Consider the following 71,837-nt stretch of genomic DNA (forward strand, 5'->3'; position numbering starts at 1 on the left):
ATATGGTTTACAACTTTATTATTACACATTCATCCAAAGAAAAGCGGAACAAGCCTCCGCTGTCATAGCCTTTACGAATAAAAGTTTCATATTTTGAAACAACACATTTATTGGACTCAAACACTAGTCTAAAACCATTTCTACACAGTAGAGAGCCACTAACTAGATTCTTCTTTATTGAAGGGACATCATGCACGTTCTTGAGTTGCACAGTCTTTCCCAAAGTAAACTTCAGATCGATCGTACCAACACCATGAACAGCCACAAGTGACCCGTTTCCCATCAACAAGGAGGAATCTCTCCCGACCTGGTAAGAAGAAAATAGGGAAATGTCAGCACACACATGAATATTAGCACCAGTATCAATCCACCAATCAGGTGAATGAAAAACAGAGAAAACAGTAGGTAAAAGATTACCATACCCCGATGTCCTACGCTGTCGCTAATGACCATGTTAGCAGCCTTCTTGTCCTTGCGTTCAGGACAGTTCTTGGCCCAATGCCCAGATTTACCGCACACAAAGCAGTCACCCTTGGTCTTTCCCTTGCCTTTCTTCTTAAAGGCAGTAGTGGCGTTTGGTTTGACGTCAGACTTGACTTTCTTCTTGTTGTTGTGGGATGCATGAGGGTTCTTCTTCTGCACCAAATTGGCGCTAGAACCTCTCTCTACCTTTTTGCCTTTGCTGTCATTTGTCTTTGCCTTCTCCTCAACACCCAAGGAGCCAATGAGATCAGTAACACTGAACTCCTGTCTCTTGTGTTTTAGAGAAGTAGAAAAATCTGACCAAGAGGGTGGCAGTTTGGCAATAATACCACCAGCCACAAACTTGTCAGGCAATTCACAACGGTTGTTCTCAAGTTCCTTTGCCAGCATCTGAATCTCATGAGCCTGTTCCACTACAGAACGGTCATCGACCATTTTGTAGTCATATAACTGCTCCATGACATACAGCTCGCTGCCAGCATCGGAAACTCCGAACTTGGCCTCAAGTGCATCCCACATCTCCTTCCCCGAAGGCATGTGCATATACACGTCCACTATGTTGTCGGCCAGTACACTGATCAGTGCCCCATGGAACAGGCAATCCGCCGACTCAAATTTAGCCTCCTCCTCAGGTGAGAGAGGCCTTTCGGTCGGTTTGCCCCGTGAGACAAAGAAGCATTGCATGACTGTCAATCACAGCAGTGCACGTGCCTTCCATCTCTTATACTTTGAACCATCAAATGCATGCGGTTTTGAGGTAGCAGCAAAACCAACTACCGAAAAGGACCTATGAGGTTTTTGGATTGTTGGAAATATGGTCACATTTCGACATATTTTAATCCACAACAGAATAACATGCATGACATTCATAGAGAATAACCTAGAATATATGAACAGAATGTTTAACAACATGCTTAAATTGTAATGAGCATAAACATCCAGTTTGTGAACATTTAGCAATGAAACCATTGCTAGCAGGTATTCAAAAACAATAAACAGAAAGAGTAGGAAGACGGTATACCCTGAAAATGGCCCTCCGTTGGTGTTTGAGGCAGTACTGCCTCCGTTGATGTTGCCATTCCCGTTGCTGCCATTGCCTCCGTTGCCGCCGCCGCCTCCGTTGCCACTGCTGCTGCCATCGCCATCAACGTGCGCGACTCCGTTGGTCGACATCGTCAGATGGTTCAAGCAGTCGTGCGAACGCACCCCCCAAAAACCTTAGCACCCGCCTACCCGTGTAGGTACTCTTGGCGAGAGGGGTTCTGGAGGCCTGCTCGTTCCGATCGCTTGTGCGCGCAAGCGGTCAGAACCGGGGAGACAGAGAGGAAGCGCAAGAACTCGAGAAACACCAAAGAGGAGAAAAGCTATGGATAAGAACACACTGCCCTCGGGAAGAAGGAGGAATATAGAAACCCCCCGAATCACGTCCCCTGATCCCGTGATTCAGTTACGGAATTACCGCGTAGTCAAATCGCGTAATTACCGTTGCGGACGTTACGCAATTACGGGGATTCGAAATTCTGAGGATTCAAAATTCTTTCCTTCAATTCCCAGGCGTTGCAAAAAGGAAGGGACGGGCGGAGCGGTCGGACGAGCCGACGCCGCGCCCCACACCGAACCGAACCGGCGGGCTGGCCGGCCGGCGGGCGCGCGCGTGGCAGTCTTCCTACCATCTCAACCAGTCAACGAAGAGTCTTACTAACCTCTCTATTTAAGTTGAGCTTCTCCACTTTAAATCTCCAAGGTGGTATTATTGTCTCTACCATTCATTGTGGGCTAGTGGAATTTTAATCAACTTTGCTTGGGCCTAGCCCATTTTGATTAACACTCCATCCATTCTATAATAGATAACGGCGTTAACTTTTTAACACGTGTTTCATCATTTGTCTTATTTAAGAATTTTGTGCAAGGTTATGGAAATGTAAGTTATAATTAAAATATATTTAGTAATAAATCCAAATACAATCAAATAAATAATAATTATGGATTTTAATAAAACAGATGGTCAAACATGTATCAAAAAGTCAATTATGACATCTATTAGAATGTGGAGGGAGTAGTTATTTTTCCTTTTTTGCCGTCACTATCAGTTAAGATCATTTCCCATTCAGAACTTTTTCTATTTTTCCAAAGTACCCCTAATTTCTAAAGTATTATTGGAGGAGGTGGCGAAAGCTTGGTGTAGCATATGAGCGGTTTGAATAGGCTTCTTGAACAATTCTTCAGAATAGTGGTCAAATTTAGCCTTGACTGGAACTTCCGGTCTACACCGGTTGGAACTTCCAGAAAGGTCGAAAGGGTTGATCTAAGGTTCTAGCCAACAACACTGGAACTTCCCGGTCAACAAAAAAAGGCTCCAAAGAGAGCTAATCTCAACTGCCCAACTTAAGGTTAGATAATCCACAACAAAGAACAAGCAGCAAAGCACAATGACCAAAAGAATACCGCATACCCTATTATGGTTAGGGTTTAGGATTGATACCTAGATGCATTTGGAAGACACACGATATATAAAGGAGATTGTACCCAGACAAGGAAACATGAGTAGTATGATCCGGGTTCGATTCAACCTACCCGATCATGTTGCCTAAGAACTTCTCCGAATCTTACTTTTGGAGAAGAGGTTGTTGTTGGTATAAATGAAAAGGGTCTTCCAAGAGGAAGGGCGTAAAAACACACCAGATTAAACACAAGACATATCAAATCAAGATATAAAGAGCTGCCTCGTTTCAGTCAAGCTTAAATGAAATATCTTGACTAGACTGATATAAGACGATGCAATGCAACTATAATTTATTTGTAAGGTTGGTATATGGAGCCTGCATGTGCTATGAATTTGTTTGGTTGGTGGGTTAGAGTCTCACAGACCTTGTATGAGTAACCTAAATAAATACTACTTCCTCCGTTTCATAAAGTAAGATATTTGATTTTTTCTTATAATGTTTGATCATTCGTCTTATTTAAAAAATTATAGAAATATCATTTATTTTGTTTGTGACGTACTTTATTATCAAAAGAACTTTAAACACGACTTGTCATTTTTTATATTTGTATTAACTTTAAACACAGCTTCGGTAGCCAAACTTTCGAGTACGAATGGTACACTTGGTTTCTATCAACAACTTTATCATTCATACAAAGTCAACAATGATTCGACTACTAATTTCGGGATAGCTACACAAATTATGTGTCCACTTGGTTTACACTTCATGCTCAAATAAAACTTCTATAGCAAAGCTCCCGAGAATCAATGGTACACCTCATAGATAAAGCAAGAGATTACGTCTCGCAGTGTCACGACACCAACAACTTCAAAGTCACCGTCGACGACGTATATTCAGTGGGTTATTCTTGACGCAATGCTATCAATAACGCTGCCAAGAGAAGCATCCGGCGAACAGGTCACTGCGAGACGCAATGCTCTCAATAATGCTCAAACAAATGGTCAAACATTGCAACTAAAAAAGTCATACATCTTACATTATAAAACAGAGATACTCAAGTCATGCTTAAAATTCTTTTGATAATAAAGTAAGTCACAAGCAAAAGAAAATGACATTTTCATAATTTTTGAATAAGACAAATGATCAAACATTGCAATAAAAAAATCAAACATCTTACGTTATGAAACAGAGGGAGTAATATATATGTGAAAAATATATTACAAATCTTGATTATAATAAAAGCTAGTTTATTAGGTGTGTATTGTATTAATCCTTAATATGGATCAATAAGCACTATTACTACTTAGCTTATGCTAATTATCATGTAATGGTACTTTTAATTTGGCCAAGTTCAGCCTGGCTCGGCTAGAACAGTCCTCATTCTCATTTTTCGGGAGCTGGGCCATGCGTTGGATCTGATAAGCCAGGATCCAACCTACATCCATGAAATGTAGATTCGGCCTGTTGGGCCACTTTGTTATATGGGCCTCCGGTTGACCCGATCGGACCAGCAACCTATAGCCGACCCAGCCCATTATGTTTGGGCCAAAATCACATGGGCCGGGCCCACAAAATTTCATAGCGCAACCCAACTTTTTATCTGCTTTGCCAAGATCCATTCGTCGCGATGGGCTTCCGGCCCATGGAGGGCTCGTGGCTCACCGGCCCACCAAACTGGCCGCCGAACCACTCGATTCTCTCCTATACTCGCCTGCTCTTCAGTCGTTCTTGCCTCCGAGAGCCTCGCCTCGCCTCCTGCCGTCCTGCGGAGCTCAATCCCAACCCTAGCGCTCCTCCAACGCACCGCCACCCTCGCCGCCCCCAACCCGCTCGCGCCGCGCCGGAGTGCGCCGCCGCCCCGGCCCTCGGCGGCGCCACCTCCCCATAGCCCGCCCGTCGCCCCGCCTGCTCGCCATCGCCGGTGGCCCACTCGTCGGCCGGCGCCGCGTGGCGCACCGACTAGCTGACGCCGCCGCCGCCGCGTTGTGGGGGACTCGGGCCGATCTCCTCCGGATACAGAGTCGTGCGTCCGCCGCACGCTGTTGCCGATCTGTCTCCTCGACGCTGCTCCGCTCACAAGGTTTGGTAGGGTTTTTGGAGCGGGAACGGTAGCCGCCGCTTGCGGAAACCCGCGCCCCTCTCAGGAGACGACCGACGATCGCGTCACCCCCCTCGGACGGCGCCTGATCTTCCCCGCGTAGCGTTGCTTTTCCTTCTCAGGTACTCGGATCAAACCCTACCCTAGTTTTCGCTTGTTCAAGAGGATCTGTGGAACAGTGGAAGTATATCCTGGATCGTGGATCGTGGTATTGATGGATTGGTGGTTTCTCTTTGCATGTGTTGATTCTCTATATGATTATATAGATCAGTAGTGATGCCCATATAATTGTTCATACGTCTCATCCTGAGTACATTTATCGTTTAAATCTTCTGTTGGGGTAATGTGTCGGAGTGTGAACTTCTCGGGCCAGAGAGTGTGGGAACCCCCTTAACCTTCAGCCACGTGCCATGCTGGCATGCGTTGGGCTGCCCTGATGCCGCAACGTCCTCTTGCTTCTTGAGTAGAGGGGACGGGGTTGCCCGTACCCCCTTGGCAGGGTCCGACTATCATTGACCATCGGATTGCCCGCCACGTCGCATCGTCTAGTATTTTGTCTTCTTGTATGTGCCTTACGGCGTCATGGGCCACCTAGTGAGGGCACCATGGTTCCCACATCACCGATATAATGCTTTGCCATGTTGCACTCTATCATGTATTATTAGTGTGTCACACAGACGCACTGACTTAAATGGAATAATAATGGATATAGCCTGCCATGATGATTCTCATAATATGTCATTGCTGCCCGTCTTGGTTACGTAGTTGGCTAATTTTTCAATTTGGTGGAAAATCGTGATCAAGGCCTTTTCAGATTTAGTAACGTAGTCTTGGTTCAACTTAAATTCTCTATGTCGTTTCCTCTCAGCTTAGTAACTTAGTTGAATATCTTCCTTTTCTCTGTTCCCCGCCAAAATTCTACTTGGATTAGTTTAATTCCAGCTTTGAAAATATTGTCTGTTAGTAGTGCTACCTTGATTCCGTCAACATGCCATTTCTGCTCGGCCTGTTAAGTTAGTTTACTGCTGAGCTAGATTCTCTGCTTTGATTATGTGCCATAGTTTTGTTTGAAATAATTCCTACGGAAACTTCAGATCTAATTACATCTGTCGTTTACACGGGCGTGACACGTGGGCTCCCATGGTATATCATATCTGCTCAGCTCAGCAATGATGTCGGCTAATTTTGTTAGCTTGATTACCTTCCATATTTGTTTGGCTCTGTCTGATTTAATTGAAGCATGTGCTGTATATATCAGCTCCGTCATGTCTAGTGCATTAGGGTTTTATAGTGCTATTATTAGCAATTTCTATCCTCTATGGTGAACGTAACACCTGCTGCAGTTGAGAAACAATTTGTTGCTGACTTGTGAACTCTACTTATTACACTTTATGTGGTGTTAATCAGGCAATGGAGCACTTCCATCTCTTATTGGGTTAAGATTCCTAATATTTGCTTCTCTAACTTTTCTGCCTGAATAAATTTGTTTGATTGTCCCTGTACATGTTATATGCTCATACAAATTTCGTGATATTGTTAAAAAACAATTCTTGCACTGTTATTGTGCATATTTTTTTTTTCATTTCATCTGCTTATATCATGCATGCTAGAGTGAATGCCATGCATTGATAATTTGTAGTTTTATTGTAAATATAATGAAAATAAAAAATCTCACACCTGATTCCTTTCACCACCTATTGAATTTGCAGGGATCAAAACCCTTATTGGATAAAACAAAGGGCATATTTGACGATGGGTTTCGATAATGAATGTATTCTGAATATCCAAACTCTTCCTGGTGAATATTTCTGTCCTGTTTGTCGGACACTCATATGTCCCAATGAAGCTCTGCAAACTCAGTGCACACATCTCTACTGCAAGCCCTGTTTGGCTTACATAGTGGCAACCACACAAGCCTGCCCTTATGATGGCTACTTGGTTACAGAAGCTGATTCCAAGGTATGGCTATCTTCTTTACGAAACGTCTTCTGCACATTCAGTTCATCAGGTATATTTGGAAATACCGATCCTTTTATTTACAACTTGATTTGAAATATGCAGCCTCTGATTGAATCAAATAAACCCCTTGCTGAGACAATTGGTAAAGTTACAGTCCACTGCCAGTATCACAAGAGTGGCTGTCAATGGCATGGTAATCTGTCTGACTGCATCACACATGGCGCTACTTGTGCCTATGGGAACTCCCCTGTAGTTTGTAACCGTTGTAGTACTCAGATTGTACATCGTCAAGTGCAAGAACATGCTCAACTCTGTCCAGTATGTCCATCTTCATCATTTCGTATTACTTTCTCGATATGTACTATAATTATTCCCTATTCATTAATCAATTTTCCACCCTTTGCATGTTATTGCAGGGTTTGCAACCTCATGCGCAAGCACAACACACTGACAGTAGTATGATGCAGTCATCATCAGCGGCAACCCAGGCAGCCATGCAAGGTCCTTCTGCAGTCGCCTCAGCAGTCCCCATGATACCTGTTACAGCAGCTCCTACAACAGTACTATCGACAGCTACGGCCAGAACTGGAACAGCTTCTGCACTCCCAGTTGGTTCAGCTGGTGCAACCACAGGAAGCACTGTGCCTGTGGCTCCTTCCCTTCAAGTGGCACCTACTGCTGCTACTCAGGGTCAAGCAGTTGCTCCCCAAACTCCTACAGCTGAGCAATACCAGCAGCAGCTCCAGTACCAGCAGTACTACCAGCAACAATACCCTGGATATAACCCCTACATGCAGCAGTATCAACAATATGGTCAGTACCAACAGTACACACAACCTCAGGCACAAATTGCACCCCAGAATGTGGCTCAAGCCCCTGTGCAATCTGCTTCATATGCTCAGTCTCAAGTTCTACAGCCTAATCAACCCCAACACATGGTGCCATTCCAACCTCAGAATCAGCCCCACCTTCCCCAACTCCAAGCACCAGCAGTTCAGCCACAGTCTCAGCAGCATCCGCCATTGCAATCAGCACCTCAAACACAAATTCCACAGCTACAACCACAAAGCCAAGTACCTCTCCAACAGCCTCAACCCCATACGCAACCTACAAACCATACACCAGTCCCTACACAAGTTGGTAGCCAGCCATTTGCAATACCTTCTACTCAGGCAACACCCTCTGAGGTTCAGCCACACCATCAGGTTATGGCTCAGCAACAACAGCCACAACTGCAGCACTTACCGCAGCAGCAGCAATCTTATCCACATATGCAGGCATATCATCAGCCTCCTCCAATGCCTCATGCACAACCTCAGAATCCGTCAGTGCATGCAGTAACTGGTCATCAACCATATTCACAGCCTCAGCCAGCAAATCAGATGCAACAAGGAGCTCCATTGCAGCGTTCTCTACATGTATCTCATCAGCAAATGCCTAGTGCCCAGCATCATGCACTTGCACATCCTTCACAGGGTCAACAGCCAGCTATGATGGCTCAAGGAACTCAACATACACAACAACATCAGCATGTTGGGCATCATGCCCAGCGGCAAGAAATACATGCTAGCATTCCTCCACAGGCAGCACCGCAACGATTCCCTCCAAAGACATCTGCCCCCTCACAAACAGGTCAATCATACCAACAAGGAATGCCCTCATCACAACCGCTGATGCACGCTCCACTCCAATCTCAAGGTCAACAATTTATGCAACAGCACCATGCTCATACTTCCGCAGGTAGGTCTATGAATTATGTTGCACCACCAGAGCAGTTCCAAAATCAATCTGGGGGTCCAGTTAAAGGTTTACAGGCAAGTGCGATGAATCAACAACCACCAACGCGTATGGCCTCTGACAATGTGGGAGCAACATCTGAATCACATGGAGCTGGACAACCTTTTGGTCAGGGTTCTTTGTCTTTAAAAATCCCTACTTTGGAAGCTGAGAAATTAGAAAATGCAACTAATGCTACCGGCAGTACAGAAGTAAGTGGCAAAAAAGGAAGTGCTGAATCAGCTCTTGTAAATCCTATTGCATCGGGTGGATCAGATGGTTCAGAAAAGAAGAAGGGGAAAGGAAAAGTTGACTTTGCTGCTTGGGAAAGTAATTCACATGATCCAGATGCTCTGGGGGGCAGAGGGACTAGGTCTGATATATCAAGTGATCTTGTGAAAGGAATGTCGTTACAGCAGGCACCACAGCAAAATATGGCTGCATTGGGATCGTATGCACCGCCAGGCATGGGACCACAGCATCCATATGGACCTGATTCAAAGCTTCCTCAACATATGCGGCAGCCTGGGCATATGCCATATATGCAGGGTCTGCCAAATCAAATGAGGCCACCTAAACATTCTTTTCCTGAAAATAGTCAGCCTCCTATGCAACAACCATATGAAATGGCACCTAGGATGCTTGGTCTGAACTCAAATCAGATGCAAATTTCACAGCCGATTAGACCTGATGGTGGTATGATTCGACCACCAGTTGGGGCAGCATTGCCTGGACAGCATGATTCAACAGTTCCCCCTTTTGCACCTGAACATGTTGGTCGGTCACATCCTCCTGGTAATTCTCTATAAGAAATCTGGTATATATGTGTGCTTTCACAGGCATTATGACAAAACTTCCATCTATTTCAGGAACTAAAAAGAACAATAATATTGGCGGTGGACCACGTGGAGGTTCAAAGGCTTTGTATGAAGTTGGAACCAATTCTTCACAGAAACATTCCAGGCCATTTGCAGCATATCCTGGCAGAAACCATGTCAGCCATAAAGATTTTGAAGAGAACATGAAGCAATTTTCAGTGCCAACTCACCTTGAAGGTGAAGGTCTTCAAAGAGGTTCTAGACCTTTTGAAGGAGGATTAGGTAGACCAGATGGCTTTTCTGATTCATTACCTGGAAGGCATCCATTGGCAAATCATCATCCAGGTTCATTTCCTATAGGCTACGGGGAAGATTATCCAAGGAAGCCTAATTCGACTGACTTCATTTCACCTGGTGGAGAATTTGGCCATCGTGGTATTGATGGAATGCCTATTCTTAGAAATCCAGGTAAGGATCATACAATGATCTGGATAATTTAATGCTTGTTGAAAAACTTCAGTGTCTGCGAGTCTTTGCGGTTTTTATGAATGGCGAAAAGTTCAGTGATCCTTGATCTTTTTTGTCATATTTCAGTGACTAATGGATTAAAAATAAATTTTAGGTCCATTTCTTCAAGGGATGACAGGTGGGCCTGGAGGTCTGCATAAAGATCATCTAGGCTCTAGTAACCTTCCTGGGAATGGACAGCATGATTTTGATAAATCTGAGTTCCCTCATACTCGTTTACATCCTAGCGATACGTTTGTGCCAAGAAATCTGCATGGTGGTGGTTGGGGTGGTGGCCAATTGCATGGCACTGAGGACTATGGCTACAGAGGTCACATGCATGCAGATGATCCAAATCTTCCTATTGATTATCCTCGGCATGGTTTTCCACAAGAATCTGCCCACTTTGGTTCGGTGGGTTATTGGTGTTTCGTTCTATGATAATATGATATACTTTATCTCATCCCATATGATACTGTTGTTACCTGATGCTCTGTTTACCTGCTGAACACTTGTTTGGTGGTCTCTAGGGTGGACACTTGAGAAATGGAGATGTCAGTTGGTGCCGGATATGCAATATTAGCTGTGGTACTGTTGAGAACCTGAATATACATGTAGAGACCAGGGAACACCAGCAACATGCAATGGACATTGTTCTGAAAATGAAGCAAGATGTTGCAAAGAGGAGAAAGATGTGAGTGTACTAATTTTAATTCTAACCGCCCTGGTCAAGCACTGCCCATTTTGTTAAACTCTTGACTTTCCTTCAGGAACTCTGGAGGTCCCAAGTCATTCAAGAAAAAGGTAGCTGGGAAGGGCAGCTTCCGTGGAAATAGGCGTTAGAACTTTGTTCCTTGGAGATAGGCACCGGAAATAGCTGGGAAGGTATACTTTGGTGCTTCATTATTTACATTAAGCGCAACTATTTCTCCCTAGGGTTCAATTGGTTACCTCCTTCTTTTGCCAGGTTGCTGGTATGCTTTTGGAACTATCTGAGACCATTGAAATTGAGTTCCTGTCCATACATTTTGGTTAAGGTAGTGCTGCATGTTTGGAATAGAATTTGCAGTGGTTCTGAACTTATGTTACCGTTTTACCATGTTGTCATGTGGACTTTACCTGCTTTTGTGGAGCTCGTTGCTCCTATGTTGGATGCTCAGAAGTCTCTGAGGATGCTTATCTTTCTGGATCTGCAGTACTTTAATTTTGTACACCTGAATATGTGACAATGCACAATGCATGACTCCATGTTTATCCACTAGGCTCAGATGACTTGTTGGTTTTTTTATATGGTATAATGGCCCTAAATGGCGAAAACAATACAGAAAAGTTTTACAAAAGATCCATAGCTATTTTTCTTGTGGGAATTTAAATAAACTATACAATTAGATATGAAACCCTGCAAACATTTTTTTTCTATGCAAGAGACTAGTGGAATCATTTTTGGTGGGCACTTCCAGTGTGTGAAATGACTATCAGTTGCTAACATTGAATTCCAGGACATACATTTGCTTGTGTATTCTCACAATGTTAACTATAAAAGAATATTTAATTAAACCCTATGACCCTAGCCCTTCCCATTATGAATGTATGATGATTGGCTCTTCCTACTTTCCATAGTTGTGATGAGGTGTAAGAAATTGGTGCCAACACAAATTGATGTCAAACATTTGTCCCTTCCTTATGTTCTACTAGGTTTTAGAGATTAACTTTATTCTACTTTGTTAAAATTTTGGTTCCCAAATCCCAATTGATGCGTAATAATTTTGAATGCGGACTGGCTGAAACTGAGCACGTTCGAAAATTAAGATTAAATGACCAGTACTGGAGATAGCCTAGTATTGTTCTTCTCTCTCGCGTCCTGTTTTTGATTCTGGAATTTTTTAGATATTTAAGGTCTGCTGCCTTATCAGCCTGAATAGAACTACCCATAGGAAAATATGTGGACTTACTTTTTTTTTTACTGTAATGTGTCACCTAACGTTGAGTTCTGTCCTTAATGTTTGGCTAAATGCCTGATTTTTTGTACAACCATGGGGGCATCCCAACTCCAAAATGTCAGTGAGCAGGCAGAAAACCAAACTATCATTTGACAGGAACATGGATCCTGTATATCTTAGCATGTCAGCATGTAGGAGTGGTATGTTAGTGTAGTCCAATTGAAAGTGGCCATATTTTCCTAGGTCATTGTGGCTTTGTTGCATTTTCCATGGGACACTCCAAAAACATGTCTTTGCATATGGCACTTATGTTTTGTGGTTATTTGCTAACTCACACTCTTGCCATTATTGTATCATTTTTGGTTTAACTTGATCCAGTTATATTTTCGCCCCTAACCTTGGAAACAAAATATTTCAGTGGACTAATATAACGAAAATTTTTGAAGTTTTGAAAAATTGATGACAAAAATTGAACAAAATTTGGCCGAATTTAAACAAATTGTGCTAATTCCGAAACAAATTGTAGAAATCAAAGCATTTCAGAGGACCAATATAATGTAAATTTTCCAACCAAAATTGAACAAATTTTGGCTGGATTCACATTTTTTCTAAATTAAAAATGTAACTTTTTGTAGGAAAGTTATCCTACCAGGTGGCCCATAATGTCAGTCATTTCAGTTTGATTTACAGAACTCTAGCCTACAACTTGTCATGGGGGTAAAATGTCATTTCCAAATTTCTCTCTGCAGTTGAGCCAAAAATGTTTAAATTTGCCAATAGCGTGTTTGAGAAAATTCACAGCAAAATACCAAATCGAAGTGTCCTATTGCAAAACCATGTTTTTGGAGTGTCTTGCGACAAATGGCATGAAAGTATAATGTCCTATAGCAAATTTTACGAAAAGTAATAGCACCAGCAAACTATGCACAGCACCAAACGAAAGCACATACTAAGAAAAAGATAAATTAAAAGGATGTAATTGTTTTTGAGATGGACTGTAGTATATGAGCCATTGATGCCAAATTCCCAATTAAAAGACTTTTACTCTTTACTCATTTGCTAGTTCTTGTAGACAGTGATGTGTTTGAGTAAATGGATTAGAACTCGATGAGGAACATTTGCATGCTGTTGATGTAATGTTTTCAGTTTTAGTTTTGAAGAACACAGCTTGATATGCCTTATCTAATGATGCTTAATGTGATGATCAATTAATTAATAACATAGATTTGTTTCCTTGGCAGTAGCCTTCTCTTGTGTTCCCCCCAAAGTGATCATTAAATCATTTGTTTCTTTTGTTGTTTTATTTGCTAAAGCAGAAACTGACAAGTTTAGGAAAAATCCCTGAGGGGGCTCAACTGTCGTTCTTGCATGCTTTCCTGAAGGCGGTAAGGATAGATGCATACTGAGCTTTTTCTATGATGTGCTTTAACTTAGCCACATATCTTTGGCAAAAATATACAGACTGATTATGCTAACTTGTCAGTATCTTGAACTAGACCTGTAGACACTGATTTCATATGCCATGTACTGCTCCGTACTAGATCTTTTAGGATTTGATATTACATTTTATTTCTCAGTAAAACCTGGATTGGACTAGCTGATAACATATTGACATTGATATGTAATGTTATGAGGCCTATAAATGTCAAGGACCTTTTCTGACATTGGAACTGTCTGTTAACATGGAAAATCAACATTCTCTTCGAATGCAACATAGGATCATTAGTTTGCACCATTTAGTTAGTTTCCCTGAAAATATCCTAATGACACAAGGTGCGGCTAACCACACTCTTAAGTAGGCCATGGATCATGTCGCAGCTTTGGGTTAGAAAATGGTTACACGACAATTATGACTAAGATCTCATGAAGCACTGGGAAGTCTACTAGCCAGTGACGTAGCTGTGAAGTCAAATGCTAGGGACAAAAGCCCAACCTTGAATGACTAAGATGCTTGGGATTGAACCTGTGCAGAATATCTTTTGACTTTCATTTGAATTCTAACTTTGACTTATCTATTCGTCTCAATGACCACATGTTTATTTGCTTTGACATGTTTGCTAATATTGGATTGTTTATTCTCTGACTTCGAGCCACTTTAGTTCAGTATTCTAGTTTAACTTGGGCATGCACCACGTATAAGATCAGAATCATCTAACATACACAATCCTTCTGTCTCTGTGTGCATGCAATATTAGGTGATATAGTGGTGGTTTTCAATTAACATAAACTATTATGAATTTATTTGATGTATCAAGTGAACCTGAATAATAGGAGTTTGCACCCGAGAACTACCATTAATTTAAACAACACCACTGATGCTACTTACCTGGTTTTATAAGTTGAGGTCGAAAGGTTAACGGTTTTGTAGGTTACGGTGAAAAATGGATTTGAAGAAAAGTTGAAGGCCCCAAATAGACTTTTCCCAACAAAATGCCAAATAAATTTCTTTCTAGAAGCTTCTTTACCACTCTTTATTCCGTATCACCTCCAAGCCCTTGTGGGTTAACAGTTTCATCTAATCCCTCGTGGTTTAACAGTTCCACCTGGCCTTAGATTGACATGATATAATTGAAGAGAGGATAAACCATCACTACTTGCCACTATTGTTCTCACTGTGGCAGGCAGGCTTAATTGCATTTATTTTGCTGTGCTGCCATTAATAGCTGTAAACCATGATTTTATTTGTCTTTAATGCGTACTTTGCATGGCATGGCATGAAAGTTTTTATATGTATATATATGTTCGGATTTTGTGTCTCTTGTTTTTTGTGTCACGGCTTTGCAAGTCTTTGTAGCAACTTTAATGGGGGAATTCACGATGGATGTGCTGGAAGCCAACAAGTAGCACCGCTCTTCGCACGATCATGAAGATGAGCTCAAGTGGTACAGGACTGTTGATACCATCATACTCTAATTTGTTTCATTGCAAAACAGTGTAATTTCTTGGATAATGATGATGTACTAAGTAATTCCTCGTCTCAAGTTATAAACATTTTTAGCTGTCTGTTAAGATCTAGAGCCAAAAGTTAACTATATTTTGGGATGAGTAGTAGTCGATAAATGAATGTATCACATCAATGTAAAATTTTCGTTATCTTCTTTTTTCAAAATGTACTTGTACGTTTGCTACTATAAGAAAAAGAACTATTATTTGGCTTTGTCCGTCGTGGTGCATTTATTGCCTCTACTTGATGTAGGTGGCTGTATCAGGCTAAACTTGTACGTATTTTTTGTATAGTATTTGTGAAGTGGTGTATTTCCATGTCAGACAAAAGCCGTCTGCTCAGTGTGTGATTATGTGATGTCACGTTATTTGGAGAGCAACTTTGGCATTGTGCTAGTACTGATTAAAAGTTGCTTTATCATTGTCTTGTTGAGCTATTACTGATTTCATTTGATGGTTCTCAGGTGAAGTGATCTGAGAGGTCAAACCAAACCATCACCCTTCGAATGTGTACGCGCTAATCACTTTTTTCATTAATATGTTCTGCCTGTTTCCCCCAAAAGTAATACTCCGTATCTTTTTCAGCTAAGTTTCTTCTGTTTATTTATTTTTGGTTGAAAGTTTTTCAGTTAAGTTTGCATTCATTGGTGATCTGGTTTTCCTGGAACAGACCAAGGCAGCGCTATGTTCTTGGTAATCAACTATCGTCTTGTCGGTTTATTAATTTGATTAGTTGATTTTTTGTATTAGCACTTACATCTGAGAACATGAAAACTGAATCACCAATCTGAAATTGATGTATTAGGCTTGTATATGATTGTATGTAAGCTGACTAAATTCAATTTTGCAATCTACTTAATTGTGAAATTGATGTTCAACTCTTGTATATGTGCTAACCAAAAATTTTGCCATCTATCTGAATTGTCTTGCTTTCTTGTGGTTATTAACGGATTAATTAAACGGTAAACATCTTTCAATCAGATATTCCATTGTCGTCTAGTCCGGTTAGGATACCTGGCTTTCACCCAGGCGACCCGGGTTCAAATCCCGGCAATGGAAATTTTTTTCAATATATTGTGGGTTAGCATTATCATATTGGGCCTCACTCTTGTGCTGTCGTGCTGCAATGTTGGGCTTTTGGGCTTCACTCTTGGGCTGTTCATCTTGATGCAATGTGGGCCTTCTGGACCCAATATTATACAGTATTCACTATTCAGTTAGCAGCACTTTTCTCACTCGGGAAAGCACTACTGCTTTTCAATTCAATTCAGATTTTTGCGATGGAACAACGGACGTGATGCAAATATCATACTTCCGGTTTCTCTTATGAAGATACCCTATATAAAATCTGGCCACTTCCAAACCATTTTCATTTTACAAAAGAAAACCATATTTTTTTATATAACGTCAGGTCTATGTTTGACCATTTATCTTATTCAAAATTTATATTATTATAGAAAAATTAAGTATTTCTTATAATTTTGTATATTTAGATATAAATTTTTAATAAGACGAATAGTCAAACATAAATCTAAAAGTCAGCTATGTCGTATAAAAAACTTTTAGTATCCTTATAATTTTGGATATTTAGATATAAATTTTAAATAAGATAAATGGTCAAATATGGATACAGAAGTCAACGACGTAATTAAAAATACACGAGTATAAAATGCTGTCTACATCACAACGTACTGTTGCCTCATTTCTCCCTTCGAAACAACCAAACAATTAAACTTATAAACAAATCGAATAACTAGAACTTCCAAGGGTCTTAGAAACAAAGATTAATCAAGCAAGCCAATGAAATTTAATAGCATGTCAGTATACATTCTTACATGCAAGGAAAAAAAAACCATCGCACACCATTGATGGATTTTTTTTTCATGCGTGTTACGTGCGAGACCAGACTAGTGATGCTCCTCGATCAAGTCATACACACCATATATACATCGGAACCCTTTCCTGATCATCATAAACATTGCTGGTGATAATGTTCATGGTACAATTCCACCATATGGATATGCCCAGATGGAGGTGATTGTCTATTTTTATGAAAAAAAAATCAAACGACGTATTTATAAATAAAAAATAATTAATAAATAAAATTTTTATATATGTTTTCTCAACGATCCAAAAGCCAATGCATAAAGATAAGCTTCGATAAAAAAACTAAATTTATCTTATAAAACATTTAAATTTTAACTCGTAAACATTAAAAAAAACAAAAAGACGGGGTCGATGATCTCCCAAGAAGATGGGATCCCCTCCCGAGCTCGGGCCGCCATGATCCGCGAGCGGATGGCCTCGGAGCAAGCTCAGTCACAAATATTAAAATTTAATTTACCGGAAAATTCATACTAACTAGTTTTGGCTATCAAAAATTAGTTCAAATGTCTTAAAATTTAATATATCAACAGATTCATGCTTACTACTTTCGGCTATCAAAAGATTAGTGTATCCCATATTAAAAATTAATTTAACAACAAACTTATCGATCAATACTATCGAGTGCGAAAATTTCACAACTATTAGTTTTGGGGTATCAACAAATAAAGTTACACATTAAAATTTAATTACCAACAAATTAAGTCATACATATAAACGAATTCACATTTACTAGTTTCTGCTATCAACAAATTAATTCACACATACTAAAAATTAATTTACCAAACCTAACCTTTCATGGGAAGAAAATTTGAGTTCACTAGAATCTAGATAAGACAGAAATGGAGTAGAAGGCCATAGCCTCTTGCCACCAAATTTAGAGAACGAACTATATTGGTTGTACATGTGTGTTCATGTCATACACTTAGATGCTAAAATTAGAACATTCTTAGGCATTATTAAATCTAATTGTCTCCCTTAGACTCTCTCGTTTTTCGCATGCACGTCTCACGAATTACTAAACGGTGTATTTTTTACGAAAATTTTCTATTAAAAAGTCACTTTAAAAATCATATTAATATATTTTATAATTTTTATAATTAATAGTTAATTAATCATATACTAGTATATTACTACGTTTTTCGTACCGAATAACTAACCCTCATACTACTTATGCCAAATGCGACCGCATTGCATTGAACTTTGTACTGCAATATACTGTATATATTAGTATCCATTGAATGGTATGATCCGTATCAAATTCTAAATTAATATGATACTAATAAATCTAGATACATATATAATATAACTATATCATAATATATATAACGGATGTAGTATAGAATAGGGTCAAAGATACGGCCATACGGGCGTGAAGTGCTGGAAGTAAATTGTGTTCTTTACTGCAATCACAGAAAAACCACCGATCATAGCCACAAAATAGCAACATTTCGAAGGGCCTAACTGCAAAAAATGTAAAATTAACAAGCCGTTCGGCTACCTATAACTTCCCCCACTGTGCCGCCTCACCTTGCCGGCATCGCGGCCTCGTTCACGCTCTTGAGCCCACCCCTCCCCTGCCCCCCCCCCCCCCCGATGCCGGAGCGCCGCCGCATCGCCGGAGATCCGCCGTTCTGGTGATCCCCGGAGCACACCGCCGCCATGGAGCGCTTCCTGCTCTTCCGGCCCCCGAGGCCGTCGACACCCGCCGCGGCGGACGCCGACCTCCTCGAGCGCGACGTCCTCTGGCCGTCCGCTTCCTCCTCCTCCTCGGCCCCCGGCCTCCTAGCCGCGCTCCCGGACGACGAGGGGGGAAAGAAGAAGAAGCGCCTCGCGGGCCCCGCCACGGTGCGCTCCGCCGCCTGCGCTGTCCCGGGAGCCACCGCTGCCTCCGCCGCTGCGTTGACCCAGCCGACAGGCGCGGCGATGGTGGCGAGGTCGGCGCCGGTGAGGATACCGTCGGAGGCGGCGCGGAGGGGTAGGTGGGCGCAGTCCGTCTGCGGCGGCGTCGGCGGGGAGGACGGCGACGCCATGGTGCCGCCGCACGAGATCGTCGCGCGACGCGCCGCGGCGCACAGCTCGGTGCTGGAGGGCGCCGGGAGGACGCTCAAGGGCCGCGACCTCCGCCGCGTCCGCAATGCCGTCCTGCGCCGCACCGGCTTCCTCGACTGAGAATGCGGAGGCGAGTCGCCACTCGTCGCTCTCGAGCTAAAGTTTTGACCTTTCTTTCCCCCATTTTGATCTTGTTCCCCTCACTTGTGTTTCCGGCTGGCTATTTTGATTTCTTTCCCTTCTGTGAGAAGGATATGAAAGAATTGAGGTGAGTGAGCGTAATGAGCGAGGTGTACAACGCGGCACAATAACAAAGTTGTTCCATCAATTATTAGATGGAAATTTTGTCCCTTGTATTTGTTCAATTCACAGTGTTTGCTTACCTTGCATGAGGTGAAAATTTAGATGTTGGCGCGATGCATGGAAATTTTTGTTGGTGTGTTGTTGCACTCAATGCACAATTCTTATGTTTATATACTACTGCAGTCACCTATAAAATGGAGCCTCTCATAAGGCGCAAAATTGATGTACTTAGCAGTTGGCACCAGAGATGGCAATTATATGGAACTGCTTCTGAATTTGTGTTGTTATACAGAGGGGCTGAGAATTTAGCTCTTTTGTTCATAGGCAATTTTGCTGATAATCCGATGTGGCATAGCATGTGTTATGTTCTGGGTAGTGGTGTCGAATTTTCAGCTTGGTACTGCAATCTATATAGTTTTAGTTGTATTACATTTCTGTGTGGTGGAATCATTCAGACTGAAATTTTGTAGTATATGTTTTATTGTGTGGTGTTGGTGTATCCCATATTTCGTGCTTCTGATCAAGAGAGTATAAGAAGAAGATATGAAGCTGCCATATTGTTTCTGACTCTTGTTTTAGCAGAGGATAGGTTATCAATTCTGAACATGGCCATGGAGATCAAACAGTCGTTTAAGATGAACATTGTGTTTGCTTTTGTTATTTTTATTGACAAATGATTGTATCATGTATAGGTTGGAGGCAAGTTGATCTTAGGTCAAACAGATCTAGTTGATTTAGGTAGATATGTTTATCTTAGTAGTTGGTACCAGCAAAAACACATTCATCTTAAAGCATAGATTTAGATTCTTCCTTGGAAGTCCTTTACACCATCTTTTGATGGTCCTTCAAATTTACTTCCCATCTCAATAGTTATGCTTTGCTGTAGATCTGGAACCACTGCACGGTGTTCTAGTATTTTCGTGGAATCCTCTGCCCATATAACTTGTCCAGGACCAGATATAAAGGAGCTGTTTGCCTATTTTGAATTGCACCAACTCTCATTTCTTTCTGTGCAATTGATTGCCTTGTCACCCCTCTGTTCAGGTAAAAGGACCACCACAACTCTACCACGTTGTAGCTAATGATACTTCAAGTACACGAGGTCCTTGGATTATCCCATCAAGAAACAGCTAATATGTCTTTGCTAATTTTATCTTGTGGGATAAAGTTCTTTGGTTCAGTCATTTAAAAATATGATGTCAATTAAGAACATAATCATTGAAAGAAAGAATAAATATGGTCCATATAGAAACTCCCTAGTTGAATCAAAGAAAACAGGAAACGAGTATATATGGTCATCCATCTTGCTGGGACCAAATTATACACATGATAATTCATAATTTCAAATTTCTGAATCAATATATTAAAAATACTAAATTAAGACTCCAATATGAATAAAACTTACATTTATTATTAATTCTTAATTCAGGAGTTATTAGATCATGAACAAACTAAATTTAGAGTCCAAGCTGAGTAAAAACTGTATGAGTACTTATTAATTTAAATCATTTAATAAATGTCTATATGCATTTTTAGAAAGTTTTGTACAAGTATTAGGTATGCAAATGTAGTATAAATAGCCCATGGGGATGCACATGTTAAGTGCTAATGATGCTATCAGTCCGTCACTAATGTGGCATATTACGCTTAGATTTCTGTTTATGGAAACAGTAGGTTCAATCATCAAATAATTGAATCGTGCATGATTGATTTGTGCTGTTTCATTGCTATGAAGAGATTAATCCAAGGATATGACTAACTGTTGCTATTGACAGATTGTGATAAGTGACACCATGACCATTTTTTGTGAATTGCCACATTTTGTTTAATGATTTGCTACATTAAGAAAACGAAGTTTCCGTGTTCAAGAGGCTGTTCTACATATACTGTCATCATGGATACGCCCCAGAGCAGCATTTCTTTTTCTTTTGAATGGGCTGTTTTTAGTCCTTTTATGAATGACACTCAACTTTCAGATTTACCTCTGTACTGCCAAGTTCAGTACCACTTGAACCACTTGAAGAATTATTTCGGAAGACAACTGGCTATTAATTTGTGTTTTGGAGCTTTATTTTACTGCAATGTTAGGTTCCATTTTAAAGTTGTTTATGCAACTGATACTGACCTTTTTTGTGTTGTCTGGATGCTGAAAGTTACACTGTCATTATATTAACTCGTTTGATATCCCTTTCAGGATCAGGCCCACTTTCTAGCTTTTATTTGATTTCATCATATTATTGTTATCTCAATTTATTTGTCCTGTGGCCTGTACATTATGAGATTCAACTGCTCTGAACATGCGACATTTCTTTCATTATGTACTCCTGCTGACCATAAATTATTTAATGAGCATGTGTGATGCCTAGCTCATACTTTGTGTGGTTGTACCCAACTCATGTTTACAGTAGAAAATAAATAGCATAGGCTGCCAAATGGTGCGGTGATTGACCATCTCAAGATCACCAGCTGCTTACTTTATTTCATTGTTTTGGCTTCAGTAGGTAAATGATCTGCAATAAGTGAGATAATAAATGATCTGCAATAGGTGAGATAATCTGTGATGGACATGTAATATGTAGCTTCCCAACCATACCGTTGTTCCCTGTAGTTCTGATCAGACAATTTATCGTGTATCATGTATGTACAAATTATACTTGTTTTTTCCTGTTCTCATCGGAACCCATTCTCAGACAAGTTTCATTTACCATCAGTGATGTATATATAGCTACACTGATTTTCAGAAGAACTACTTCTTACTCTTACTGTAATCACGTTGGTGATGATCAGACTATAATAATGGCAGTCTGTTTATGCAGCATGGATCTAAATATAGTCTGGATTGAAAGCATCCTGAAAGAAATAATCTGAGCACCTATCTGAGATCACAGTGCTCTTGTTGGCCAGATATGATATACTTTCTGTGGTCATGTGATCTACGCGTTTGTCATACAACTGTTCTGTTTCTTTGTGACAGTGCTGCTGCCTGGTGGCATGGCTTTTGGTGTGGTCCAGTCTCCAGGCTATAATAGTATGTTCTGTTATGATCCAGTTCCCAACTTTATTATGCTGCACCCTACAAGGAATATAGTTTTGTTTCAGTTTGCCAATGAATATGCTGTGATTCCTCCTCAACCACTTCACTGAGAGATGTTACAATAAACCCACTCATCCTGAGATGCCAAGCATCCAATGCTCACAAATGCATGCATGCATGACAAAGAGTAAGTGGAATGTACACCAGAGCTGCTGCATTTCATGTTTGAATGCCATCTAGAGGCCTAATAAACTGTAGAAGTTGTATATCTGTTTGAATGCAGCTGGGTTCCAAAGCTTAAGGTCTTCTGGAAACTAATTATCTGGAAAGTTGATGAAATTTGGCACAAGAATGCAGCTGGAGTCAGCAGGAGATGGCCTGATTAGATTTTGAATGTTTAATCACTTTCCTCCTAAGAAGTCTGAAAACATGTTGAATTCTAGTACACATTCCACTAATGATAATATTTTTTTCCTGCCAGTTAAGTGTTTACTGATACGAAAACGTCCTGAATTCGCTGCGTGGACTGTTCTATGAAGTTTGAAGTCAGTTCTTGGCTGAGCTACCCACACGTGTACAACAATTGGACCAGACCCTGAGACCTTTGAATTTCAACAGCCGTTTACACTTTACAAGACCATCCCTTTTTTGTGGCTGCATGCATGAATCCTAAGTTTTGACCATAATTGCATCAATCACGTCGAAAAGCATCGTGGCTGTGTTATTTTACGGATAAAATATAAAAGATTATCTGATTTTTTAAATTAAATATTTATATTTAATTATATAAACGATAAAATTAACTACTTCAAAAACAAAATTCTACTTTAGAAACTTGAGATGATACTTTTATATATATATATATATATATACATACCGTTTATCAGTTTAGAAAATATAGGCGTAAAAATCTAAGAATAATATGCGCCGTAACGCTGCAGAATAACGCAAACCATTACTTTGACTGAATTGCGCTTCAGTTTTACATGGTTACAGTTGTGCCCTGCTTTTCTTCCTCTCTACAAATGAAACCAGGCTTGTTAATCAGGGAAAAAGAAAATGAGAGTTGTTAAGATGGCATTGCCATAGTGGAGATGGAGTTGGAGTGAACTGTGTGGACTCATCAACCAAATAAAACTTGGACCATGATGAACAACGGGTCAGTCAGAAACTGCTTAGACCCCTGACTGAAGCTACAGCCCAGAGCCATGCCAACCTCTGCTTTCTGGACTCGATCATGGAGGTGTCTAACTAATCTCTCCTCTGTCCATTGAACCTGCTATACCTTATCCACGAGACCACAACTTCAACGAAAAGAATTCCTTCCATTTTCAAACAACTGACGCCGGATATTATTTACTTTTGAACTTTAAGTATCTGCCTATCTGGCCATATGTTTATTTAGAAAATATATAAATGCTACAAAAGATATCATATTATCAAAGTGTACGGTGTAATTTAATATAAGCAGAGAAATCTCATTTATCGTAGCTTAATCATTTTAGACTAGTTTACGGTGAAAGTGGTAACAACGAAAATCAACGGGGAAAGATGTTTAAAAACAAAGGTAGCAAAATTAATTCCATTCTCCATATCTTCAACAAAAACCTGATGAAGGAAAAAGGTAGTATTAGCAGCTAAAAGCATTCCTAGCAGATACTCTATAACATCAGTTATCCTGAAAATAAAGTATGAGATGAATAAAGTTTGCTCCAGCAGATACTCCATCTCATTCTAAAAATAGAGTATCTCCATTTCGAAACCTTACTCTATATCTCAACATCCAATCTCAAGAGAAGAGTGCAACAACAACATAACATAAAATAGTTTGCAAAATATTAATAAAATATATATGAAGGATGTAATATACATGTTCTGTTAGATTAATAACTAATACAATGAGAGAATATAGTTTAGATGACCATCTAAATGGCAATATGGATGATTAAATTTGGATGAGGAATGCTTTAAGAAGCTGGATTCACCGTATGTTTGCCATCCTGCAGCAATTTGTTTTAGAGGAGGAAACCCACAGTAGCTCTATCAATACCATTGAGAAGAAGAGCAATACCAACCAGGCGACAGTTTTTGTTACAAGAACCAAAGTCCCTGGTCAAAAACCAGGTCACACCCCTAAGGACCAGGTAAAGAGAGAGAGATAAAAGGAAATTATTGGGCAAAATCTCCCTCTCGCTCTCCTATGTAAATCTGATAGCCTTAGTTTGTCATATCTTCTACCATGAAACCGTGTTGTTGAAGATCTTGCCATTATGTTGTAGCCATAAGTGTCGTTGAAGATCATGTCATTTCGTTGTAGCCATATACACCATGAAGTCTACACGAAAATGACACCTGCACTTTTTTGATGTTCCCTTATTAGCTTCATCTAGCCAGCTCTCCACTATTGCAAGCAATCTCCATCAAAAGAATGTGCACAAGGTAGAGACAAACATAGCCGCGAGAAAACTAAACCCCAAACCTGTCTTGCGAAGGCACACTCCATGATTAAGTGATGTGTTGATTTCTCTTCAAGATAGCACGTTGGACAGATTAGACTATAAGGCCAACCTCTCAATTTTAGTTGTCCATCGTATGAATCTTTTGCTAAGTAGCTAGCCAGCTCAAAATTTTGCATTTTCTTTCCACTTTTGCTTTCCAAATGAACATGAATCTCCTGCCCTCCGGTGAACCGTGTCCTATACACCGAGCTCGCCGAGTAGTGTCAAAAAGAGACCATTTCCAAGTGATGTCATCCTCTGTGTCTTCCAAGAGTTAGCTTTGCTATATAAGGACCAAAGATGAACGAACTCACGTGCTTGTTCTTATATGTTTATCTTTGGCATAGGTCTTAGTGATATGTTACATGTTAGCTCCTATGACACGGTTATGTTCTTTATGTGGGACAATTTGTATAAGTTAGGGGATCTCTTTAAGAGACAATCCATTTAGCCACATGTCATGCTAGAATTTTGCTAAGTTTCTGTTCCCTAAAGAACGTGGCCATCCTAAAATTTTTTTTTATCAACACCATGAGAGAGAATATGGGAGCCCATCCAAGGCTTTTCTCTTGCCTTCCACTGGAACCAAAGCCATCTAATGTGCACTTTCCCGATCGAATAATTCAAATCAGTGATTCCTGGCCCTCCCTACCCCCCTCCCCCCAAATAATAATTCCTTTGACTAGCAAGCTCATTTCCATTTGACGAGGCAATGTCCTCCATGCGTCTATTCTGATCCTATCTAGAGAAAGCCCCTGCAGCGAAAACCGTGAGATAATTTGTTAGGAAGGAGGAGAGTGTCGAGCTAATTACGATTAATCATCATGTTTTTGTCATCAGTTGTTAGGCCTGTTTAGACTCTAGGCTATCCTAAAAAAACACATCTAAAAAACTCATGCCCAAGCCTAACATTTTTTTTTAAAAAAAACGAAGCTTAGGCCTGACCAGACCCCTACGCTCTTTTGTTTTTTTTCTTTCGAGTCTTTTCAGATTTTTTTGGGTTTTTTTTTATAAGCTTTAAACATTTAGGACTTTCGAACGTCGATATCTAGATCTAGACCCAGTCCGGTGTCCGTCTAGGCTGGCCGGACTATGCTTGGATAGGCTTATCAGCCATATTTTTCATGTTGGCAACCTGGCCGCAAACCTGTCTATGAGCTGTTAAGCGTCGGATGTTTTTTTAGCTTGTTGATGTGCAGAGGTAGCCCTAGATAATAAGTGCACCGAAAACTATTTTGTTCGCCTGAAAATTTCAGATCCTGCAACAAATTAACTAGCCGCTGTAGAAATGGCACTATTGGTTTACTCCAGGCAAAGGCGACAGGCAGCATCTTGACGCGGACGTGTGCTCGGAGAAGGGACGAATCGTCTCGTCGCAGAGCGAAGACAGCGTCAGTGTCCGAGAGAATCTGAAGGACGCGTTTCTTGAAACAGGACCCAGTCGCAGACTCGCATCGCTTACGCTGTCATGAAAGGAAATCCTATGAGCCAGCCAGCTATAAACATATTTTAAAAAGATAATAAAAGAGAGAAGAAATATGAGCTATTAATTTGTAGCCAGCTGTACACGGTTCCAACATAAAATATATGTATGACATGTGGATCCATGTATTAATGTTTTATAGGTAACTATTTTATAAGTTGACTATTAGATTGACTATAGATGAATTGGAGCTAGTAGTTAGCTATACTATTGAACTTGCTCTTAAGACACTGGTTCTAGTTTTGGACGGAATTGCTTGCTTGCTCTTAATTGGACTACACATAATTAACTTGATTAAACCGGCTCAAATTTTGACATGCTCTAACTGAATAGTTGATAGATTATCTATTGACCTAGCCATCTAATATGATAATATTCATTGATATTAACCTGATATATACATGTGTATTAGATCTGATATCTACCTACGCTGTTAGCATACTGGATCGTCCTCTAGCCTCACCTATGAACAATCCATACAAGAGTTGAACGTTCGTTAAGAACATGTATTTTCAATTTGATCATTCGTTTTATTAAAAAAATATGTTATTATTATTTTTTTGTTTGTTTTATTATCAAAGAAATTTTAAGTATTTCTTATAATTTTTTATATTTGTAAAAAAATTGGTCAAACCAATGTTTAAAAGTAAGAATAAGCCGGATAAAAGAACACCTCATTTGTTTCTGCGAACGATGGAAATGTTCTTAATTAACAAAACAAGAGGCTTGTGTTGTGCTGGCTTGAATGGGTCATGTCAGCCTTCAACTATATCGTAGAGAGTCCACTGTCTAAACGTTAGTGACTACTCCTCGATCCTAAATTACTGTTAATTTTTAACCCATTACATACATAAGAAGCAAAAGGAGCAGAATACCCTCCTTTTTATTCTATCTCAATGCAATCGTTCCATATTTTATCAAATCTTAATGCAATCGGTCCTTCCTCTATCTAGTTCTGATGTATTCGTTTTCTATTTTTATGAACTCTAATATAATGATTACCTAAAGATAAATTTACTGTGGGATAAAAAAGAAGAGACAAAGATGATCTGATTTAAGAAAGAAGGGAGTGCGTACTAGCTCATTGCTGGGAAGAATCTCTACGCACTGTGCCATATGACTAGCTTGCAGTATATAAATTACTTGGTGCTTACTGTTTTGAGCAGGTGCAATAATAGGCTATAAGCCAGCTATAAACATACTTTTAAAAAAATAATAGAGGAAAGAGAATAACAGTAGGCTATTAATTTAGCCAGCTGCAATATGAACTCTAAGACACAGTGTACGTATGACATGCAAGACATGATAGTATATGTTTTGTAGCTAGTTATTGTATAAATTGGCTATTAGATTGACTATAGATAAATTGAAGTTAGGAGTTGGCTAAACTATTGAACTTGCTCTTAATGGTATATAATTAATAATTAGCGATTGCTTTGGTGCAGTGTATGGGAAAAGTGAAAACTTCATCGTCTTTTCCAGTGCGTGGCCGTGGTAACCGCCGAGCAATTCTTGTGACAGGCTGACAGCATCTACCTAGCTTAGGTATCTTCAGCTGAAGGAACAGCTAGTAGCACGCCGATGCTGCAAATTTTCAACAATAATGCTGAAAATTGCTTGCAGTTACCATCAGGGAGTACTGCTAGTGGTGAAAAAAAAAATAGGTTCGTGGCTTTGAGGCCCTGTTTAGTTACGAAAAATTCTTCATTTTACTTGTCACATCAAATATACGGACATATATTTAAAGTATTAAATGTAGTCTAATAACAAAATAAATTATATATTTCGTAAGAACAATGCGAGATAAATTTATTAAGCCTAATTAATTCGTCATTAGTAATTTTTTTTTATTATAGTACCATATTATCAAATCATGACGCAATTAGTCTTAAAAAATTATCTCGCAATTTAACGCATCGGTGTAATTGTTTTTCTCTACATTTAATACTCTATGCATATGTCCAAACATTCAACGTGACAACGTGAATTTTTTTGTTTTGGGAACTAAGTACGGTCTGAATCGACTTGTATTGAGCTTGGCTCAGTATGATATGATTTTTTAGTCATAAAGGGTAAAACCATAATTAGTTCGTGAATTGAACAGACCAGCTCATGATTACTTGTTTAGCTGCAGCTAATACAAAAGATTACCCTATCATCGTATACTTGTGCTTCTGACCATAACGTTTAGTCTTTTAGTTACCTCCGAACCATTTGTATTCGATGACTTGTTTATTATTTGGTGTTTATTGTTGTATTAATATATGAAAAAATGGTAAAATTAAAATCATAGTAATAAATGAGATAAAATATGTTAACAAGTACCGATGAGCTTAACTAGCCAGCTCACAAGCCAAACAAGCTCAGTATTTTAGCCCATTTAAATTAATAAATGAGTGGACTAATTAAGCTAACTTGTTACGATAATTAGCTCAAACAAGTTAAAAAGTTGGTTTGTTGTCGATCCATAGGTAGGGAGTACCAAATATGAACCATCGTTTGTTTATATTTATACTTATAAACCAAAATTTTAATTAGAATTAACTTAATTTTACAGCTGATTTTGTGATTATTTTTTACCACGGCTTATTTTACATTATTTAGAACATGTATATAAATATTAGTCTTGCTAATTAATAAGTAGTACGGATAATCGTAAACGATACGGTTATATATATGTATTTAATTACTACGGGTTTGCTTGATCTATTAAATTTGTTGGTATTTTAATTAGTACGTGATTTGATATATGAAAGGTTAATTTGCTTCGTTATATACCAAAAATTACCAACTACCTATATATATGGTAAAACTTGTCTAGTTTTATTATACTACTAGCAATTTTGATAGTACACAACTATTATTGTGTTTACTTAATTTTAGTTAATTTTAGACTAGTACACTATCATTATGGTGAATTAAAAGCACCGCGTAACTCCTGCATTGGGCCCGTACGTACCACAGTTCAAAACTTCAAATCATATAATAGTACTATATTCGTACATAAATATTTAACACCGTTGACTTTTTTTTATTCACGTTTGGCTATTCGTCTTATTGAAAAATTTACATAACTATTAATTATTTTTATACCATTTTATTTATTGTTAAGTATACTTTTATGTGTATATATATATATATATAGAGCTTTATATATTTTTTTAAAAAAATAAATAAAATAAATAATCAAACGTATATAAAAAAGTCAAAACGACGTCAAACTAAAACGGAGGGAGTACTAGCAGGAGACCTTGACCCGGACGGACTGCCTTGACTATAACTCAGTCAACGCGGGCAGTTTGTTCCTTAATTAACTGGTTAGTTTAAACATCGCCTTCAACGACGCCGTCATCACATTCGAGCTGTACGTAACGAATGGCTTGGCTTTTCCTGCTGTACGTTCAGCATGTATACTACAGTCAAATTGTCAAAAGACGGTGTATACACGTACGTGGAATATGCTGTATATCTTCGGAGGTGTACTCTTGTTAATTCCTCCTTTTGTAGCTAGCTGCCTAGCTGGTCGCCGTCCAAGACCAGACTGGATCAGAACATGTACAGAGCTTCAGATATGCACGGTCAGCGACGGATATAGCAAATGATTTTAGAGATATTTAAATAAACTATATATAGCTTCAGTCTTGTTTTCATTGATTTTTCATGTAAAATTTTAAAGATAACTTAGCGGAAACTCCTATGATTCTAAGCCCCCGCCCCCCTTGGCAAATTCAATCTTGTGTACAGTAAAGTCTCTAAAATAAAGTTATTTCTACTACACATCATTTTTAATAATAGAATTATTTTCTTCCCATACCTTATCATTTTATTCAATCAGCACAATTCTTTATTTAATTTTTTTGACGTACATTTTATCCTCAAACAATCACACCGTTAACATTTCTCTAATCATTCTCACGTATTTTCTTAATGCTAGTGTCCAGCTTTATGGTAGCTAGTTACTCACTCTATTCCTTTGCCCATAAACTTTGTTTCAAGATATAAGGTATTTCGGGATCATGCATGGAATATCACTATGTCACATATCTATTAATGTTTGTACGTACTATTTTATTATTCACATGTTAAATTTTTACTATTTTATTTATCACACTATTTTATTGCTCCAACTATCACATTTGCTGACATTACTCCTATTTTTAATATTCTCTTAAATTTTGAGGGAAAAAACCACAATCTTTGTATTACTGGATATATAGGGAGTACCTAGGAGTAGCTAATTAAGCTAGGTTGATTAGGTTAGGCTTCTCTCAATACAATCCTCTCTGGTTGTGCAGGTCCACACGTCAACCATGGCCGTACTACATACCTGGCACTGCATATGCACTTGCAACTTCTCCGAACAAACCATCCATTTCACGCCAAAAGCTCGACCAGTCCTGTCCATATCTATCTCCTTATATATACTACATCAAGTGCAAAAGTTTGGTACTCTGATCGATCCATAAGATCGAGTTTGATCAATTAATTAGCTCATCACAACCTTATTACTTCTGTTAATTTGTCATCTAATCGCAGCAGATCGATCTGGGTTAAGTTGTTATTAGTGCATGGATTACAATAATCCGACGGTTTAATTAGTGTAGCTAGCTAGTAGTTCATGTGTTTGTAGTTGCATGGATCATCGAGCTGTGCAGTGAACTGAAGTGCATGCATATATAGATCACGTAGAGGAGCGTGGTAATGGTGACGATGAGCGATCCGATGGCCACGCCGGGGTTCCGGTTCTACCCGACGGAGGAGGAGCTGCTCGGCTTCTACCTCCGCCACCGCCTCGCCGGCACCAGGGAGCGCGACGTCGCCCGCGTCATCCCCGTCGTCGACGTCTACAGCTACCATCCTTCCCAGCTCCGCTGTAAGTCCGTCCTAGCATGCTTTACACGATCGACACGCCGGCCGGCCGCCGGCGAACTAGAGCTGAGCTAGCTGTGTGTATATATATGATATATGGATGCAGCCATGGCGGGGGAAGCGAGCGTGAGGGACAAGGAGCAGTGGTTCTTCTTCTGCCCGCGGGCGGAGAGGGAGCTGCACGGCGGCAGGCCGGCGAGGACCACGCCGTCGGGGTACTGGAAGGCCACGGGGTCGCCGTCGTGGGTCTTCTCGGCCTCCACCACCAGGGTCATCGGGGTCAAGCGGACCATGGTCTTCTACCAGGGCCGCGCCCCCACGGGGACCAAGACCCGCTGGAAGATGAACGAGTACAAGGCCGTCGCTGCCGCCGCCGCCGACGACCCACACACCGCCGCCGCCGCCGGAGCCGTGCTGCTTCCACCCATGGCGCCGCCTTCGCCGCCTCCTCCCAATGCCTCCTCCGCGTGCGTGCCGCTGATAAGGAACGAGCTGAGCGTGTGCCGGGTGTACATCAGCACCGGCACGCTCAGATCCTTCGACCGCCGCCCCCTCGACACGCCGCCGACCGGCCGCCGTGATCACCATCAAGCGCTCCAGGCAGTCCGGCAGCAACAACGTCGTCATGCTGATGACGCCCTCCCGTCGACGGTGGCGGTGGCGGCGGCGGCGGTGGCAAACGCCAACCTCGCCGACGTCGTGGTCGCCGGCGTGGAGGCCGAGTATTCGCACTCACACGACAGCTCTGCCTCGTCCAAAGATGCCGCCGCCATCGACTGGAGCTCGCTGATTACTGGCACCATGACCGGTGATTTCAGCTTCAACGACATCGATTTCAGTTCTGGTGGTATTGAGCCATGGCCGCAAGTTTGATTTGTCAGTACTCCATTCAGCAGTATAAGAGCAAAGTTACATAGTATAGCCAACTAACAACTTTAATTCATATATAGTCAATCTAATAGTCAATTCATATATATTAACACATAGTCCCGTATGTCATACATATATTTTATCTTAGAGCTTGTGTGCAGCCCAGAAATTTACACCAATTTCTGAACAATAGCATGCATTAATCTCGGTCCAAGAATCAGCCCGAGTACACACTATGACAAATTAATACACAGTTCCACGACTTAAAAACAAACAAAAACAATTATTTATCGAAATGCAGCGGAAAAAGAAAACAAAGCTAAAACCATATAATCTTTAGCTTCAGCTGGTGATGACGGCTCCACACCACAGGCATTCTCGACGGCGGACTGAACCTCACTTCAACCTTGGGAACAACCTTCCTCTGACTTCTAACTCAAGCTTTGGCACTTGCTCTGGTGGGGGAAAAATTAAGCAAGGCTGAGTACAAACCACCGTACTCAACAAGTAACACCCAAGAGGAGGGGGAATAATAAATGCAATAGGGTATCAAGGAATAGGCTAAGGTTAAATTGCACAAAAGCTGCATTTATTTAGCAAAGCAATAGATAAAAAAGACTGAAATAAAAGTAAAGTAACATTTAAAATAATCATCCGATGTCCAACGTTACATCACGTTGCAACAAGCTCAAACCACTGTCCAGCGTTACACCACACTGCAACAGGGTCAACTCTCTGTCCAACGTTAAACCACGTTGCGACAGACCCAAACCACTACCAACGTTACACCACGTTGCGCAGGGTCAAACCAGTTCTAAGATTAATAAAATTATTAAAGGGATTCAACTAACCCCAGTGAATCTGTCAGTTCGCCCAATAACCGCGGGTACGACTATTCGAATAGTTTTACTCTACAGAGGTGTATAACTTTACCCACAAGACATGGCTCCCAAGCCTGTTACTATGCCCTAACATATCATCACGATACCTCAGTAAGGAAACCATGATAAAACCTTTCACCTAACCCTCCTTAGACAATCACACCGCACTTCAGGTTTCAACCCCTTCTTTACACCAAGTCGGGCAGTCCTCTCTTGTGCCTTGGTGAATCCGGAAGCAGCAGAGGCTTTCGTTACACCACGATTGCCCGTCCATACTCCATCACGCTCACCCTTGCCATGGTACGTCGAATAGGGACAAGCTAGATTACGAGTCTCACCGTTGCATATTCTGGCATGTGGTTAATACGTGTAAGACTTCCAGGGTTTCCTGAGAAGCGGACCTTAATTGTCATGGGTGCAACTCTCAAAATCATACACCCACAGCCCACCATAAGCAATATTTTAGTTGTATTAATCCACATCGGAAAATTAACTATGATCAAAACCATTAAAGGTCTATCAAAGTCTAATCAATAATTAAATAATAATTGGTGAGCTAGTTGAACTAAGCATGGCTAAGCATTGTCTAATCCTAATTCTAGTCAACTTAACCCTGGGATTACAATAATAAGTGGGAATCAACGGATATATAAAGGTAAATGCCCAATAGGTAAATAAAGTAAATAGATTTGCATAAAACAACGCATGTTTGAATGTAAAGCGGGAAATTTTATAAACATCGGTTCAATATGATCAAAGAAGGGTGCCACTTGCCTTGCTTAGACCCACGAGGAACTTCGGCGACGACTTCGGGAACGAACGACGCTGCGACGGGGTCAAAACCTACGACAAACAAGGCAAAACAAGCAAAACAGACTATAAAACTACTGAAACAGAGAAAGAAACTATTTTTAATGGATTCTTGGCATTTTTCTGGATTTAATGAAACTTGAATGGGCCTAAACGGAGACTAGATGAATTAGCTATGAATTTTAAAAGATTAACTATGTTTTTAAACTAAACAGAAAACCTTAATGAATTATTGCGCAATTAATGGAGGAGCTGACGTCAGCAGCGAGAGAGAGGGTGTGCTGACAGGTGGGCCCCACTAGTAGTGACAGAGAGAGAAGTGGAGGGGATGACACGTGGGGTCCACGGGAAAAGAGAGAAAGGGGGAGAGCTGTCGGGAGGGGCCCATGGACTAGTGAGAGAGAGGGACATACAGGTGGGCCCGTGAGGAAGGAAACCCGCGGCTGGTCCCCATAGGTTAGTGAGGCGCCTCACCGACAGGTGGGCCCCACCGGGCGGTGGCACAAAACAGGGGAGAGGGGAGATCGGCTTGGCCGAGGAAGAAGGAGGAGGCGGTCGGGCGGCGACGATTGGTGACCAGCGACGGTGACGGGGTCTGGCGACCAGTGGTGGCGAATGCCCGGTGACGGCCAGTGACCGGCGGCAGCGGAGGTGAGCAGAGCGGCCAAGCGACGGCAATAGAGGAGAGGAGAGGCGGCGGCCTTGACGGCGGCGCGGGGGCAGCGACGGGCGGCGGCCGGCGCGACAGCAGAGCGGTGGTTGGTGGTCAGCGGACGCGAAGGTGGTGGCGGGCGGAGGGGCGGCGACGAGCGGCGATATCGGGTGGCGGTGTCAAGAACCGGCCTGTGGCCACACGAGGCGAGGAAGGGGAGAGCCGACGAGAGGGCATTGCTCGATGGCGGCAGCGACGGCACACGGCGAGCGCCGGCATGCTCGTGCGCAGGCGGCGGCGGCAGAGCAAAGAAGAGGCGGCGACGGTGCCATGGCGATGACGGCGACCGGCAACATGGGGAAGGGGCGTCGCGACGTGATCGAGAGGGAGGGGAGCGACGTGGCACGGTGGCGAGGACGACCATCAACGCAGACGCGCCCAGGCACGGCCGGCGGCGGCTCGGGGCGGCGTCGCGGAGGCGACGTCGATGGCGGGGAGTGGCGGCGATGGCGAGCCGTGCACTCGGCCGACGGCGATGACACGAGCGATGACGACTGGCTGAGGAGGAGAAGGGAGAGGGTAGGGCGATGCGGAGGCTTACCGACGGCGGTGGAGGCGTCGGTGCGTCGGCGAGGAGGCGGGACAGGGGGATGTCGGCTGGCGGCGAGGCAGCGGCGACACGGGCGTGCACGGCAGCTGGAGGTTGGGGATCTATAGGTGGCGGCCGGCGCATAGGGCGTGGAGGTGGTTAGCGTGGCGGCGCGCTGGTTGCGACCGGTTGCGAGGCGGTGGTTAGCGGTGGCGCGACTGTTGGGCAGGCGCGAGCGGAGCGGCAGGATCGGCGGCGACCGTTGCGAGCGACGGCGCGACCGGGAAAAGCGGAGCGACGGTTGCGCGCGGGAGGAGGTGGCGTGGCGGGGACGCGGCTAGGCGGTCGGGGTGGCGGCGCGTACGGGCGCGGCCAGCAGAGGCGCGACGCGGCGAGCAGCGCAGCGACGGGCGGTGGTGCGAGTCGACGGTGGACGGCCGGCGACGGGCACGTGAGGGGGTGGAGAAACGGGCACACGGCGGGCATGTGGCGGCGCACGTGAGGCCAAGAGGGACGTAGAGGCGGCCGGGGTGCAACGGCACGACGATGCTCGGCCGCGGCGGCGAGTCGAGGCTCGACGCGACGCGGACCCAGCGCAGGTTGAAGGCAGAGGAGGGCGACGGCACGCGGCGGAGGGCGGCCATGACACGACGAGCAGCTGGCGGCGCGCGACGCAGTGCGGCGACGTGCGGGCGTGGGCGCTGGCTGGAAGAAGGGGACGGGGCTGACAGGTGGGGTCCACCGGTCAGTGTCCCGAAAGGAGAGGGGAGGCGGCCTAGACCTTGAGGCGCCAGTGGGCTGCCGCCTTGGCTGGGCCTCGGCTAGGTTGGCCCAACGCGAGAGGAGACAGGCCAAGCGAAGGAAGTGGGCTGGCTAACTGGGCTGGCGACCTGCTGGCCGGGAGGAGAGGGAAAAGGAGTAGTGGGCCGAGGAAGGCGATGGGGACTTCGAGCGTGGGTTGGGCCGGCTGGGGAAAAGCGAACAGCACGTGCATTTGCACGACATAACCGAAATGTGCATGAATCAGAGATCCGTACGACGTATCAGAACCGCAACGCGAAACTATGAAGCAGATCGACGATAGGATTAATGACCCGTTAAATTGAGATTTAACGACTCGCTAAATTAGAATTAGATGACTTTAACGTAAAATCAACCTACACTTACGAAATTGAATTTCATATTGTAGATCAATTTCACGCTAGCTAATTAGATTAGAAAATCTAAGCAATTAAACAGTAGATTAAGGATAGATTGATTCGCATGAGCAAAACGTATGCGAACCTGAGATTTGATGGAAAGATTGGCGACGGACTGTTGCGTTTCCTCGCTGTTCGGCTTGGAAATCTAAACAATTAAACGATAGATTAATTTAAATTAATTCGCAAGAATAAAATATATGCAAACCTGATATAAGGTGGAGAGATCGGCGAAGGGCTGCTGCGTTCAGCGAACAGCAAAGGAGCAGTAAGGTCATGGCCGAACAGAGACGATGCTTGGAAGGAGCAGTGGCTCAGTTAGCACAAGGCAGGGGCAAAAACCCATGCGAAAACGGGGTTTCGCACAGCTGCAAGGTCTGGTTGCAGGGGCGGCTAGCAGCAGCAGCAGGTGTGACGAATTGTGTGGGGGAATTGGCCGGCGGCTACTTGCTGGATAGGAGGCGGCGCCGGTGTGGGCGCAGCGTGGCTGAAAAGAAAAACGGGTAAAAGAGGGTCTTGGGGGTCTATTTATAGTAGAAAAGTGAGAGATAAATCTAGTAATCCATCTAATATTAACAAGGAATAAGGAATAGATAAGGTTTCAAAGGGATAAAAATTGAAGTCCTAATTTATTGGAATTAGTTTGACATGGGAGAGATGGAGAAGGGGTGGCTCACGGCTGGTAGGGGGAGGCAGTTGGGCTGACTCACGCATGGAGGGGAGGTGATCGTACACGGGCAAAGGGGGAGAGGAGGGGTTCGGCCAGGGAGGAAAAGAAAGTAAAAGAGAAAAAGAAAAGGGAAAAAGAAAGAAGGGAAAAATAAAAGAAAAAGGAAGGAGGAAAAAAAAAGAAATTGTCTCTAATTTTACCGATTTTTATTAAGTTTGTTTGAGCAAATTTTATTGACTGCAATTCAAATATAAATCCTGTTAATCATTTAAAATGCTTTCAGGACATTTTAGAACATTTCGAAAAGCTTTCAATTAGTTAAATTAATTTATATGTTTTTCTCCTAAACTTTAATTAACAAATTATTTTTAATGTATTATTTTATTGAGTTTTAGCTAGGGTAAAACTCAGGACGTGACAGTAGCCCACCTCTCTTCACTCTCTCCCCTCTTGTCTCTTTAAAATATGCTTAGCGGACTAGTGTCTCTTTAAAATATGCTTCATATTTTAAAGAGACAAGAAGGAAGAGAGAAAAGAGGTGGGCTACTAATTTATAATTTATAGTCAGCTGCAATACGGGCTCCAAGACATAATGTGTATATGACACGTAAAAACATGTATTAATGTTTTATAGGTAACTATTGTATGAATTAGCTATATTAGATTGCCTATAGGTGAATTTGAGCGAGTAGTTGACTATACTATTAAACTCGCTCTAATGTTCTGTGTTCAGGCCAGCTCGATTCAGTAGCTGGCTCGCAACTCTGAATTCTGCTTGTCTTCTTTTCGAGAGAATTAATTCTGACTGTGTGTGTTAACTTGATGATTGATTAATGGTTTTGTTCATTTTGATATATACAAACATCAGCCAATTTTATTTATTATAATAAGACAAAAAGTTGTATGGGATGCAACTCGATCATATTTATATAAACTAGTTTTCATTATATTTAGCTTTATACTGTTTAAATTTATGCTAATATTAGATAATATAAATAAGTTATTTAATTTTTTTTTTGCAATGTGTGAACTTGATATCATAGTGATTCTGAAATTGGTGTATTTGTTTACAAAATTAGTGTATGAATTTGGTCTTGCAAGTTATGTAATATCATCTAAACTTGAAAACTTATAATTGCAATATGCGCTAACCTATAATTAACTATGAGAAGCTACAATAGTCACTATTAATTAGTGGTTACTGCTATTTTATTAAAAAATAAATAATAAAATTAATAAATACTTGATAGATAAATAATTTTGAATGTTTGATTTATATGATTATATCTGAGAAGCGTGGGTATAGTACTTAAGTTTTATAAGGGCAGTAAAACATGCCCATTTGTAATGTAGAGGCTGGCTCCATACCTCTTTAAAAGGTATCTCTAGAAATATATAGGTTATATGTTTAGCATATGTATATGTATAGGGACGTATGTCGGCATATATATCTGCATATAGTAACTGCGTTTATGTAAGAGTGGCAAGGAGATAAATTGCAAACCCGTCACGCTATCATCGTCTGTCCCTGGCTCCGTCCCTGCCGTTTGTCTCATCACCTGTTCGCCCTCTAGGAGAACTAGAACGACAGGAGGTTAGATTTATAAATCGTAGAAACAAAATATATTTTTGTAAATTATTTATTAAATAAAATTAAAAATTAAAAAAATCGTGACCATTGAGGCATACGATTGTCAGTTCTCACGTCAACGGTCTCACCTAGACCTCATAGGCAGCCCACCCAGCTGGCCTGCTAGTGTACTGGGCTAGGCCTAAACTCCGAAGCCCAAAAACCTAAAAATACACAAAAAGAGTAAACAGAAAGGCCGAAAACCATGGCCCGTCTCGGAAAAGCTCGAGGTTGTTGCACTTGACGTTTACTGCTAGTGTCGGGCTTGGCCCTGGGTCTTTTCAGGATCAGCCCGCCCTGGTGTTTGAGCAGGTTTAGAGGCTATCTGGATCCAACGATTTTTTCACTTTCTCATCACATCGAATATTTAGACGTTAATTATAAGTATTAAATATAGATTGATTATAAAACTAATTACATAAATAAAGATTATTTTATTAGACAAATTTTTTAAGTCTAATTAATTCATGATTAGAAAATATTTACTGTAGCATCACATTCGCTAATCATGGACTAACTAGGCTTAATAGATTCGTCTCGCGAAATAGTTCAGAGTATGAGGTGAGTTTTATTAATAGTCTATATTTAATACTTCTAAGTAATATCCAAATATTCGATGTGACAGTGACAAACAAAAGTGACCGGGAAACAAACACTTAGGCCTGTTTAGTTTGCTATCAAAATCAATCATTTCAAATATGAGTGGTGTTGAATTATAATAGATAACAAACTAAACTAAACTAAACTAAACCTTACTAATATTTGATAAATGTAGAAAGTTTTACTCACAAAACTATACCAAAATCTGATAAAAGTATCAAACTAAATACAACCTATACATCTTGACTTTGTCGACAGAACATGCCTTGCTCTCTCTGCTCTCTGGTTCGTTTCTCTGCTCTCTGGTTCGTTCGTATTCCCTCTATTTCGACCATTTCTATCGTTTTGGATAAGATTAAAGTTAAACTTAAAAACTTATATTATTAACAACCTCAAAAGATATTCAATTTAAATACATTATAACAACATATATATAGATTAACCACTATATATAATAATATAGAATTAAAGATAGGTTTGGAGATTGTGTTGTTAAAAGACAAGAATTATTAAACTAGAGGCAGAGGGAGTAACTCGGTAAACAGGAGGTTTTTTTTGACAGAGTGTATGGTTAATGGTTTCATTTACTCGTGTTTAATAGCAAGTATCATAGAATGCTGTAAATATGGAGAAGAGAAAAAGAAGATAAGAATTATCAGCTTTTATGAAAAACCAGCTTTATACGTGCTCAATATACAGTAAAAGAAAGGACAAAAAAGAAATACAGTAAAATTAACGTTACAATTAATCAGTTTAAGATAATGATAGTATTTTTGTTGACGTTGTTAATTTTTAAATGTATGTGTGGACTTTATCTTATTTAATTTTTAATGTAAATATGTAAAATTATAAATCATGTTTAAAATTATAATAGTGATAAATCAAAACATAACAAAATAATTAATTATTGTATAATATTTATAAATAAGACGACATGGATGTAAAAGTTAATGGTGCCTGCTAAATAAAATTGGAGTGAGTAGTTAGCACTTAGAGCATCCCAGCAGTATATTTATCATATTCTTCATCCTGAAAATATAGGATAAATGATAAAAATTGAGCTCCAGCAGCACATCTATCTCATTCTTTATTTTTGGATGCCATTTATATTAAAACAGAGAACTTCAATCATATTTGAGTTCTCCAAAGATATATGGATGATTTGCTGCAGTAAAAAATATACGAAGGATAAAACGGTTTTATATAATTATTTAAATTAAGATATGAATGACTAAATTTAGATAAGGTGCTGGGACGCTCTTAGCAGTCGGATGGTACAAAGCCTGACTTTTGGGCTGCCTGCGTGACCATACTCTACTCATGTGATCGGTCGGCACGACTACTCTACTCCAAACACCAAGTTACGAGCCAAACAAACACTCCGACCCGACCACCGCATCCCGACCGACCGAACCCAAAACCCCAAACCCAAACCCGCGACGTGGCCTTCCAGACGCTTCCGTCCGCGGCCACACACTGACGCGTGGGCCCCCCGCACCACGTGGGGCCGCCCGAGGAGGGGCCGTCATCGGTCGCCGCTTTGACTGACCACCGCATCGTCACACTGAATCACTGACGCCGCGGGGCCCACCCGCGCGGCCGCCACACTCCCGGTCCGTTTCCTCGCGCTGCATGCGCGGGCGCTCCCACGTGTCCTCCCCCCTCCCTCCTACGTGTGCCGCCTCCGGTGATGTCCTGTGTCGCCGATACGTGGCGGCCGGCGACCGGCCAGGCGCCGCGCGGCCCCCCCGTCCCATGCGGCAGCGCGATGGGTAGTACTAGTACTATATCTGAGGAGCAGGGGCCTCCGCTGCAGCACTCGCCTGCGCACCACACCACCACCCCGGCGTGCAGCCAGTCTCCCGTCGTGCAACTAGTCCGGCTCCGGCCAGCCGGCGGATGCCAAGATCCTCCTCCCTGCTCCTGTCCTCATCCTCCTCCTCCTCATCGTCCCATGTCGGACCACGGCGGGGACGGGGACATGCAGCGGCAATGCCGGCGAGGCGTGGCGGTGGACGTCGTCGAGCTCGGCGCGGCGCTGGCCCTGGCCGACATGGCCGGAGCCGCCGTCAAACCGCCGCCAAGGCCAGCCTGCGCCGCTCAGGACGACGAGGACGAGGAGATGGTGGCCACCACGAGGCTAACCCTCCAGCTGGGCAACAACAACAACAGCAACGTCGGCATCCAATCCTCCTCCTGCTCCAGCAGCGGCTCCAGCGCCGGCCGCCCCGCGCTGCCGCCGCCGCCATCGTCGTCAACAAGCTACGGCCCCAAGCTCCGCCACATGCTCACCGAGGTAACCACTAAAACTGAATCCGGCGACCGATCGACGACCTGCAAGCTTACTTCGATCTCCTCCCTACAAATTGGCGCAGGAGGAGAAGGAGGCGAAGCGGCTGCGGCGAGTGCTCGCCAACCGGGAATCCGCGCGCCAAACCATACTCCGCCGCCAGGTGATCGATCACAGCTCCTCCAACCTACACACTGCATGCTCATAACAGTTGCAAACTTTTGGCCAAAATGTAATTAATCTGATCAGCGTGTGTTAATTAATTCTAGGCGATTAGGGACGAACTGGCCAGAAAGGTTGCAGATCTGTCGACACAGAACGAGAGCATGAAGAAGGTGAGCAATTAGACCTGACAAGATGAACTGGTGCATATTAGCATTATGGTTTAAGCAGCTGGGAGTTGATTAATTAACCGTAATGGTGTATACAGGAGAGAGAAACAGTGATGCAAGAGTACCTCTCACTGAAGGAGACAAACAAGCAGCTCAAAGAACAGGCACATCATCTATCGCTTTCCTTATTCTAGTCTACATAATCTCTTCTCTTTTCTTCTTTTTGCCCTTTTACTACAGATTACTCCCTACCATTCTGAGGCCAAAGAGAATCTACTCTACTACACTCTAGCATGTTCCAAGTCCAAACCTCCAGATACTTTAATCCCTAATCATGTTCTCTTTACCACTAATAACTCCAAATTAATCTAGCTACCATTCTGAGCTATGGGCTAAGGCCAAAGAGGTAATAATGTACCAGTAGCATGTTCCAAGCCTCGATCCAGTTGTTGAAAGAGCCACATGACTGCACTGCAGCTGCACTTTTAACCGGTGGGCAATAGTAGGGCGTTGCCGTACGCGTTGTGGCTACTGGCGAATAGGAAAGACCTGTGTAAATTGATAACGATTTCTTTCTTTTGTCTCGTCGGTAGGAGAGCAAAGCTTAGTTGGCTATAAGATTTTTTATAGCTTTTTCATAGCCTATCCATATACTAGTTAGTTCTTTATCATTAATGCAGGATCAATATTGCAGGATCAACATGTCATTCACACAGTTTCTTGATTCCTGTGTCTAAGCTGGCTATAGACTAACAGCCTGCTTACACTTTCTCTCATCCACTCCCTCTTCCACATAAGCATACAGACAGCTTATAGGCTGCTATTATGCTATTATACTTGCTCCGAGGAGATATGTGTCACCCAGCACTGCAGGATGTCTGGGTCTGGCGCCTTGTGCATGTCGAGATTCCTTTCGTTATCCTTCGCTATGCGATGCGATGGAAAAGAAACCTGGCTTAAAACATGTGTTTCTTCTCACGTGGGAACCAATGGTCCATCATGGGCATTCACAGTTCATCAAGTATTCTGAAATCATTAAAAAGAACCTAATTTTTAGGGTTCGCCCCGTCATCAAATATTTGAAAATTTTGATTCCATCAAATATTTGAAAATTTTGATTCCATCGATCAAATCCGTTCACTACCGTTGGTTTTCACAGTTCATCAAGGATTCTGAAATCATTAAAAAGAACATAATTTTTAGGGTCCGCCTAGTAATTAAATGTTTGAAAATTTTGATTCCATCGATTAAATCCGTTCACTACCGTTGGATGATAATTCAAAGACATACCCATAAGTTAAAAAGAAAATCTCATACACATCCTCTATGTATTATGTGTGTTTGACAGATTTTTGATAATCCAAAGATATACACATAAGTTAAAAAGAAAATCTTGTTTGACAGATTTTTGATAATCCAAAGACATACACATAAGTTAAAAAGAAAATCTCATAGCCGTCCTCTATGTATTACGTGCGTTTGAAATCAAATGTTTGATCAATAGCAAAAATTGTATTACGTGCGTTTGAAATCAAATGTTTGATCAATAGCAAAAATGTAATTTTTATATAGTGCAAGTGGCTTTATTTGCCTCTATTTTTATATTTTACCCATCGTATTTCTTCCTATACTTTTCGATTTTCTATTTATATAAAAGTTTAAATCTTTACCATAAACACCATAAAATAAGAGGTCTACCGACCCTCTTCTCTTTCATCACTTTCTTCTTCTCTACCTCCCGACGCCCTGGTTCCTTCCATCTTCATGCCGCTGACTTCCTCGATGCGAATAGTGCAATGAGGCGTTGAGTCCGCTCAAGAGCTCATCGCCCCTCCTGATCCGGTTGAGAGCTCGTCGCACCATCCTAGCTCGATGGAGACAACTTCAGCGCAGTTCTAGCCTCTCCTTTTTCCCTTACTGTTTCAATGGAATCGGTGCTCGACTATGCAGTCAGAGCTCATCGAATTGGGACACAACGAGGAGGTGGCTTGCAAGTAGCAACGGCTTTCTCAAGCTGCGGCGGCATCATATATCTAGCAGAGTCGAAAGCTAGCAGTTGGGACCATGCTAGGATCAGGAATAGAATGGCAACGCGGTGTGGTGGGGGCGGGTTTGCATGGAACGGCCCTAGCCCCGGACTTCATTACCTGAACCCGGCCCCGATCTGCTTTCTGAGGCTGAATCCCACCCTGGCCCTGGCCCCGTCGGGGACCCGACCCCCTACCGGGGCCTCACTCATCGCGTCGTCACCGTCTTGCCGTGCGCCGTCGTCGGCTTGCCGGCTGTCGCTACCTGCTAGGCCGCCACACCCCTTGCATGTCTTCTTGCCACCGCCCTGCTCCCTGGCTTGCTGTGTCATCATTGCCTTGCTGCGCCATCACCAACCTTTCACACTGGTGTCCCCGCCTACCTGACACCGCTCGTCCGCCACGGTGCCTCCTTCTCGGCTCCCCGCAACACGCCACCCGCCATCCCAATCCACTAGCTGCCACACGAAAGGGACAAAGGATGTGAGGATTGAGGAAGATTAGCTAGGGTTTTAGATTTTTTTTATTTATATATGATGGGTGAAATGGGCTGGGCTAAGGTTCCTAAGAATTCGCTATCCCCTAAGTCTAATACACCTTTTTCCCGGGGCCTCGTGAGTAAACTCCTTTCCCCGCCCTCGACCCTGTCCGGAACTGAGGCCTCGGCCCCAACTCCCCGCGGCTAGAAAACCGGCTCTACCCCCATCCCGGTAGGGGCGGGTACCTGGTCCCAGGGGGAAAATTACCACCCCTGAGAAGGAAGAAGAGGAAGAAGTTAGTGAGCTGTCTGGCAACTAACATAATATCTTGCAAAGAACATAAGAATTTCCTCAAGCCACATGGCCCCGGCGGCCCACACCTATCTCCTCCGTAACTGCATGCGTTCTACATGACTAGTTTGAAACCACTTGCTACGCACGAGTAGTGTGATTGTGTGAATACTCTAAAGACATACCCAATGCTCCATCTTGCACGGTAGTTTAAGCCTCATCAAAGTCACACCATTGTGGTAGCCAAGCTCTGGCTGTATCTTGATGATGTGCGTCACCTGTAGTTTGGGCAGCACGAGGCTGCTGAACTATTTTTTTATTTTTAATTTTGTTTAATAAATAAATTACAAAAACATATTTTAAAAAAAAATTATAAATCTAACCTCTACTGTCCTCCTAAAGGGTGAAAAGATGACGTGGCAGACGACGGAGAGGGAGTCGGAGAATTTTTCGAATAAACCATGGTTTGATACATATATGTATAACATATATAATTGTTTAATTACGAGTCCTAGCTCCCTGTCCACCGTCTGTCATGTCATTTCTCCGCCCTCTAAGAGAACGGAACGGCAGGAGCGGAACGGCAGGAGGTTAGATTCGTAATTTTTGAAATAAAAATGTAGTTTTGTAAATTATTTATTAAATAAAATTAAAAATTAAAAAAATTCCACATCCACGTGTAAGCGGCCATATACTGAACTGGGCTCAACCAGGCCAGCCCATCTCCCACGTCTCCCTGTGGGCCCACCTCATTAACTGCCTCGTCCAGGGCCCACATGTGTCCGCGGGCCCCCGTAAACCGTGTCCGACGTGTCACCCGCTGGATATACTTGCCAGAAACGTCGCAGCTTGCTTGCTCTGCTCCCCATTGCTCCACAGATCCACCGCCGCCGCCGTCCCACCCCCACCAAGCTGGGGCCGATGCGGCCGCCGGCGCCGGCGCCGGCGAGCGTGGGGAAGGTGACGCCCAACCTGGCGATGGACGCGGGGGGCACGCGGTCGCTCAACCTCACCGTGCTCCAGCGCCTCGACCCCGCCGTCGAGGACATCCTCATCACCGCCGCCCACGTCACGCTCTACGACTTCAGCATCGACCTCAACCAGTGGGTCCGTCCGTGGCGCCGATCCCGCTCTCGGCCTCCCTTGCCTGCTCCGCCCATGATCCGATCTGACGCCGTCTCTCCCTCTCTCTGATTTTGTGCAGAGCCGGAAGGACGTCGAGGGGTCGCTCTTCGTGGTGAAGAGGTGAGGCGGGGAATAGTGGTTTTAGGGTTTGGGTCGGGGTTTTGCGTGTGTGCTGATTGGGATCTAACACTTCCTGGGATGCGTTGGATTGATCGCGTGTAGGAACAAGCAGCCGAGGTTCCAGTTCATCGTCATGAACAGGCGCAACACCGGTATGTTATTTACACCCAGCCATGAGCTAATTTGTTATTCTATTGCGTGCATTTCGTAGATTGCGGTGTTGATTTAGAATTTTAGATATTGGACTGATTGAATTGATATGTAGCACATAAGTACGTTGTGACCTGTGATCTGTGGTTCTGACATGTATCCAGATATCAGCAGGCTAACTCTTCTTGGGAATTTGATTTAGTATAGTCTGCTAGTGAATAATCTGAAACTACACAGGTGAAAATCATATGTATGTAAAGCCGCTGTGAACAAGGTACATCCATATCTATGAGTAGCAAAACGTGTTAGGATCTGGTGTTCTGTTCATACCTGCAGTAGTATACGAGGAGTTTTCTTTTATAATCACATTATCACAGTATTAAATACGACACCCTGTTGGACATAGTTACACTGATGCCAACTCGATACATCATGTCTAGATGTAAAATTGCAACATCGTATGATTTAGTTTTATTAGTTTGCTGGGAAACTCATGAAAAGATCTAATTTTCTCGTCGCTTCTAATAGATAATCTCGTGGAGGATCTATTGAGTGACTTTGAATATGAACTTCAACCTCCGTATTTGTTGTACCGAAATGCTGCACAGGAAGTAAATGGTATTTGGTTTTATAACCAACAAGACTGTGATGCTGTTGCCGGTGTTTTTGGAAGGTAAGGGTTTTTCTCTAGTATCTCTCCTTCTGCTGGTGGCATGTGTCGATCTGTCTTATATATAATGACAACTGAAGTAGGTGACCTGATCCAGACTGAGATATTTAAATTGGGCAAATAAGAGATGGACAGATGACATCCATCTTGGATTCATCTAATGCACTGCTTGCTATCTCCATTTAGTTACCCCTTTGCGTAAAAGGATAAAAGCCAATTCTTTTTTAAAAATTTTATTGTTTTAGTACATTCACTAATTCGTTATTAGTAGTAACAGATGTGATCCTTCTCTGATTCTGAATTATATTATGCCTCAGTACATACACATTGACTATGCTTCAATTGGTTGTTTGGTTGCAGGATATTGAATGCTTACGCCAAAGTGCCTCCAAAACCTAAAGTACCTTCCACAAAAAGGTTTCCATTTTTGAATTGAACCACACAATACCTGTTGCATTTAGCTATATGTTGGTATTATAGTGACTTCCGCTGATATATTGTAGTGAGTTTGAGGAGTTGGAGGCTGTTCCCACATCGGCTGCTATAGATGGCCCCCTTGAACCTTCTCCATCGTCCACTGTTCTGGTTTCTAATGCCCCTGATGAATCACTGACCAATTATTTCAGTGTATGTTTTCTCTTTAAAATCTCTGGTTGTTGCATTCCTACTTTTTCCTTCTTTCCACGTTCATCAAATATTATACTCTCTCCATATTTTAATAGATGACGTCATTGACTGTTTGGCACACATTTTGATCATTCGTTTTATTCAAATATTTTGGGCAAATTTCTTCAAATGATAGTTATAATTAAAACATATTTAGTAATAAATTCATTCACAACAAAAAATAATGATAATTACATAGGTTTTTTGAACAAGATGAATGATTAAATGTGTGCTAAAAAGTTAACGATGTCAGTAAATTGCTATTAAATTATGAAGAGAATCTGTGCAGCAGTTTGGTATGTGGTTTTGGAAATCTTAAAGTTTCCTTTCATCAGTTTGATAGTAAACTTTTATTTGCTCCTTCGTTGGTACATTTATACTGGTATAATGCTTCCTACTGGTCACACACACATATATGTTTGTACTGTGAAAGCATTGTTATCCATAGTGTTAAAACTAGTGAATTCCTAAAAAATCTATAGGGCGCTGTTAACGTTGGGAGTGTGACAAGTACACCAACGGCTGGAAGAACTTATCAGACTACTGAATCTGTTGCATCCTCACATGTTCCCTTGATCATTCCATCTGCTGCTCCTACACATCAAATGGGCTTTCCATCAGGTGCAGCATCAGCTCCACCTCTGCCCATCCTTGAGACTAAAACTCATGCTAACCACTCAACAAACCTTGTAACTCCAGCTTTCTTTGCACCTCCCTTGTCCTCTTCCACATCATTGGTGGCACAGGCTTCATCCTTGATGCCTACACCGTCACCTCTTCACCCAACTACTTCCAATGCTCAACGTCCTGCATATGGACATGGTACACCCCTTCTTCAACCCTTTCCACCACCAACTCCACCTGCATCACTTACCCCTGCACACAACGATGAGCCTGTTATTTCGAGGGATAAGATTAAGGGTGCTCTCCATAGACTTGTTCAGGTATGTTTCACATTGAAAAACACGTGGTTAAATAGTTTTCTTTATATACTTTTAACTCCTCTCTTATGGTCTAACAGAACGATGAATTCATCAGTTTACTCTATCGGGAGTTACAGAATATGTAGACTGCTTGCTCAGCCTATATGGAGTGTCTGGCTTTGGCAAGAGTCCATGTGTTCTCTTGTTAGTTTTGTATGCTTTAGTCCTCAAAACCTCTGTACAGCTTTGTCTTTCTTGATGCGTTCATGTAGAGTTCTTATAGCTATGGTTGGTAGTATTCCTTCGAAGTCTATAACAATTTTTGGGGGTACACTTTGGGCCTGGTTGAAATTTTTGAAGATTTAGGATTTTTGAATTATTTGATTTTATGATAGCTATTTGATTATAAACAAATGAAGAATTAATTTGCTCTGGAAAGACCAGATGAGAAATTTTTATATAGATTTTTTTTTCACGCTTAGAGCAAGGTTAATAGTATATATCTAACTACCTCCAAAAATCTGGTTCCAAAATTGACATATTATGTATTGCCAGTGTAATAATTAACTTATATAAGAGTAATAATTAACTCATAGAGCAAGTATAATAGGAGACTATAAATCGGCTATAAGCTGATGTGGAAGAAAGAGGTAATGGAAAAAAGTTGGGTTGGCTCTCGTGCAAGAGCCAGCTATACACTAACTCAAAAGGAAAAATGAATTAAATACAAAGGTAGAAAAATGAATTAAATACAAAGGTAAGAGAAAGAGAAATAAGAGATAAAAATTATAGCCAACCTTGTAGCCAATCTATTATATGTGTTGACTGTAATATAAGCTTATAGCTATTAAGTTGGCTTTACTATTAAACTTGCTCTAATAGTTAGCTATATACACATAATACCACATAAATACGTAACTCATATATCTCTTTCAAACGACTTTTTAGTCTGCTACCAATATATAGCCCGTGTTTGGCAGGTAGGGGTAAATTAACTTATCCCTAACACGAAAAACGTAGTAATAGATTATAGAACGTGGCTATAGCCTGTTTATCTGTCCTCTCATCTCCTCTCTTTTCTGATCGATCTAAGCGCAAATATTGTGTATCAATCCTTATAATCTGTATATATCACCTAACTGCACTTGTTCTTGGCGTATTATTTAGGCGCTTGATAAGTGTATCCGTGGAAAACCCAAAACCCTCCTAGATAAAAAAAAGGCCAAATTCTTTGTCGATTTTGTTCTGGAACTAAAATATAATTTAGGGTGTGTTTAGTTTATGAAAATTTAAATTTTTAGACTGGGTGTCACATTGGATGTTTGACCGGATGTTGGAAGACTATTTCAGCAACTAATTAAAAATCTAATTATATATGGTGTTAGTAAACAAGAGAAGAATTCTTAACCCTAACTGTTCATTAGCACATATGAGTTACGGTAACAGTTATGGCTAATCATGGACTAATTAGGCTCAAAAGGTTTGTCTCGTAAATTTTTTTCAAACTGTATAATTAGTTATTTTTTAACTATATTTAATGCTCTATATATGTGCCCAAAGATTCGATTTGGTGGATAAACACGAAAGCGTTTTGGAATTAAGGTGTTGTTTGTTTCTTATTTTTTAGTCCTAAGACTAAAATATAAATTCCTTTTAGTCTTATCCTATTTGTTTGGAGGGACTAGAAGCTTATTAAATGACCTATCTAAGTAGCTGCAGCATCTAGCACAGGAGAGAGACATCCACCATGCACGGCAACTGCACAAGCACGGCTGCAGCATATGGCAGCTTATTCATAGCAATGCAAAAAATCATTGTGTGATCAAATTCGTTACATCCAAACACATAACATCCAGTTTATTAAACAGTACATGAACCATAAGATCAGAAAAACAACAAATTACATATTTTTTAAACTCCAAAGACCATTGGCAATTGAGTCCCGAATCTGATTCATCACATTACTATCCATAGAGTTGGTTGCTTCATTTGGTTGATGACTCTGCACAGGCAGTGGAACATAATTTTCATCTCGGTCACACATGTCAAATTCCATGTCGGTCATACCCAAGCTAGATACATATTTTTGAGCTGAAGAAATCTGTTCTTCAATTGTTTAGTTGAATGCTTCATTCCTGCTCTTAGTCTAAATTTTGCCTTCAAGTTTTTATATCCCCTAGTTGTCCATCCTCCATTGGGACAATTCCCATCCCTTATTTCCTCACAAGCTATTATACATAACAACAATGTATTTTCCTCGTTCCAACAAGCCTTGTCATAAGGGCTTTTGTCCTAAATCAGTATAGAACATCACATATTCATCATAAATGCAAACATTCACATATGTACATAGTAATCATCAGTACGTCTTAAACATTCACATGTGTAATTAGTAATCATCGGTACTTGGTAAACATTGACATATGTACTTAGTAGTCGTCACTCCAGATCACTGTCAAATTTCATCATTATCAGAGATCAGAATAAGAGAATTACGATGCGCTGACCGTCGGTGTCATCTTCGTCGATGTCGTCGGCATCGTTATCGTCCTCTTCGGCACCTGCGGATGGAGCAGACGACGATCCAGCAGTCCAATAGCCGCCACCGAATCCCATAGGACCGTAGCCAGGCGCACCATGGTACAAGGAACTCCGATGGGAGATGGAACCACCGGACGGCCAGGGGGAACCACCACGGCCAGCACCGAACGGCATGGAACCACCACGGCCAGGGGGAACAAATCCCCTCGTCCGGCTACTGCCAGCGGCGATTTGGGCGGCATCCCTGCCGCGACTTCTACCCCTGCCTCTGGAACCTCTTCTGCCGCCCCTGGATCCACCAGCTGGAAGGCGCGGGGGGGGGGGGGGGGGGGGGGGGGGACGTCAGATCTGGTGGCTTGGAACAGAGGAGGTATTCCTCCGCCCTCTTCTTGCAACATGCTCTGGTAGGAGCCCAGGTGGAGGAAATCATCGGCTTGGGAGTTGAGATCGAGGCCGGCTGATCCCCTTGCTGGAAAACGGGTAGCCGACACCAGATCCGCCATGGGCTTCAGACGCCTGAGTGAACCCGTACTCGGCACCGGTTTCTTCGTGTGCTGCCGACTGGGAGAAGAAGTCCACCATCTCGTCCTCTTGACCAGCCATGGCGTCCAGATCGGCGGTGGATCCACGGAGCTGCGGGGGCGTGGCCGATAACACCAAGCAGCGGCGAGGCTGATAGCACCTAGTGGCGGCGGCGGCGGGGCCAACTTTACTCTAGCGGCGGAGGGGCCGGCTAACCCTGGCGGCCGCGGCGGCGGTGGGAGAAAACCCTAGCGGCGCGCGGCAGTGCGAGCGGAGCGCGGGATGGGAAAGAGGGGGAGAGAGAGCAGAGTGCGAGCGGACAGAGAGAGAGAGAGCAGAGTGGCGGGATAGGGCCGATCGGGCTTAGTCACTTTTAGCACCTCCCTCAGGAACTTATACATCTTTTAGTCCTTTTAGTTTCTCCTGTTTGTTATTTTAGGGGCTAAAAGAGACTAAAGTGAAGGAACTTATGGATTAGTCTCTCCAAACAAACAGCCCCTAAACAAGAGCCTTAGACCCTATTTGGATCATGGACTTTTTTAAGTCCCTGTCACATCGAATGTTTGGACACTAATTAGAACTATTAAATATAGCCTATCAATAAAACGTACTTCATACTCTCGACTATTTTACGAGACGAATCTATTTAGCCTAATTAATTCATGAAATAACATTTATTTATGTAATTAATTTTGTTATTAGTTTATATTTAATACTCATAATCTATTTAGTCTAATTAATCCATGAAATGACATTTATTTATGTAATTAATTTTGTTATTAGTTTATATTTAATACTCCTAATTAACGTAGACTTTAAAAAAAGCAACCACTTAATTTCCAACGCAGACCACTTTGTCATCTAAACGTAACCCTACTACTGTGTCACACCGCGCACGCGCCGGAGCCCGGAGGGGAGGCCCCACGACGGGCCACGGCACGTTCACTGGAGCGTCAGCGTCGAGAGGAGCCCCACGAACGCGGCCGCCGCGACGCCGGAGCAGCAGAGGTCAACCACGCCGTCCCGCCTCGCCTTCCTCGCCGCTGTCCCCCTCGCGAACGCCTCGTATCGCCGTCTCGCCGCCGCCTCCGCGCCGCGGCTCTGCCTCGCGCCCCCCATTGCCGCGGCCACCGTGGCGAGCCCGTCGCGCCCGCTGATGCTGACGCCCTCGCTGTCCACGGAGCACAGGCTCACCTCCCGGACGTGCCCGTACCGGTCGTCGCATGTCACCGCCGCGTCGAGGGCGACGCCGCCGCCGTCGCCGAGCACCACGGTGAACCGCGCCACTGTCTCCCCTGTGAGCCAGCTCCGGTCGACGGACACCGGACGCCGGCTCGAGGCGTTGACGGCGCGGCCGGTGGCTGGGTCGATCAGTATCCAGCTCAGCGTCAGCTCGGCCGGCGTGATCGGCGCCGGCGCCGAGAAGCCCTCCTGGACGAGCGCGTCGAGGCGGAACGGCGACGCCAGGAACCACTCCGACGAGGTGTCCGTCTCCACGACGCGCGACATGACGCAGACGCCGTTGTGATGCAGGTCGACGGCCGAGACGAGCCGGGCGGGGAGAGTAGAGCCCGACGACTCCGAGCCGGCCACCGACGACGACGACGCGGCCGGGAACGGGAACGCGTCGGCGAAGAGCGCCCGGCACCCTCCTCCTCTGCCGCCGCCGCCACAGACGCCTGGGACGTCGCGCACCGACGGCCACGCCGCGAGGCAGATCGCGCGCCACATCGCCGCATCGGCGGCGAGCTCGCGGAAGCCGGTGCACGTGCACCCGGCGGCGGCGAGGGAGGCGCCGTCGAGCCGGCGTAGCACGAGGGAAAGCACGTCCGCCGGGACATCCTCGATGCACGTTGCGGCGCCCACCTCGGCCACGCCGTCGACCATCGCCTCAGAACGTACACTCGCCATGATCAGCTTCAGCTTCAGCTTCAGCTCGAGCATGCAACTGCGACGACTTCGTGTCGTTGATGTGTTCGGTAGGAAGCAAGCATGGATGTCTCGTCTTATATATATCGAGGTGGGAGCAGTGGAAGGGAAGGGAAGTGAGCGCGTGCGGGGATGAGACGGAGACCATGGGAGGGAGGGAGGGAGGGAGGAAGGAAAGCGAGGAGGGAGGAGTTGAGAAGATGACCCACACGGCGCAAGCGGTTTTCGCGCGGATTTGATGTTGGCGGGAAGCAATTAAAGCAAAGCAGAGAATCGCCGCACAGTTCCTGCAGGTTTCGTTGAACGTGTCAACAAAAGGCAAGAAAAACATAGCACTATTCATTCCTTTGGAACAAGTGAATTAAATTATGGATCCGGTTCCTCTGCTCTATGCAGAACATTGTATATGTGAGTAGAATAATATTATGAATAGTATTGAAATACTAAAGTAATAGTAATTTTAAAACGATGTTTATCATTGTAGCAAATACTATATTATTGAATTCATCCATCCGTTTTGATCCAACGGTCACGAAATATACCAAATTTACATCACTGTAGCTCTTTGCAATAGCATGTTGCTACCGCAAAGGATCTCAACCCCCACGGGGGTCTGGTTCATGTGAGTGGAACAGTGATCTAATACCACGTAGTACCTGGTCCAAGAAAACTTTATTTTTATTTCTCTGTCCAGCTTAGCGTTTGAACGTTCGTCTTATTTAAAAAATTTATAAGAAAAACTCAAAAATTTAGTCACACCATACTATCCATGTTTTAACATTTAATAACAATAAAAATATTAATCAGAAAAAATTTGAAATAAGACGAAGAGTTTCAAAAACTAAAAAAAAATAACTTATTTTGGGACGATGAAGTATTAGAGTAATAGATTGACTATAATTCCGTACAAATTAAAACATTCTACTGTGGCTTGTCTTTATTTCCTTATTTCATAAGTCCAAGGCAAATCAAACTATATGACTCAAAAGTCTCAAATTGACGAAAACTTGAGACATTTTCGAGCAATAATATTGTATTTTGTCACACGTAGTTGTTACGATTCATATGTTTAATCAATTCTGAAGTTCTCAATACCCCACCTGGTAACTTATCTTATGATGTTGAAATCCTCAACCTTTAGGTACATTCGTATCTCTTTCTTACGTTTTCTCATTCGTATGTTCCGAAAAAAGCCCCAAACTGTGCATACATCAAATCAACACGTATTTTTGAAATAGAGAAGAGGATTTTAATCAATGGCTTGATAAAAAGGTATGCCAAAAAATTGAATTGCGGATATTTGTTCGGGGAGAAAATTTGTTTTGTAGCAATGAAAGTTCTCAACATTAGATATACAACATCGTAGGCCCCCTACATTCTCCATAATAGCATTCCTAATTAAATGGTTTGGAATTTTGCGTGTTATCAACTGCTTTATCCTTTACAAAATACAAACATTTCTAATAATTAATTACCTGTGATTAAGATTGAAATAAAACAATACGTTAAGCGCTCAATAAATAAGGAGTGGATGAAGCCGAGATCGCAAACAGGGATAAAATAGTAAATTTAAAAGTAAACTAAAAACTACTGGTGTGATAAATCTATTAATAATATCATAAATGTTTATACTATATTATAAGTTTTTTATATTCGAGAAATGAATTATATTTTGGATGGATAGGATAGAGTATCATTTGGTGAAGACGGATGAAGTTGAGTGGGCAGATGGTGATGACGATGTTTTCATGGTCCCGGAAGTTTCCCTTAATGGCGGCCTGTACGTACGCTAAGGGTATTTCTACCCCTATAATATTAGATGTAGTTTTCATAAACTCATTAGTACTAGACACTACTTTTCTAATGCAAACACCATTATTTCATATCTCAATTTAATGCTACTTATCTCACGTGATATCTTCAATGTTGTGTAGAAACCATGTCTCATGCAAGACATGATTTTATTCTCTTTCCTTATTTATTCACTTGCCATATCATATTTAATTCTAAATAGAATATCATCTTAGTTATTAGGTTGAAAATGCCCTCGGTTGTGTTGGCAGGCGAACGCACACAAGTTTTGCAGCTTTTGCTTCTCTTTGTGCTGCTACAGATGGTTTTAATCTGCACGCGATAGTGAGCCTACGTGCCGTGCTGTTTCCGTTTTCCCAAAATGTTTCACGTGTGCCGTTTGTCTATGGATTCGAATTCATCCGCTTATAAAAATATATATATTCTGTATACCAATATATGTTTACATTTATTAGCATCTATTAAAATTTTATTAAGATTAGAAAGAACTCTGTTTGATTTATATTATAAGATGTTTTAGCTCCAATAGTATTCATATATGAATGATTCATGTTATCTATATGTGTTTAGATTCATTAGCATCTAAATAGATCCAATAAATATTAAAAATCTTAGAACATGTAATATTAATCTATGTAATGGATAAAATACCACTCTTTAATGGATGGTTAGGCAGGGTTTGTGATATCGGGATAATCGCCATGATTATCACGATACTCTGTCATATCGCCATGCCACGGTAATGCTAAACCGTGGTTTGATTCAATAAATATCTTGATAATTCAATTTTTTTAAAAAAATAGAAAAAAATAAAAAAATCCTAGAGATTATCGTGCGGTTTTCGTATGTAAACCGTGATTATCTATATTTCAAAAACCGTTGTGATTATTGATTTCACCAAAACTGCGGCAATAGTCACTACAAACCGTACTATCATCGCACCCTATCGCACAGTATTCCCTTCAAAACAACGACGATTTTGGTCAAAAATTTTAAATTCAAGTTAATATGATTTTTGCACGATTATCATCGATAATCACGCTAAGTGGCGTGGAGGAGCGGTTTGGTCCCCTCCACAGTAGCCTGCATCGATCGATAGCTAGTCTAGTCGCTTGGGTTGCGTACCGTGTTAAGTCGTTTCCATGAGCATATTTTTAAACTATTAAACCATATGTTTTTATAACGTTATATATTAAAGATATTTTAAAAACCATACTCTTTCTCTATTTTAAAATATAATACGCAACTATTTTTTCTATCCCATTATATAAGTCGTGCACGTAAAAATTTACCCTCATCTTTCCGTTTCTGCTTAAATTTATAAGCCAAAATTTAAATTTTTAATCTTAAATTTAAAAGTAATTGAAGTTTTCTGACCGAAGTTTATTTTCCATCTTGCCTTTTAGATCGCTAAGAATATGCATATAATATTTTATTCACAAATTATTTTTATTTCCAAATATGCCACCAAACAGTTGCCCCCATTAACTAGCAATCTCGTTTATCTAAATTTGATTTACTTTGAAATATTGGCCATCAAATATCCAAATTTGATTTATTTTTATATTATAAAACACATGGAGTATATTACTTTTTTATTTGAATTAAACTTGTATATAACTAGCTAATATTGTAATTATATGTTCTATATTGTAACCTACTTTATCGTTTCATATTATAAATTAATTTAGTTTTATCCTAAGTCAAAATTTTCAAGATTAACCAAATTTATAGAAAATATATTAACATTCCAACCAAAAAATAGATATAACATAAAAACATATATTCGGTGATATATTTAATGAGCCTAATTTAGTGTTGTATATATTAATGGATACATTTTTTACTTAATCAATCTTAAGAAGATCTGACGTAAAATAAACTTAAAGTGACATATAAATATAATATAAAACAAAGGAAGCGCCTACCATATGAATTTTTTAAATTTTAAATTTTATTTATTAAATATTTTACAAATTTAATTTTGCATTTCTAAAATTCTCATAACTAACCTCCTGCCGCCCTCTAGGAGGGCGGATTGCTGACGTGGCAAACGGCCAGCCGGCCCAAAGGGACGGCGGATAACGGCACGTCGGGCCATTTTGCATTTAGCTGGGCTAAATGCAAAATGCTCATGCGCGTCCGGGAACTTTTCACGATTGAACCGCGGTTTGATACATATATATATAGCATATATAATTACTTAATCACAAATACTCTCTTGGCTTAGTGGTCACTGCAACTAGAGACTAGAGGTTGAATCCTCGTAGTAGCATATTTTTCTTTGATTTTTGCTCGGGCATTTTAGTTAGCAAAAATATAGAGGACGGAAAGGGACTAAATGCAAAATGCTCATGCGCGCCCGGAATCTTTTCACAATCAAACCACGGTTTGATACGTATGTGGATAGCATATGTAATTATTTAATCACAAATGCTCTCTTGGTTCATTGGTCACTGCAACTCTTTTCTATCTTGGAGACTAGAGGTTGAATCCTCGTAGTAGCACATTTTTCTTTGATTTTTTGCTTGGGCATTCTAGTTGGCAAAAATAGAAAGAATTATGCTTTGGTGGAGATTCAACCTTTGGTCTTCTAGATAGAAGAAGAGAATGATAACCACTAAACCAAGAGAGTATTTATGATTAAACAAATACATATGTTATATATATGGATCAAAACATGATTAAGTTGCGAAAAGTTCCTGGGGCAGCATGGCTATTTTGCATTTATCCCATTGTCGCCCTTACAGAGAGCAGAAAGGGACTAAATGTAAAAATGTCTGACGCGTCGTTGCTGGCCGTCCCTCCTGGCCGGGTGGTCGGCCGTTTGTCACGTCAGTATTTCGTCCTTCTAGAGGACGGCAGGAGGTTAGTTCTGTGAATTTTTGAAATACAAAATTCAATTTACTCGTCATCATTCGCAGTTCATCATTATCCTTGGGCCGTTGTGGAATACGGGCTACAGCAGCGACGTTGATTCCGAACGTTTCTAGTGGGCCGGCCGCTTCGTCACCGTTTGCATGCGAAAAATGCTAAGCAGGAAACGGGCAAAGCCGGCCCAATTATTTGCAGTGTTTCGAATGGACGCTTTCGGAAATTGGAATATTGGATTGGGCCGCATTTTACTGGCTACAGCCTGCGTAGCTCTAATATTCATATGAGAAAAAAAAAACTAATTTACGTCTCTTAACCATAAAACCGAGTACATATATATATGCTGCTTGCTCAATTGTCGATACCAGTTTAATAGACATCCCTTGGCGATTTTAAGAGTGGTTTTGGCTAACGTGTTGCTTACGTGACACTGTCATGTTCAGTTGGCCTGTGTATATATGGCTTACTGCACGCGTACGCCTCCATTCTCCTCGCGGAAGATCAAGCACGGCGAAGCTCGTGCCGATCATGTTGAAAGGATGCCGAGGTGGGTGGAGGGCGTCGGCGAGCTGTGTCGATCTTGTGGCAGGTGGCGTCTATGGTGCCGAGGCACTTGCCGACGACGGCGCCAGACATGGGTGCCTATTTTTTTAAACGGAACGATATATTTATAAATAAAAAATAATTTATAAATAATACTACTATCAAAAGTTAATGGAGCATGTATACTCGGTTTGATGGTTGAGGGACATGAATTACATTTAGCCAATACTTAAGGGAGTCAAAATAACCATTTCTCTATTCTTGGGGGTATTGCCTCAACAAACGATCTTATGCCTCAAGTAGCAGCTTGTCAATTGCCAGGCTGGAGTGAAATTTTCCTCATGTTATTTCTAAATTAAAAAAATTTTGGCTTCTACATATATTTGGGCTTAAATAATAACGTTGTGATTTCGACGCAATTTCAATAGTTATACTACATGATTATGAAAGCTACTGTGTCTCTTCACCATACAAAGACCTAGAAATTCATAAAACACAATCACGAAAATATGCTCGGGTGGCTACCAATGGTCCCCAGAGATATATTAGGTCCACCTATGCTAAACAAGACATACTATACATACCAAACAGAATTATTTTAAAATTAATTAGCACTAAAACAGCATATTAAGTTGGAAGATGTTGTGCGTGTCCTGTAGTGCAGAGCAGCACAATCATTTGGGCAAGATCAGGCAAGTACTGATCGGTTGATAGCCGGTCGATCGATGGTTGCATGGTCCCTTCACCCATATTGCATCCAACCTCTGGGTTGGAGGCTAGCTACTTGCATTGGACCCCTTGATTTGTTGGAGAAAAAGACGATCTGCTGTTCACCAATGTCCTCATCAAGCTAGCTTATAGCTTTGTGGGGTTCTGATCGATATCTAGCTGGCTCATGGTCGGTACAGCATCAAGAGTTTTGTTTCAAAAATGACTTGGAGCAAATATAAATATATAATAGCACGTTATAAGCCGACTAAATGCTAAGGTGAAGAAGAGATGAGAGAGGAGAGAGGAGAAACGCACTGTAAGCTTACAGCCGGCTCAGACACAAGAACCAAAAAACTTTGTGAGAGAGACGAGTCATGTATTGATAATCATGAACAACTAACTGCTGTATGATGGACTGAGATAGGTTATAAATTAAGAGTCTTACAGCCTGCTTGCTGACTATATTATTAGTCTTGCTCTAAATTAGCCTACTAACTTAACTGTCTTAAAAATGGCAGAAAGCTAGCTAGCTAGATACATGCATGCAAGTTGCTAGTGATATTTGTATTGTAAACTGATATGATCTAGTTGAGAAAGTGTGGCTGATATCTTCATCGACTCATTGGCTCCCATCCTACCTTGTTGATTCCTTCTGAGGTTAATTAGCTAGCATCATATATGTTTATCATGCTAGTTGCTAACTTAGTATATTTTGTATAAGCAACATGTATGCATAGGGATATATCCCTTTGTTAAAAATATATAGGTTACTAAGTAAGATGTAGGAGAATATTTGTTCATATGTAGTTTGTCGATATCCTTAATTTTGCATGGTACCTTTTTGTGATAGGAAAGAATATATACTCTGCCCTTTTGGATGATCGCAAATCTAGATATTAATTAATATGGCCTCTTGCATTTGGTATAATCCTTTTTATAAAGATCCAAGCGATTAGTGTTCATCCATTGCAGCTCCATAAAGCATCAAGACCTTCAACTCAAGCTCAAAATAACTACTCCACCCATTCGGAAATATAACTAATTAATTAGTGCTAAGTTAAACATTTTAAATTTTAATTTATTAATAATTAACCATCAAAAATATTGATCGTGTAAGAATGGTACTACTAGATTTATTATTAAACAAAATACGATAATATGCAACTCTTTTTATTTGAAATAATCTATTTTATTATAAAAATTATAAATCAAAGCAGCATCTCAAAAATCTTGTCAAGATAAAAAATAGTTATATTTTAAGATAGAACGAGCACATGCATAGGACATGTTATTTTCTAAACAATGTGATATTAATTTCTTACCCCACATATCAGTCAGACATCAACCGCAAATAAGTATTCTACCAGAATTTCAGTGACAAATAAATAAGAAATCTCCTCTAATGGCTACGTAGCATGCTTAATTTGCTACCATGATCCAATAATATCGAGGGAGAGTCTGTCATCTTCTTTGATAATGTAAGTGAGTACATAAGCTTAGCTATCATGAACCAATAATACCTTCTTGGCAAAATTTGCTACAAGGCATCGAAAAACGCGTAATTAGTCGGTGGACATCATAAACTCATGAATTTACTGTAGGGCACCACAAAAGTGTGGTAATTAGTTATAGAGCACTCCAGCCAATTTTTTATTATTTTTGGAGTCAAAAATTCTAAAAATAACGAGATTGCCCTCGGTGACCAACCCGTTATATCGACTGGGCCTAGTCGAACCAGACCCAGTTGGTATCGGTGTCACACCAGACCCGAACCCTAGCCTACAGGGCAAGTGAGCAGGCGATGACGGTGGTGACGAGGGCGCATAACGGGTTGGCCACTGAGGATAATCTCGTCATTTTTAAAAATTTTACTACGAACATAATAAAAAATTGGCCGGAGTGCCTAGTAGCTAATTACCATATTTTATGGTGCCCTGCAGCAAATTCGTGATCTTACGGTGTCCACCGGCTAATTACGTGTTTTTTCGATGCCCTGTAGCAAAATTTGCCCTATCTTCTTTGATAATTAGAAGACCATCTTTGGCAGAATCTTGAGTACATATGTTTTTTTTCTCTGTAGTCCAACCTAGTTGAAAAAGTGCTGTGATCAATGCAAATTGTTAAGTGTGGCAAGAACAGTTAAACAAATCCAGATGCCTAAGAAGCATATCTGCATATCTTTCTGTGATGATCATGCATGCAAATTAAGCCACATAAACAGTATTGAAGCATATGTGCATAGCAGCAAAACAGTGGGCGCTCAAGTATATTAGGAATCAGTGTCACTTTTTGGAGAGTGGTATGCAGCACAATCCAAATCTGGTCCCAAAATAATGGTGATTAATTAGGTGCAAGATCGGCTTCTGTAGTGGACCATGGCTACTATTATCCTAAGAACAAGATTTTGGATATTTGATTTGATGCCATCAAATAGTGGTTATTGGTTTCAATTAGGTTTGTTGTTGATTTAAAAGAAAGTTTGCTCTTCTCTTCATGTATGCATCCATGTTGTTGGCTCACAAGTAAATTAAGGGAAAAGATAAGGTAGGTATAAGGATATGTATAAATGTGCTTATTAGCTAACCCTCTCAATCGTCATGTAAGCAAATTTGGTGATGTAATGACGTGAAGGAAATAGAGTGAAGGAGAGAGAAAAACCATTGTCATACATGACAACGGCTTGGAGTCGACTCTTAACATTTATTAAAGGAAACTTTCTTGTATGAAAGTGGATAAAATGTAAACTAACGTAATAAAAAATATTTTATTGCATTAATGAAGAAACCATAACTGAATTTACCTTTGTACGTATCATTATAAAATAAGTTCATGTTACTGACGTGGATCAAATAAGAGTCGATAATGAGTTCTACCTTTGAACAGAGGTAGTGCTGATAAGGTTTTCAGGCATAAAGTGGCATGCATGGGCTAATTGCAATGCATTGTCAACAGACTATTTCATCAATAGTAGGTAGCCGAAAGTTGGTAACCTTTTCCTTTCGAATTTAAGCACCATGCATGGCTAAAATTTGAATTAGGAAAGTATTATGTTTTAGCGAAATTTTATCTAAAAGATGTATATTCCATTATCAAGTCCTAGGCTTGAGAAATCAATGGTCCCCTGACCATGATAACCGAGAAACAATCACATGATATATTGCAAACCCTCTGGAGACAAAGTGCAATGGAATTACCAAAGTAATTAATTTGTAAATATCTGTGTGAGACCACCCGCTAGAATTCCTCTAAAATGTGGAGGAATTCTTCCTACCATTTGAAATTCCTTTTGACAAATTTCACCATCAAATTAAAGGGCTCTCATAGGGATTTTTCCTTTAGTTTTTCTACAAATCTTTCTCCAATCCAAGGTAAACACCGAGGTTTGGAGATTTATCTGTAACAATCAACTACAATCGATGTGTATGCATGTTCGGCAGCCTAAAGGACTTTGTGCACATATGAACTTTTCTTACAATCGAGTAACATTTTAGGTTTAATCAGCCGTATTCGTGTTAATTACCTTTTTGCATTGATAGTACACATGTGTACGGATGAATACTGACAGCGATCGAGGTCATCGCTGCAAGTCAAATCCTTGGCGGAAAAATTCTTCTCTTTCGCCCTAACATTTGCCATTCAGTCAACACGCCACTCTTGCGGAAGGGCCTGTAGCCTAGTGGTTACATAAGGTCTTAGTAATACTTGAACTATAGTTGACCTTCAATGGATGTCCTCCTTGACTATGAATAAATTATGCATATAATTATACTTGTCACAAAAGAAATATAAAGGAAAAGGAAGACATGTAACTCTTCATTCAAAACGACTACATAGAAAAATATTCTATATTTTATAAATCCTACACTACTACGTGACCACTTTTGGTGTCGGCTGATGAGAATTCATAGTACCGATTTCGCAACCGTCAACTGGCTCCCTGCAGGAGGCATCGGTACCCCTATTCTTTTAGTGTCGGTTTACATTAATAATCGACACTGATGCTTATTGTTTCGAGGCCCACCTAATGGGTGTTTGTGTAGAAAAACCATCACCTATATCATGCTTATAGGTGCTAGTTGGTATCGTAAATCGGCAACTATGTAGGTATCTATGAGGTCGGTTCAATATAATTGGCATCTTTGAGATGTCACTCATTGGGGGCTATGTTTCACTGCCACATCATCTTGGGAAAATACATGATCTACGGTACCAACTATGCTCCATCTTTCATGTCGCATTGAACGTTTCTTTCCTAAGCTCATATAAATAGTATTCTTGTTTATCATCTACCAAACTTTTTCCTAACATGTATCCTGAAATGCAGTTAAATGACTGATTTATGTATAATACATCATCATATACATGTGGAGTATATATGTGTGCATGATAAGATGGTGTACGCGCGACGATGTGTCTTCTTACATCTACACTACCCTACATAGGAGAAACAATGTATGTCCACACCAGCAACCGATATAAGGATAACGTACATGATGGAGGCCTACTTAAGTTCTCGAGAAAAGCACAGCACATCAGCACTCCTATCCATAACAAGAAAGAATAAGCCCGGGCACCTATGGTGTACCAGAATATCCCACCGCATCTCATCTCATTCTCATCTCCTGTAAGTAGCTGTGGTATGCAAATAATTTCTCCGTTTTAAAATGTAAGTTTTTTTGGGATTTCAATCTTATACTAAAATACAAGTATTTATGTATTATCCACAATATTAATTATTCCATCAGTCACTTCTCATTTAACATTTAATCTATTTTATCCCCTTCTACATATCCTTGCATCTCATATATTCCTCATATATTAAGTGGCATCGTAATCTTTTTCTCAATCTTAATCTGTGCTAAACAAGCTAGAAATGCTTCTCTTTTCGAACAAAGGTAGCAGCTAGAGACAACACCCATGGTGATTTTAATAAATTACCCTTCAGATCGGAACATTTCCCGACCTTGCGAGGGGCAAGGCGACAATGCTAATCTTTTCACTTATGTTTATGTCTATAAGCTAAAATTTGAATTCTAAACCTTACATTTAAAATTGATTTTGAGGTTTTCTTTATCGTGGTTTATTTTTCAGCATTTACTATCAGATTACTAACAACACATATATAAATATTTTAACCATAAATTATTTTTTATTTATTAATAGATCGTTTCGTTTATGCTTAATATAAGTCAAAAGACGAAGCTGATTTTTAACAGAGGATTGGGGTTAAATCAGGAGGAAAACAGTGGGCTGGCACCCTTCTCGGGGACATAGTGCTATGGCTATCCCTAGGAAGAATGATCCGTTAGCACAACAGGTATGAAGGTCCACTTGTCATCTTGCATGGGTAAGGCTATTAATGGTGATGGTCATCTGTGACGGCCAATCGGATAATGCCATAGTATAACTAGTTTCCATCCATATCATATCAGTCTCAAAAAGAGAAAAAAAAAGATAATGTCACCTACTATCACTTGTCAATCCTCGAGCTCTAAACGAACCGAGCTCGAGCTAAACCAAACCTCGTGAGCTTTGCTAAGTAGAGCTTAAGTTTTTAATAAGCTTGACTATAGATGGTTTTTATTGTTTATTAACCTTGTTGTCTAATAAAATAATGGATAAATAAACATTAGTATATATCTATACCATAAATTAGCATATATTAGCAAGATACGTTAATCTTTGTGTTTTATCTATTAATTTATTAATATGATTAACTAAAAATTATCATTAAATATATGCTATACTAATTACCATCCAGCTTGGCTATCAAACTCGAGCTTGATTAGAAACTCGAAGGTGGAATAGTCTCGGCTCGAGCTTGTGTCGAGCTCAAGCCTCAGCAACTTGGCTCGTTAATAGCCCTAGTGCCCAACAATATCTATAATTGACTGCACATTTATTTGCTGACTCTAGAAAATTTTCAGATCCATTATTGGCCTTAGAATTTTACAAAAATAGGCTGTAACAAAAAAACCTCGAATTCAACTCTATAATTAGGTTTCACATTTTAAATTTTGGTTGTGCCCTAACCAGTAGATGACTAGAGCGTTAGCTTGTTTTTACACATTAAGCAAGGATGCTAGGAATTAATTGTGTCTCAAACAATCTCGCATGACACGATCTCAATATCTTTTTTAGAGAGACGATAGATCACCTAATAATATTATGCACTCTCAATAAGTGGCTACTTTAATTAAATTTAGATAGGCTAGTACTCAAGTAAAATTATTTCTATGGTCTAGTTTATTTACCCTATTGATGATGAAAATACATGTGATAATTGTGCATGTTTTCAATTACTTTGGTTTCTTTCCTTCTATGTCTAAAGTAGTTAACTTATTCTATGTCTACAGATCCTTAAAATTGACATATAAATGTTAACCAGTTATGGGATGGAAAAGATATTTTTATTCGCTTATGTTTATGCTTGGACATATAAGTTGAGTTAATTTTAGTGTTTTTTCACCGAAGTTTACACCCCATCTTTTCGTTTATGCTCGTGCTTATAAGCAAAATTTGAATTTTAAATCTTAAATTTAGAATTGATTTTAGAGTTTTTCACTGAAGTTTATTTTACAGTATTGGCTTTTAGATCTTTGAGAATACATATATAAAAATTTTATTTATAAATTATTTTTTATTTACAATATACTACAATCACCCTTTATTTTTCAGTTTTGGCTTTTAGATAGCTACAATACGTACCGGCATCGTGCAAGGACAAATTTGGCACTAGCAATAAGAAAGGATGGCAATTTGATGGCAGTGTGCAAGGAGAGACGATGCAATACTGGATAGAGCAGGGCGGAGGAGAGAAATATGGTGAATTTTGGTTTCTTTCCTTCTACGCCTAAAGTAGTTAACTTATTTTGGGAAATAAGTTTAATCAAAATTATCTCTGCTTCACTGGGTCCTTTTCTCCCCTAGCTATGGTTTCATTTCCTCCCTACTGACAAAGATTTTCATTTTTTTTTGGTATGTAATTTACCTCTACTATCTGGGAATATTTAAATACATTAAACATATTTTTCTCCTAGCTAGCTGACTTTGTTTTATGTTGAAAAGGATAGCTACAAAGTGGGAAAGAGAAGACACAAGTAGGAAAAGAACCATCACATGATTGTTAGTGCAGACGGTTATATTTGTGCGATAGCAGTAAGCTTCAACTTGCGCCTTTTGCTTAGCCAAAGCAATGCACCCGTTAGTCCTCTATACCCGTTTAATTATTCCCTCTCTTTATTCAACCTATCAAAAGAATGTTGAACCCTTAACTCTGCTTTTGTTTGACAGGAGAACTCTTAAGGGTCGATTGTTTGATTCTTTTATGAAAAAAAATCAAATGACATATTTATTTATAAACGAAAAATAATTTATAAATAAAAATTTTATATATGTATATTTAGTAATTTAGAAATTAATGCTGAAAAATAAACTTTAGTAAAAAATCTCAAAATCAAAATTTAAAGTTAAAAGTTCACATTTTGACTCGTAAGGTTAAGTAAAAGCGAAGATGGGGTGACTGTGTTGATCGCTTAAATGTACAGTGTCTCCAATAATTTGTTCGCTTATGTTTATGATTATACTTATAAGCCAAAATTAAATTTTAAACCTTAACTTTTGAGTTGATTTTAGAGTTTTTCACCAAAGTTTATACCCCATCTTTTTTGCTTATGCTTATGTTTATAATCTAAAATTTATTTTTTAAACCATAAATTTGGAATTTATTTTTGGGTTTTTTCACCGAAGTTTATTTTTCAGCCTTGGCTTTTAAATCGTTTAGAATATGCATATTTTTTCATCTACAAATATGTCGTTTGGCAATCACCATTTATTTTCTAGTAAAATTATATATATAAAACTTTTATTCATAAATTGTTTTTCATTTACAAATAAATCATTTGGCCAAACATTCACCTTATTTTGTCCACTTTCAATGGAGGTTTTACTAATAGCTACCGCCTCCGTTTCATATCGTAAGACTTTTCTAGCCTTACCTAAATTCATCAATTGATTAATATATATAATTTATTAGTATCCATATAAATCTAGGCAAGTCTATAAATTCTTGTACCGTGAAACAGAGAGAGTATTAACTTTTGGTAGCTAGCTAGCTGGCCAGGATCACATATACTCCTTATGTTCCACAATAAGCTAACTCTTCGGTTCCCGTGTTCAGCGTTTGATCATATGTCTTATTTGAATTTTTTTTAAAAAATGAAAAAAAATTAGTCACACGTTAAGTACTATTCATGATTTATTATCTAATAAAAACAAAAATATTATTTGTAAAAAAATTTTGAATAAGATAAATAGTAAAATATTATAGATACAAAGGGAAATTTGGTTTGTTTTAGGACGGAGAGAATATATTGATGCGTAAGAGTATGATTGATCATTTGTGTGCAGCAGCAGAGAAGCCATGAATGCAGCAACCACCGAAGGAGAGTACTCTCCATCTCTCTAAAAATCCAATTCTTCGATTTCTGTGTTCAACGTTTGATCATCCGTCTTATTTAAAAAAATTTTAGGAAATTAGAAAAAATTAATCACACGTAAAATACTATTCATAATTTATCATCTAATAAAAACAAAAATATCATTTATAAATTTTTTTTAATAAAACAAAGAGTCAAAAATTATAGATAAAAAATAAAAAATTAGTTTATTTTAGGACGGAGGGAAGGAAGTACTCTGTGGTACAAGACAAAGGAAAGAGACGGAGAAACTGTCCAACCACCAAGCGGGACCCACCCAGCAAGGTTGCTCCTTGGCGTAGTATATAGCTCCAGCCTCCAGCTTACCGCCGCCGCCCTTCTCATCAAACCAAAATCATGCCCTATCAAGTCTTTAACTCCTAGCTGCTATCGTCAAATAGCATGTTCCTTTGCAGTACTGTATATAGTCTGTATGTCAGTCTACGGTACGGTAAAGAATCTCATTTGCCAAAAATATTGATATTTTTGTCATTTAAAGTTATTCTAAAATATAGTTGTATTTTTTTCCATTTTAACTAATCTATTATTTTTTTATATACCTGCTTATCTTAACTAATTATAATCATCTGCCGTCTTACTTTATTTTACTTGTTTTCTTAATCTACTTGTATAGTTTTAAATAGCTGTATTTTCGGACGAGGTGAGTACCAAATAAGTCAACATCGTTGTCTATAAGATTTTTTTTTCATGATGCAAGAACATGCTTAGCATGTACTGTTAATTAATGATAAATCGTATAATTCATGTTTCCTGAAGAGGATATAATTTAGTGCTGCCAACAGAATAATTTATGGTATTTTAAATAGGAGGTCGACTCGCTGTCGATCTCCTTTCAAGAAATGTCGTCAAACTTTAGTCAGTGCAATTTAAAGCTGCCTTGATTGACTAAATGAAAATGTTATATTTAAGATTCGTTCATAAAAGTATGATGTAATTTTTTTACACACACATAATATATATATATATATATATATATATATATATATATATATGTTCCATCTCAGTATTTTAAAATAACTATTTAAAATGACAAAGACTAATAATTAAATACCACACAAAATATTAGTTTATCAAGTGTCAGGCCGTTGCATTGTGGAAGATCTTTTGATGTCATGAGGAGCCCACACTGGAGATGAATGTCACCTAGGATTGCAAAATCACCAATAGGCGCAGAGGAAATTGGACTTGCGAATTTATTAATCCAAATGGCCGGGACAGATTACTAAGAAAAACCACGAAAAATTCACTTTTGGCTTACATTTACATTAAAGCTATCGACATCGACAAACACAACAACAACGCCACTTTTGGTTGCACGTTTGCCGCGTAGGCACACACATACTAGAGGAAGGGACATCACAAATTAAACTTCCACTTCACGCCAAAAAAAAATCTCGAAAAAGCCAGATTAGCAAAAAAAATAATTTATAAATAAAACTTTTATATACGTGCTCTTAGCGATTTAAAAATCAAACCTGAAAAATAAACTTCATGAAAAACCCTAAAATCAACTCAAAATTTATGATGAAAAATTTGAAATTTTGCTTATAAACATAAGCATAACCATAAACGAAAAGATGGTGACGACCATCAACAAATTCAATTGTGTTATTGCGTAAGCGACTATCGTCACACTCACAATCGTCACACACACCCACACATGAGTTTTTTGCCATCTGTAACGAAAATTACGGCTTAAATCATCGAATTCAAGATATACTTGTGGAAATATCTCGTGAATTTCCCATCAGAATTAATATTTTTCCCCTCAAAGAGATCTCACATGTATTAATGCAAATTAATCGGATGCAGTCATACATCACAGTGGTGATATTTAGCCAAGTTGTGGCCAGCGTCTGCTGTTTTAGGCCTTGGCGTGTTTGGATGTGGATGAACTGCTTCTATCAAATTAATGGTGTACTCCACTACAAATAGGGGTATAAACGAAGTTGGACATCTGTACCTAGAATGAGCTTTTAAGGTGAGGATATTACTCCTTTGAGTACACATGGCACTACTCAAGTTGTTGTGCATGGTTCAACCTTTAGAGCCCATGAGCAATAATTAAATAACATGTGAGATTATTCCTAAGTACTTTTTTAGTGTAATTTTGAATATTGTTATATATAGTAATTTAATTGCAATTAGGAATTATGGGGAGGACTAGGAAGTAATTGGCAAGAAGCTAGAAGAATGGTAAGATCGACAAGGACGTTTAAGTTAATATGTTGGGCCAATTCATATCAAGTTCGGGTACACGTACCTCGAGATACAGAAGCATGCCACACTAAATTGGTCATTCGGGCTATATCTTTATTTTGTTTTCAATGTTTTGCATATGAAATGGAAAGCTAACGAGATTACATTTTGAATAGATTTGGTACCATGTCAATATTCGTTCTAAGTCAATGGAAATAGTCGAAAAAACATGAGATACATACATACATACATACATACATACATACATACATACATACATACATACATACATACATACATACATACATACATACATACATATATATATATATATATATATATATATATATATATATATATATATATATATATATATTGTCAGGGTGGTGCACTAACGTTTTTTACACTGTTGTGCCTTGTATTATATTAGAGTCCAATAGGGATGTGTCCAGGGGACTTTGGTGACCCTAGATCCTTTATGTTCAGTGGTCATTGTCGAATTAGGGTTGTGTTCTTTTATATTATTCTGCTATTTATAATTTCACTGCTAGGTTGGTTTATAGGACCCCCCAACGTATGAGATTCATCTATATTCATAATATATTCAGATTACTTGTTTGTGTTCTCGATTCGCTCGCAGGAGGTAGCCTCTTTAGAGAGGTTTAATTATGTTAAGGCACAATTAATAACCAATGGAACCCAAGATAAGTATCCTTAATCCTCATATGGCACCCTAGTTGGAATTTGCAAAAAGAAAAAAAACAAACAACCAAACAAGCATTTGAAAACACTTCAAATTTCATATAGGAACTGAAATGTTCTCTTTTCTCCAAAACATAGCTTAAGAGATCTTATAGGCTCCTTTAGAAATAAGAATTAATTATAGCTAGTAATTCTTTAACATAGAAAGGTGGAGTTTTTGGATTTGGTTGTGAAAAAAATTACCTAGCACCAGAATATAATCTCTAGGTCTACCAAATCCTTCCCACCAAAATATCTTGTTCAAAAGCTTCCAAATTATGGTCCGGATCCTTTTCAAACATAAAGATATACTGCAAACTTAAAACTGAGAATACATCTAGAAACCATAAAATAATTCAATTATTTCACAAACAAAATAAAATCCTTAGTCTGATCGGTTGAGGTACGACAGGTAAGTCGAAGACAAATGATCTGTCGAAGACAAATGAATAAGCAACCATGATAAATAATGGGTTATGAGTAAAAGAATATCTCTATTATTAGTAAATAGACTAGTATAAAAATATCTTAAACTAAGAGTTTTTTTAACATATATACACATATCTCAAGGTATCAAAATTCTACACTAAAATTTTAGTTCTCTACATACTTTTTCTCAAGACTCTTAGGGCCTGTTTGGGGAGCTTCTCTTAGCTGCAGCTTTTCCCAGAAGCTGCCCCAAACGGTCCACGGTTTCTGAGAATCTGTAGTTTCTCGAAAATGAACTAAGAATCCAAAATCTGAAGAAGCTGGGTTTAGGAGCTTTTCCAGATTCTCAGAAGCTAGTTACCAAGCAGCTGCTTATCAGAATCTAAAGCTCCCCAAACAGACCCTTAAATATAAATTTGAAATTTTAGGTGTGAATAATACGCAAATAGCATTCCCAACAGATATTCTATCTCGCTGTACATCCTAAAAATAGAGTATGTGAGGGGGAAAACACTTTATCCTATCATCTAAATAAAACATCATTCATATTTAAAAGAGAAACTCGAAATACAGATGTTCTATCTCCTCCCTTTATATCTTAACATTTAATCACAAGAGTAGATAATTGGTTTTAGATGGTCATCTAAATGTTAATATAGATGATAAAACTCAGATAAGCAGTTAAAAATACTGTAATACTTTCTCCATATTTTTATATATCACGCCGTTGACTTTTAGGATTACGATTGACTATTCGTCTTATTCAAAATTTATATCCAAATATACAAAATTATAACGCATAATTAAAGTTCCTATAATAATAAATCATATTATAACAAAATAATTAATAATTATATAATTTTTTAAATAAGACGAACGGTCAAACGTGTACCTAAAAGTTAACGGCGTCGTATAAAAAAATACGGAGGGAGTAGTATATAAACCTTTTTTGGTCAAGTTTGACCTTGAGAAT

The 71,837-nt window shown here is 40.5% G+C and overlaps 6 protein-coding genes and 1 non-coding gene across 9 annotated transcripts; 6 read left to right on the forward strand and 1 right to left on the reverse strand.

Moving 5' to 3' along the window:
- The first annotated feature begins 4,869 nt into the window (after positions 1-4,869).
- On the forward strand, positions 4,870-15,203 carry LOC102707726 (trithorax group protein osa-like). Of its 3 annotated transcripts, XR_005812954.1 has the most exons (11): positions 4,870-5,147; positions 6,735-6,984; positions 7,087-7,302; positions 7,401-9,555; positions 9,630-10,046; positions 10,201-10,499; positions 10,616-10,779; positions 10,856-10,970; positions 11,053-11,122; positions 13,342-13,410; positions 14,820-15,203. XR_005812954.1 is itself a non-coding variant. In XM_006663769.3 (9 exons), the coding sequence occupies exons 2-8, from the start codon at positions 6,778-6,780 to the stop codon at positions 10,926-10,928; spliced, it is 3,531 nt and encodes a 1,176-aa protein (XP_006663832.3). In that variant the 5' UTR covers positions 4,870-5,147; positions 6,735-6,777; the 3' UTR covers positions 10,929-10,970; positions 11,053-13,312. The 3 variants fall into 3 exon arrangements, 1 of the variants encoding a protein (XP_006663832.3); XR_005812955.1 differs by lacking the exon at positions 13,342-13,410; XM_006663769.3 differs by lacking the exons at positions 13,342-13,410; positions 14,820-15,203 and having other exon boundaries at positions 11,053-13,312.
- Positions 15,204-15,953: 750 nt separating this feature from the next.
- On the forward strand, positions 15,954-16,027 carry TRNAE-UUC. The gene has a single exon. It is a non-coding gene; the product is annotated as a tRNA-Glu (tRNA).
- A 2,423-nt stretch (positions 16,028-18,450) lies between these two features.
- Positions 18,451-19,446, forward strand: LOC121056028. The gene has a single exon (XM_040529726.1). The coding sequence runs from the start codon at positions 18,515-18,517 to the stop codon at positions 19,022-19,024; it is 510 nt and encodes a 169-aa protein (XP_040385660.1). The 5' UTR covers positions 18,451-18,514; the 3' UTR covers positions 19,025-19,446.
- Positions 19,447-30,932: 11,486 nt separating this feature from the next.
- On the forward strand, positions 30,933-32,072 carry LOC102705126 (NAC domain-containing protein 90-like). Its single transcript, XM_006664288.2, has 2 exons — positions 30,933-31,095; positions 31,198-32,072. The coding sequence occupies exons 1-2, from the start codon at positions 30,933-30,935 to the stop codon at positions 31,962-31,964; spliced, it is 930 nt and encodes a 309-aa protein (XP_006664351.1). The 3' UTR covers positions 31,965-32,072.
- An 8,874-nt stretch (positions 32,073-40,946) lies between these two features.
- Positions 40,947-42,383, forward strand: LOC102708389 (G-box-binding factor 1-like). The gene is made up of 4 exons (XM_006663770.3): positions 40,947-41,288; positions 41,368-41,445; positions 41,552-41,617; positions 41,713-42,383. The coding sequence occupies exons 1-4, from the start codon at positions 40,947-40,949 to the stop codon at positions 41,806-41,808; spliced, it is 582 nt and encodes a 193-aa protein (XP_006663833.1). The 3' UTR covers positions 41,809-42,383.
- A 2,879-nt stretch (positions 42,384-45,262) lies between these two features.
- LOC102708667 (mRNA-decapping enzyme-like protein) lies at positions 45,263-48,527 on the forward strand. Its single transcript, XM_006663771.3, has 8 exons — positions 45,263-45,518; positions 45,616-45,656; positions 45,759-45,808; positions 46,335-46,479; positions 46,837-46,893; positions 46,980-47,103; positions 47,625-48,086; positions 48,164-48,527. Exons 1-8 carry the CDS (start codon positions 45,333-45,335, stop codon positions 48,209-48,211), a joined length of 1,113 nt encoding a protein of 370 aa, XP_006663834.1. The 5' UTR covers positions 45,263-45,332; the 3' UTR covers positions 48,212-48,527.
- A 3,403-nt stretch (positions 48,528-51,930) lies between these two features.
- On the reverse strand, positions 51,931-53,092 carry LOC121056027 (probable F-box protein At2g36090). Its single transcript, XM_040529715.1, has one exon. The coding sequence runs from the start codon at positions 53,070-53,072 to the stop codon at positions 52,071-52,073; it is 1,002 nt and encodes a 333-aa protein (XP_040385649.1). The 5' UTR covers positions 53,073-53,092; the 3' UTR covers positions 51,931-52,070.
- Between the last annotated feature and the right edge of the window lie 18,745 nt (positions 53,093-71,837).

Source organism: Oryza brachyantha, chromosome 12 (assembly GCF_000231095.2).
Source record: "Oryza brachyantha chromosome 12, ObraRS2, whole genome shotgun sequence".
Taxonomy (NCBI): Eukaryota; Viridiplantae; Streptophyta; class Magnoliopsida; order Poales; family Poaceae; genus Oryza; species Oryza brachyantha.

Coding starts and splice junctions, on each gene's coding strand:
- LOC102705126 (XM_006664288.2), top strand. CDS start 30,933: ATGAGCGATCCGATGGCCACGCCGGGGTTCCGGTTCTACCCGACGGAG. Junction 31,096..31,197: donor CCATCCTTCCCAGCTCCGCT/GTAAGTCCGTCC, acceptor ATATGGATGCAG/CCATGGCGGGGGAAGCGAGC.
- LOC102708667 (XM_006663771.3), top strand. CDS start 45,333: ATGCGGCCGCCGGCGCCGGCGCCGGCGAGCGTGGGGAAGGTGACGCCC. Junction 45,657..45,758: donor TCGCTCTTCGTGGTGAAGAG/GTGAGGCGGGGA, acceptor GATCGCGTGTAG/GAACAAGCAGCCGAGGTTCC. Junction 47,104..47,624: donor CACTGACCAATTATTTCAGT/GTATGTTTTCTC, acceptor AAAAATCTATAG/GGCGCTGTTAACGTTGGGAG.
- LOC121056028 (XM_040529726.1), top strand. CDS start 18,515: ATGGAGCGCTTCCTGCTCTTCCGGCCCCCGAGGCCGTCGACACCCGCC.
- LOC102707726 (XM_006663769.3), top strand. CDS start 6,778: ATGGGTTTCGATAATGAATGTATTCTGAATATCCAAACTCTTCCTGGT. Junction 10,047..10,200: donor GCCTATTCTTAGAAATCCAG/GTAAGGATCATA, acceptor AATAAATTTTAG/GTCCATTTCTTCAAGGGATG. Junction 10,780..10,855: donor GTTGCAAAGAGGAGAAAGAT/GTGAGTGTACTA, acceptor ACTTTCCTTCAG/GAACTCTGGAGGTCCCAAGT.
- LOC121056027 (XM_040529715.1), bottom strand. CDS start 53,072: ATGCTCGAGCTGAAGCTGAAGCTGAAGCTGATCATGGCGAGTGTACGT.
- LOC102708389 (XM_006663770.3), top strand. CDS start 40,947: ATGTCGGACCACGGCGGGGACGGGGACATGCAGCGGCAATGCCGGCGA. Junction 41,289..41,367: donor TCCGCCACATGCTCACCGAG/GTAACCACTAAA, acceptor AAATTGGCGCAG/GAGGAGAAGGAGGCGAAGCG. Junction 41,618..41,712: donor AGAACGAGAGCATGAAGAAG/GTGAGCAATTAG, acceptor TGGTGTATACAG/GAGAGAGAAACAGTGATGCA.